The sequence below is a fragment of the Neltuma alba genome, unplaced genomic scaffold (assembly GCF_004799145.2).
Source record: "Neltuma alba isolate B1F8T4 unplaced genomic scaffold, ASM479914v2 tig00012452_pilon, whole genome shotgun sequence".
Lineage (NCBI taxonomy): Eukaryota > Viridiplantae > Streptophyta > Magnoliopsida > Fabales > Fabaceae > Neltuma > Neltuma alba.
Window position 1 is genome coordinate 173,400 of NW_021636931.1, and position 72,089 is coordinate 245,488.

General features: G+C 34.7%; 2 protein-coding genes and 4 pseudogenes across 2 annotated transcripts; 2 read left to right on the forward strand and 4 right to left on the reverse strand.

Moving 5' to 3' along the window:
• The first annotated feature begins 2,459 nt into the window (after positions 1-2,459).
• On the forward strand, positions 2,460-6,891 carry LOC114727172 (uncharacterized). The gene is made up of 4 exons (XM_028913888.1): positions 2,460-2,506; positions 2,839-2,888; positions 4,602-5,306; positions 6,073-6,891. Exons 1-4 carry the CDS (start codon positions 2,485-2,487, stop codon positions 6,889-6,891), a joined length of 1,596 nt encoding a protein of 531 aa, XP_028769721.1. The 5' UTR covers positions 2,460-2,484.
• Positions 6,892-9,274: 2,383 nt separating this feature from the next.
• LOC114727205 (uncharacterized) lies at positions 9,275-9,952 on the reverse strand (annotated as a pseudogene).
• A 550-nt stretch (positions 9,953-10,502) lies between these two features.
• LOC114727206 (SAP30-binding protein-like) lies at positions 10,503-12,145 on the reverse strand. Its single transcript, XM_028913912.1, has 2 exons — positions 11,821-12,145; positions 10,503-10,795 (listed from the first exon to the last, which is right to left on the reverse strand). Exons 1-2 carry the CDS (start codon positions 11,929-11,931, stop codon positions 10,586-10,588), a joined length of 321 nt encoding a protein of 106 aa, XP_028769745.1. The 5' UTR covers positions 11,932-12,145; the 3' UTR covers positions 10,503-10,585.
• A 9,459-nt stretch (positions 12,146-21,604) lies between these two features.
• LOC114727173 (calmodulin-binding receptor kinase CaMRLK-like) lies at positions 21,605-31,335 on the reverse strand (annotated as a pseudogene).
• An 11,382-nt stretch (positions 31,336-42,717) lies between these two features.
• LOC114727174 (CBL-interacting serine/threonine-protein kinase 12-like) lies at positions 42,718-44,170 on the forward strand (annotated as a pseudogene).
• An 11,976-nt stretch (positions 44,171-56,146) lies between these two features.
• LOC114727211 (CBL-interacting serine/threonine-protein kinase 20-like) lies at positions 56,147-57,461 on the reverse strand (annotated as a pseudogene).
• Between the last annotated feature and the right edge of the window lie 14,628 nt (positions 57,462-72,089).

Genomic DNA, 72,089 nt, shown 5'->3' on the forward strand with positions numbered 1-72,089 from the left:
TGTGTTAGAGTTTCCTAGGCTGACTTCCCTTGGGCTTTATTGGCTTCAAAATTTGAAAAGCTTCTATCCACAGAGACACACATTAGAATGGCCACAACTTCAACAGTTAGATGTTAGATATTGTGATGAATTAGAGATATTTGAAAAGGAAGTCTCAAGTTCACTGGAAATACATGAGGAACAGAGCACATTAGCCTCAAAATATCCTCTACTGTCCCATGACAAGGTACATTTCTAAATTGGTCATTAATGTGTTATTTATTTTGAAAATAAGCTAATAAAAGAGCAAAAAATAACTTTAAGCATTAAAATAAATAATGAAACATATTTTGCTTTACAACGTAAGAGCACACTTGAATTTGATATTTGTGAGTACTCAAATATGCAAATTGTTCCTGTTACTAAAACATTTATTAGAATATAACGTAGTTTAAAATGATAAAAAGGAGTAATTCATAATCATTATTTTAATTAATTAATAGATATTAGAATTAATTAAATATTTTTTCTTTTGAAAAAAAGTGGGACTCCAATCGTCAGGTTTCCATCTTCATCAGAAAGAGGTGTGTCATTTTTTTGGGTAATAAAAGGGGGGTGTCATCTAATCAAGGGAGGGGATTTTTTTTTTTTTTTGGTTTAACATTTTCAAGACATTATAAGCTTTAATTTGATTTTTTTATTTAAAACAAAAGAAGGGAGGAATAACGGTTGTGTGTGATAATCAAAGATTGAAATTCCAGGCTGGAAATTTATATTCATTTTAATGTATCATAATTATTATTTGTAGTTGCAAAATGCACACAGCTGGATTTTGACGCATTGATTAGTTGTTACATTTAGTTATGATTTATGTATTGTGCAGGTCACTCATAATTTGGAGGAGTTGACATTGTGGGGTACAGGAGCTGAGATGATAGGGAGTGGCCAGCTTTCAACGTACCGCTTCCCTAAAGTAAAACTGCTTTGTTTAGATACTGGTTATGATAAAGCAACGACTATTTCATACAAATTGTTGAAGAGCTTTCCAAATTTAGAGGAGCTGACACTGCAGGGTCACATTAAGGAGGCTTCTGGAGGGGATGATGTTCCTCTTCCAGTAAAATTGGCTCTCCAATTTAATCAAACTATCACAAGCTTGGCATCACTCTTAGTTTCTCCACCAAATCTCACACATCTCGAAGTGGCATATTGTCATGAGTTGACCACTCTGATGACGTCATCAGTTGCTCGAAGCTTGGTCCATCTCACAAGTCTCTCAATTAGAAGGTGCTCTAACATAAAGGAAATTATATGGAAGCGGGAAGGAGAGGATGATGACGATGAGGAAGTCGTTTTCAGCAAGTTGCAGCATTTGAAAGTTGAACAATTACCAAAATTGAAGAGATTTTGCCGCTACAATTACACTTTCAGATTTCCGTTATTGGATCAGCTAATCATAACAGAATGTCCAAGATTCAAAGTATTCTCTCCAGGACTCATTGATACACCATCTCTTAAAAGCGTTCAAGTGTCACATGAAACTTGGGACACCAATCTTAACAAATTCTACCTACAGGTACGTCTAGAATGCTCCATTCTTCCTATTTCCAGCTTTTACAAAAATATGAATCTATAAATGTTCCATTGTTATGATATTTAATATAAATATACCAGTACATGTTTCGGTTTTGAAGTTTCTACTAAAATTTTAGTTATCATATTTTAATTACACAACTTTAATTACAAAACATCCCAAACAATTACATCATAATTAATTAATTAATTAATGGGATACACAGTGAAATGTTTCAGTAAGAAATGGATTTTTCCCCCGGATATACCCTTATTTATGAGGGGAAAAGTAAGAGAGAGAAATAGAGTAATAATGAGAAAAAGTATGAAAGATAAGATAATATACCAAGTTCTCAACCTTTTAATTAATGCAATGTATAAAATTAATTAGAGACAAAAAGGATAAAAACACATTAAATGTTCAGACAAATCCAAGTTGGCTCTATAAAAAAAAAAACCAAGACAATTCAAATTTCAAATTTTTATAAAAAGAGCTGGAGGGAGTAGTTATCATTTTTTAATTACATAACTTTAATTATAAAATATCCCAAACAATTACGTCATAATTTAATAATTAATGCAATACACACCAAATGTGTCGGCATTATTGTTTTTTGTCGTGGCTGATATAATTATTTCTTTTCCAAGATTATTTATGAAAAATAAATGAAATCAAAATGTTTCGGACTTCTAGTGATCGCATTTGATCTTGGGACACAATAAAAAACAAAATAATATTTCTGATTCAATAAGAAGTTGTGACATAATTAATAAATTAATATTACCATGCTTCTGACTCAATATCTGTTTTACAGAGATTTGTGGCATCAAGAGGGATGGTGTTAGATGAGGATGATGTTAGCATGATAAGGAATGACCAATTTCCAGCGGATTGTTTTGCTCAAGTGGAAATTCTGTGCATAGAAGGATTTGATGATGAAGGGGCAACATTTCCGCATACATTGCTTGAAAGATTTCCGCGGCTGACTGAGCTTCGTGTGGAGGATAGTTCTTTCGAGGAGATATTCCCATCACCCGTTGTTCATCAAATTCAACAACTTCATAATTTGACAGTGCTGAACGTGTCCCAATGTCATCAGCTCATCTATTTAATGACAAATTCAGCCGCCAAAAGTTTGGTGAATCTTGAAACACTGGACATATTTGATTGCAAAAATATGGAGGAAATTATAAAGAATGAGAATAATGACGATGTGGAAGGTGGAATCACGTTCAGTGCGTTAAGAAGATTAAAACGCAGTAGTCTACCAAGATTGAAAGCGGAAGAGCATAAAACGGATTTCAACATTGAAGACCCAGCAACAAATAATCATAAGGTATGTTCAAATCAATTTACAGTAAAATATCCTAACTAGTCCTGTGTTTTACCTAAGTTATAGAAACCTTCTTTTTATTTTAAAAATATATATATAACTCCCTTAAAATTAAAATACATGTTGTACAAACCTCCCTTGTATATTTGACTTGAAGTTCCATTTCCATCTACCCAACCGTAAGGTTACAGTTAAGTTTGACCTTTAAACTTGTATTTTGACCAAAATACCTCTCCTTCATATAAAAGTTATTTAAACATTCATTTTTTAGCAAAAATAATTTTTAATACCACAAAAAATAATTTTAATACATGTATTTTCAGACTTTTTAAAATGTAATAAAATTTGTTAATTTTCATAAAAATTTTATAATTTTAATTGTTTGTCACGCATATTGAAATTAATTTTTTAGGTTTCTTTAAATGGCTAACAGATATGTTGAATACATATTCTTTTCGTAATATAATATAGATTATCTAAGTTTGATAGATTATAGAAATTATTTAAATTTATACTTTCAAATTTTTAAACAAATGAGAAATATCTATAACTTACTTAGTCAATTATATATTTATTTAAAGAATTAACCAAATTTCCACTCACTAAATTACTTATTTTCAATCCTAATATGATAAAAACGTTGAACAAATAACTAACTCCAAAAAGTGAAAAAAAATTAAGGAAAAGAAAACATTTTAAATTTTTTAGGCCAAAATTTAAAAATTCAGTATTATGAAGGGTAAATTAGTAAATCAAAAGTATTTTAATATAAATTTTAATTAGAAAAGTATCTTTTTAGAATATTCTCAACAGATTTAACTATTTGGACTTAAGTTTATGTTTTCAAAATAGAAGGAAAATTTGTAATTAGGACAAAATACAAGGAAGGGCAAAATATTTTACTCATCAATTTATTACTGTTTTTTCTGGACAAAAATTCATTTTTTTATCTAGTATATTCTTTCCTTTCCAGGATTTTCTTATTTTATTAACTTCTTAATTTCAAACTTACGCTGTGAAAATTCATTTCATTGGAATTATTCACTCTGTTCAGTAAAAATATGTCCTTATTTTTTCTTGTCTCAATATATGTGGAAAAAAAATTGTTTCACTTAAATTACTTACTTTGGTATTGGGCTAGCTATTGTAGCATTTTACAGTTCTCTCGTTTTTTAGTTAGTTATTTCTGTTTGGTGAACTTGAAATTTGGAGTACTATGGTAACTCTGTTTTTGTTTTTTGCCGAAGGATATTCGTCTAATTATATTTTCTTTCAACAGATGTCATTCCCAAAGTTAGAGATATTAGAATTATTCTTTTTCAACAGTTTGGTGCCATCAATATGGGATGACAAACTTACGCTGTGAAAATTAATTTCATTGGAATTATTCACTCTGTTCAGTAAAAATATGTTCTTATTTTTTCTTGTATAAATATATCTAAAAAAATTATTTCACTTAAATTACTTACTTTGCTCTTAGGCTAGATATTGTAGCATTTTATAGTTCTCTTGTTTTTCAGTTAGTTATTTCTGTTAGGTGAACCTGAAATTTGAAGTTGAACTGTTATCAATCTCTTGAAGAATATTGTGGTACACGAGAGCTATACTTGCACATTTAAACAATCTTTCATGAAAACTAAGCCTCACAAATAAACAGTAACTTCGTTTTCATTTTTTGCCAAAACATTTTCGTTTAATTATATTTTCTTTCAACAGGTGTCATTCCCAGAGTTAGAGACATTAGAATTATCCTATTTAAACAGTTTGATTCCACGGATATGGGATGACAAACTTCCACACCACTCATTGAGCAACTTGAAAACATTGACTGTGAGCTATTGTGGCTTTGTGAAATTGGTGCCACTTCATGTGCTGAAATCTTTAAACAACTTACAAGAACTGGAAGTCAGGTGCTGCAACATGTTAGAGACGGTGTTTGATTTTGAAGATTTAAATGATTATAAAGAGATGGTGTCATCATCAGTGATCGTGCCATTGAAAAAGTTAAGGCTACGGTATTTGCCAAAATTGAAGAATGTGTTGGGCAATAATGACCGCCAAGGAGAAATAAACTTAGTTTCTTCACTAGATGGTTCATGCCATCAAATAGAAGAACTTATGACGAAACAGAAAAAAGAGGACAATGAGGACAAGAAAATCATTTTCAGCAAACTGGAGTTTTTGGAGCTTGATGAATTACCAAGGTTGAAGAGATTTTGCAGCCAAAATTATACTTTCAAGTTTCCATTATTACAACATGCAATCGTATCAGAGTGCCCTCAACTCACAATATTCTGTTCTGGAGCCATTCATGCCCCGCTACTTCAAAAGGTTCGAGTGACGAGAACATGGGAATCTGACAGAAATATTTGGATGACTGATCTTAATGCCACCATCCAACATCGGTTTACTATTCAAGAGGTTAGTCCAACATACTGATATTCTTGTTTTTCACTTTTTAAATAATTCTTCATCATCTACAAAATTTAGGTTCAGATAAATATTTGACATAAATTTAAAGTTTGTACATTCCGTCATCTCCCAAAAATTGTAAACTGTTCATCAAATTACAAGACCCTGATTGCACGCGAAAGCCGACAAGCAAATGATAATTAACGAATGTGGCAGACTGCAAATAGTGTGATAATGTTTGTAGATCTCTGACTGGAAAGAAGTGGGCCTATAAAGTGATTCAAATAATTTTATTTCTGTTTAAAGTAATTTTGAGGGGGGGGGAATTAATGATGAAAATTATAAGTATTAGAAAAAGATGACAGGTCAATTAAGAAAGATTTTATCTACAATTATATAAGAAATTACTATTTTAAAAAATATTCTGACCTGATTTATTAAATTGCCTTCTTATAATAATAATTTTACCAATAATCGTTTTACAGGTTATTTTCATAGTCAAAAAAGCCTAGCCTTAAATGTGAATTCGAAGGGGATTATGGTTTTTTTTTTTAATTTGATTTAGAGAAAAGAAAGGGGGTTATGAAGTTAATTTAAAGGATTTTTTAAATTTTAATGTGTGGATCTTATTTCATGGTGAAATGATGAAAATTTAGATATTGGCAAAAGACGAGTGATCCATTTAAAAAGTTGATTCTTGAAAACAATATCTTGATGTAATCTACTAAATCGCCTACTCATTATGCTAATTGTTTTATTAATTATCATTTTATAGGTAATCTCCACAACCAAAAGCATGGCTTTAAATGCAGAGAATGTCACGATGATAAGGGATGTCTTTCCTAAAGTGGAAACTCTTTATGTAGAAAGCTTCAAGGATGAAGGGGTAACCTTTCCCTATAGTTCCCTTGAAAGATTTCCCATGTTGAAAAAGCTTTATGTGGAGAATAGTTCCTTTGAGGAGGTATTCCCCTCACAAGATGAGATTCTTGATTTTATGGGAAAAATCCCTTCGTTTGAGGAATTATACATTTCCGATTTGGATCAACTCAAGAGCATATGGAAGGATGACTCTCAGCTACCACCAATTCATCAATGCCTAATAAAATGCCTGGAAGTTATAAGTTGTCATAGCTTGGTCAAATTGGCACCATCCTCTGCTTCATTTCAAAGTTTGGGGAGGCTGTCTATATCTGGATGCCATCAACTCGTCTATTTGGTGACAAGTTCAACTGCCAAAAGCTTGGTGAGTCTTAAATGGTTGGGGATAAACAATTGTAAAAAGATGGAGGAAATTGTATTGAATGAGAACAATGAAGGTGTAGAAGGTGCAATCATTTTCAACCGATTAGAGCGGATTGAACTTACTAATATGCCAAGCTTGAAGATGTTCTCTTCACAAAGTCAAACATTTGAATTCCCTGAATTAGAAGTGATAGAAATAATTGGATGCCATGAAATGAAGATGTTTTGTCCAGGAGTGTTGGAAACACCAGAGTTGTCTAGAGTAAAGATAGAAGAGTATGAGATGAAATGGATGGATAAAGGGGACCTTAACAAAACAGTAGAAATGCTATGCTCAGCAAAGGTATGACATACCCACACTAACAAATATTTTTTCGGAAAATGTGTTGTTAATGACCAAGGAACAATCGTGCTCATGCCAACGAGTCTCTTTTCAAAATTGCCTTCTATTTTAGGTAGCTAATATTATGATTTGTTATTGCAGGATAGTGTTAATATATAGAAGGATAAGTCCATCATCCATGTTATCATTCTTTCCAGGTTCGTTGCTTTTATGATTTTTCTGCTTATCGGCTTTTTTTTTTTTCCTAGTGGTTATTATGATACCAATAAAAGCCTCATATATGAGGGGACAAGCTTGAAAATCAAAAATCTTGCATCTCTTTTTTTCTCCCTGTACGCCAATTTTTTTCTTTTTCTTAAATTATTTGTATCTTTTTGCTGCATTTGTCTGTGCTTTACTATCGCTAAAAGATATGAGTTGCCTGTTGAAGTTTATTTCAATTTCTTTTCCAATAGTAGTTGGTATAATATCAACAACTGCTACATATTAAAGGATGAAACAGGGGAGCCATCTTTTTGTGAGTGTGAGTGTGAGTGTGAGTGTGTGTGCGCGTGTTTTTTTTTTAAAAAACCTTTTTTATAAAATTTTTCTTTGTTTCTGTACATTCTCTCTGTATAGTATCGGTTGAGTTAGTGAATCACTTTTGCTTATTTTAAAAAGTCAACTGTGATTAGGAAGAAAAGAAACAGCTGCTGTATTTCAAAAAGGATGATTTTGATAATTTGTTTGCCCCAACTATTTAACACATGTTTTCAAATAAATGATATATATATTTACAAAATAGAATGACAAAAACAGAGGGGCTGTTTGTTTCTGTTTTTTTTATTTTTTTCCTCAAAATAGTTTTATAAAATGGTTTTTTAAAACAAGTTTTGAAAACAAAATAAAAATCTGTTTGGTTAATTGCTTCAAAAAACTGCATTTGAACATAAACATACTGAGACTGGAAAGTGAAGTTTTAATGAGAACTCAAGTTTTTAAATGAGAAAAAAGCCATCAAGCGGAGAAGAAAAAGTTTTTCCAATTTTTGCAAACAAAAAAATAGGAAATGTGAAAACAAAAACAAGAAAATAACTAAAAGTTGTTTTTGTTTTTGAGTTTTTAAAAATACTTCTGTTTTTTGGTTTTTAAAAACACTTAATTAACAACAAATTACAAAATAAGCCTTTTTATTTTTTTTTTTTTTAAAAACAAAAAACGGCTCTCAAAATAAGAAAACAAACAAGGCATTTTGACGCATTGACTATAAAATGAATTATATTTGATAACATGAATATATGTAGAATACACTCAATAGCCTTCGTTCCCTTGCTTGATTGATTAATGCAGGCGGCTAATCCGAACTGTGGACTACAAAATCATTGACTACAAGTTGATGAATGTGGACAGATTTGTGCGGTGATGCTTTTGTTGAATTCTCAATCTCAATTATTTGATAAATGAGACTGTTTTTATCATAAACAATGGGGTGATGCATGACAAAACTCTACCCAAAGCGTGGTTTGTTTATTAATGTATGAAATACTCAAATTGGTTTGTTGCGATTGTGAAGCTTTCATTCAACATCTGTGTGGTTTGCTTAATTGTGTTATAAAGATTATTAATTAGTTCAATGAGATTGGTCACAATTGACCATTGAGTTCTTGATCATTGTATGAAACAATATTTATTTTTATGATCTGTGAAGGCACAGAAAAACAATAAATGAAATTAGATATAAGGTTTATGTCCATCGATTACATTGTGTAATTGACTAGGACTTAACTACAAGCAAGCTAGACAAGAGATGAGTTAATTTTTTCACACCAATTTAAAGATTTAAATCATGCCAATCTATCTATTACGGTCCAAATTTCAAAGGATAATGGTAGGCAATAATGAAAATAACTCTATCAGGTCAAATATTAAACTGTTAGCTAGAATGAATGAAACATCTAGCATTTAAATTCACCATATTTTACTTTCTTGATATTAGTTAACAAAATTACTCCGTGATGCCCTTTATTTTATCTTTCACTTTACTTGCTTATGCCATTGGCGCCATTCACACTGACAACTAAAAACCCAAAACATCATTTTTAATGTAAAAAGGTCACTTATATACTCTCTCACATGTATTAAGAATTATCCAAAAAAATAAAAAATAAAAGCTTATACATAGACCACTAAAAAGCAAATCAGTGGTGCATTTTGTACTGTCGCAAGCAATTGGAATAACAATCCTACTCGAAATCCTGATTGAGCGTGCTCGTAAGAAAAGTTAAACAAAATAAAACCAACCATTTAGCTGACTGAAATCCTGCAGTGATAACCACAACACTATTCCTTTCCACCTTTCATGATATATAGAATGGTGACTTAGCAAAACTTACTGAATAGACAAACATTTTTGTCGACTTCAATCTAAAGGACTTCAAAATGGTTGGAGGTATTAGTTTGACAGACCAAAATGAGTGGAGCTCATGACCTTCTTTCCTTCCTTTCAGTTGACCTTCTCTCCTCCACCTCTCGTCATTTTTGCTGCCTGTCCAACATTACAACAATGGTCATAGTATCAAACACATCTCATTCTAGAATACATAAAGAAGCTCAAAGTTATTCATAATCTCACACAAAATGCATGTACCCATCACCAGCATTAGCAGCAAAATTGCAGCGTGAGTAGGCACAGAATCCTTCCCCATCCACCTAAACAGGATTATTATTCACTGAAATATTGTGTAAAAATTTGAAGCAAGTTGCACATGTTGGTGCATTTGTTTAAATGAATACCTCGTCCCATTTTGATTTTTTGTTCAGTCTACCATCACGATTGGTGGCCTCAGTAATAGGAGGCATCAAAGGCAAACCACCTGAAGAGAGAAGAGAGAAAATCAGCATAAAATAGAAAATCAGTAGTAAGAATGACCTTTGCCATACCATAGGTAAACTAGGTTGCTTTATAACCTGCAACGGGTACATTGATCCTTGGAACACCAGTTACAATTCCTGGTTGTGCTCACCTAGAGGCAAATTCAACTTTCTGGGCTTTCTTCTCTTGCTCTCTCTTGTCACTTCCACGTCTCATATCTGCCTATGTGACAGTTAGGGGTGGTAAAGCAACATCAGTATCAAGTACTTAAAAGAGAGCTTGACTACAAGACCAATCCGTCAAGTAGGGACGAAAGTCGACCTTAATGATCTGATGGTGCTGAGAAAAATATGAACAAATAACAAAATATGGCATGACAAATAAGTTGGTTAAATTCACAATGAAAACTTAAACTAGGCTAGTATTTAACTTCCAAAATCATGACCAACATATTCATAAAAAATATAGAAAGAACCCCAAAGCAGATATAACTAGCCATACACAGCCATGTATAGATGTTGGCTTCCATCTCAGCGTAAATAATATTATCAAAAGGACTTTTGAAGAGAAAAAACACAATCCAACGGCAAAACATAATTTCAACATCAGGTTAGAAGACAAACAAGTTCTTTAATACCAGATATCAAGTCCGTTGTTAGTATAACGAACAATAATAGCCTAAACAGCCCAAATACCAGCAAGCAGTATATCTAGAATATGACACATGAAATATTAATGTTTGCAAGAACACAAAAGAAGTATCATATAATTGACAAAATCAGGTAAAATATGAGCATAAAATAAACAAGTACAGGGAAGCACAAGAAAGTAGATGCAGAGAAGAAACAGTTAAGCACCTACTTGGTCGTAGTAGTCACTTGGGTCATATCTATGAGGGTCCAATTCATCCTTATCAAAGCAAGATCCTATTTGGTCAATATCTTGATACCTCCTAGCATGCAATAGGAAGTCAGGGTTCTGATAGTCCTTCCTATTGCGAACTGCTACATTAAAACTTTTTCCAGCCTTCTTATACTCAAGAAATTTATTTATCTTTCTCTGCAATAATAATAAAAAATCATAGCACATTGTCATGAAAGAACAACAAATATGCAAAAGCTAAAATAGTTTTATACAATTTTCTACTCTATCAAAAATTGAGGGAAATTATTTTTTAATGTAAACTATTACTTAAAACTACTAAACTGCTAGTGTACTAATTAAGGAGTAAAGTGATGATCATTCAACTTCCCATGTACAGAATGTCAAGAAGGGAGTAAGAAAATATAATAATATAAGGTGTATTCAATGAGATGTTTAGTGGTCAAAAAACCTGATACAGAGAAGTATTAGCAAATTACCACTTTTTTCATAATTCAAAGATTTAATCACAGAATTAGTAATATCTGAAATGATAAGTCTTGAATTCATATTAAAGGGAACATGTTAATGAATCAAACCATATATCACCACTTAGTAATTAAACAAGAGCAGCTGCTGAAATTCATCGAATAATACCCCCCAAGATGAGTGATTTCCACACTTTTACACCTTAAATTCATTTTGGATGGGTAGATTCTCACACTAAAACACTTAATCAAAAATTTCAACGCCAAAATTCTAAACATAGATCACTATATTCAAGTGCTTCTACAGGACCTTAGAATTATGTATGTACGTGTAGTTTACATTACATATATGCACAATCACTAAACAGGACTGGAAGTCGTAAGAGATTAGAGTGTAATATTGCATTACAACTCTTCCAAAGTATCGCCAAATTGGTTTAATCATATTCACTAACTAACATATGAAAATAATAAAATTAATGGATAAGAAGCTTAAGAATTTAAAGAGCCATAGCAAATTAAAAGCGAAGCTTTGGTGTGGCACAAAGCAGAAAGGGAAAAAGACATCAAACTACACAAGCACACAATAGTTGTTTTTCTTTTAGGGGGAGGGAGCAAAGCACACTAATTCAATTCAATAAATTAGCACATATCTAAAATCTATCGAGAATAATCTATTCATTATTGCAAAATTAATCTAAAGGAATTTATTTGTAGGCATTCAGAGCATTTAACTTTGGGTGGTGGTGGGAGAAATCTATCCAATGGATCTACAAACTTCTGCTCTTCCTGAGCTATTTCTTCATGTTCTGCACCATTTGATCCAGCCATAGCATCAACTTGCATGGTATGAGATGGCTCAGAAAACTAAGGAGTGTTAACTTGACTACTAGGTGTCAAAACCTGAACAGATCCTGATGATGCTCCATCTAGCAAATCACTTACAAAACCACATTCAAGGAAGTTCTTCAGAGGGGAAAAAATAGTGGACCAAGAGGCAAGATGATAAACAGAAAAACAAAATAAAACAATAGGATTGTTCCCATCTAATATACTTCAGGGAAAAGTGAACTAAAACCACCCCAATGTAATGTCCGAGCCTCTTTTTCAATAATCTTATTCTTAAATACCCAGCCAGAGTCCAAAAGATTGGCATATTCTCAAATTAATAGTCTCATACAAACTCTTATGCACTTCAATTATCCAGAACTAAACAGTTAAACAATCAAATATAGGCAAAAAAATTGCATATAAAAGGTCAGTTGAATAATTGTTCTTGATTAAATACATTTCATGTAGAAGTTAATTTTAACTGTTTTATATGTTTATTACCTTATCAATATGACAGATCAGATTCATTAGCTCATATTCATAATTATCTTACCAAAACTGTCTATACAAGTTCTAGAAAGAACAGACTTTTTGGCCAAATGAGAGAACAGATTACTGGTCAAAATTTTAAATTCTTCTGTTCTAAAAAGAAATCAATGACATTGATATATTCTTCTTTACGGCCAACAAATTAATCAAGTAATATTCATTCTCTGAGAATAACCTATAGTGGGATGAGGTGTCCAAAGAAAGGATAAAATAAATTTAGCACAACATACTTTAATCAAAAGGGGAAATACCATTTGTTGTTTGAAGGTTTTCCTCAAACATGAGTCGACCATTACCATCAAGCCCTCCATCCTGATATCAGAACCAAATATAAGTTATTAACTTATAACCTAAAATAAAGAAGGAGAAAATGATTTCCTAGTAGAAGGTAACCTGCCTGGAAAATATGGCAAGGCCAGGGTGCCTAAGGTAACATCAGGGTCTTAAAAATTTTGGCCAATTTTCAAGTTTAAGAGACATGACTCCATCAATGGAAGAAAATAATGATGAAGGAACGTATAGAAGACAAATATAGTATACCAAAATTGATGTGTCCTCAGTCCTACGGAAAAAAACAAGGGGTGGATTCAAGTAAGAGAGAGTAACTCTGGCTCAGGTGACATTGCTATTTCATCATGACCACGGTTTATAATGGTAATTGTACCTCTCCTACTCCTCCTAGATTCAACAGACACTACCTGTTGATCCTGCTGTGAAACCAACATATCAACCAAAGGCTGTGGTGGCATTGAGGTCCCAAATTTGCTCTTCTCTGGGGTCATCCCATCATTTTCAGCCGGTAGAGTAGCCTTATTAGCAGAATCAGTGATCCTCATCATCTCAGCATCACTCTCTAGATTTTCCTCTGCAATCCTCACATCCCCACCATCCTGTTCTTGTCGCTCTCCTCCCTCTATTCCTCCTTCAACATCCTCCATCTCGTCATCTTCCTCATCTTTGTACATGGATAGCAAAGCAATACCCTAGTATTGCTTCTTCTTGGATGCCATGATGCTAAGGGCTCCGGTGACTAATCCAAAAGGTTGATCAAATTCTAGTAGATAGAAGGAATCGAGTGCAAATTCTAGTAAAATACAAAGTGTTAATGCATTAAAGGTAGAAAAGAACAAAATCTTCAAATTTAAATTTTAGTAAAGACAGAATCATTGTCGCTTGGGTTCTCTCGTTGCCAGCCCTCCTATTTGCAGCGCACATTCAGCCTAAAATGACATCAACCATACAAAGAGAAGAATCTTGCCACCAGTCAGTGCAATAATGATTAATAAGCCACTCTAGAAAATTTGATTTCCTATATTGAAGAATTTGTTGAAGAAATCGGGTATTGTGCTGCAAAATAGAGAAGGGAATTAGTTTTAATTTGCAAGTAAATTGATAAAGGAAAAGAAAAGGTAGAAAGAATATTCAAACAAAAGTTGAACTTTCAAATGTGGGAATCTATACAACATGACTGGCAACCTTAACTTGGTAGGCTCAAGACAATATAGACTCTAAACCAGAACCAATTGATATTCAAACAACTTACCCAGCTCTTCGCTCAATTGCATTGATTTTAAAGGTAATATCACAAGCCTTGAGCCTTTAGATGTGTGGCCGCGACCATGTTTAAAACATGGACGAGAATTTCAGCTACTACTGGTCACGTTCCTTATTTAAGTTTGATAATATACATATGCTTAACTTTTATAGACTATAAGATCTCAACAAGCAAGAAAATCAACGTTCAAAGCGTTGCCAACACAATAACTTCCAAAAATACGGTTTAAAATTCAAATTCATCCTACAATTATTGTTCCAATAAATGCGAAGAGAAAAATAAAACAGGGAAATCACCCAAAAAAAATACTTAAGAAGGTTGAATGGTTATAGATCGTTTAAACTTTCGAATTCTCCAAGCTCAAGATGCTTCCAGGATTTTTACTTTTCGGACTACACCGACTTAAACTTTCAAATTCTCTAAGCTTAAGATGCTTCCAGGTTTTTTACTTTTCGAACTACATTGACTCACAGCACAACTTAAGCAAAACGATCTAAAACATCATATTGAAGAACAGCAACAAGAACGGAGAGGGAAAACCGGCGACAAGAACCTGCTGGTGAATCGGTTCGGATAAACCGTCGATGAGACATTTCTGGAGAGGGAGAAGAAAAGAAGCCGCCCTCGTCAAGACTCGCAAGAGCCATGACAGAAGAAACTGATAAAGTTGAATAGACGAACTCGATTTTTCCACTGCTTGAACGGCTACGATCTACCATAAATTAAACGACGTAGTTAGACTGATAAACTTTCTTAATTATGACTTTAATTTAATTTATAATTATAATAAGAAGGAAAAATTGCTGAAAAAGCATCAATTACAAAATTTATTGCCAGAAAACTGATTGAGGACTCGTGTCCTTGAGGGGTATTTAAAAAAAACGAAAGGTTATGTAAAGTTTTTTATATCTATTATGTCAAATTCTTCAATCATACGTGGTCATGTGTCTTTTTTTATTCATGTGGAGAACTTGATATAATCAATATAAGAAAATTAACATAAGTATTATCCTAAAAACTAACTTTCCCCATTTTTTATTTATAATATTTAATATTTAGTTAATGTATTGTTAATTTTAGTTTAAAAGCTATTTTCATCTCTGAAGTGTTTCAAATTTTTGCCCTAAAATATTTATAAAAGAGTATCTACAGCTATAAATTACAATAATATAAAGCAATTGGCATTTTTTATTTTTTTTTATTGAAATATAGTGCATCATGTTTAAGGTGTGCAGCATGCTTATATTTCAATAGAAAAATGTAACACCTTAATCATGCTTAAGTGTTACATAGCTATTAGTCTGTACTGATGACCATTAGCCAAAAAAAATCTATCAGATATGTACTACTATTATAGACCAATATTTGGTCCTAATTATAAGACCCAATCCATGTCTCTTATATTTACATTCCAAGATAATCCTTCTAATAATGATAGTTTTACCAATATACTTAATTAGTAAGGATATTTATGAATGACACACTTATTTATTATAATAACCAACTTAACTTACTTATTTCTTCAAATAAGTCAATTGTCTTATAATTAGGACCGGAGGAGTAATATTTAACCAATGGTAATGTAACATGTTTCCCCAATCTATTCTATCAGTATATTTAAATGTAAATATATTTGCTCTCCATAATTGTTTTAAAAATTAATATTCCAACCCATGAATTGTATGGGGAGAAATTTTTAAACATCCTGGCGAAGTTCATGAACTTTTGTTGAGAGAGATCAAGCTGGCAAGTGCCAATATTAAAACCCAAAAATCATTAAAAAATTACATTTATCTTAATTTGTACTCCTTATATCCTTAATGTAGAACCTAATTTGAAAGTTGATATTAGTTCTATATGCAAGACATATTTCATATGTTTCTCATTTTTTTTCAAATTAACCTTATTGATATTCTCTCAATAATAATTATATAGGAGTACTGGAAGGGAAAAAATTAAAGAAGATAATTAGGATGTTTTAGAAAAAAAAATATTATCTCCAATCCTAATTATAAGAGCTAGTTTCACTTTTAGTTTGGTCCTAAATAGAATACCCAAATTCGTTTTGTTTTCCATATTTATTTATTTTTTCCAAATTACCCTTACTTTATATTCCATTAACTATAATTAAATACTACCATAATAATTCAAATAAATACTATAACACATGAAGAAATTCTACTTCCTCTCTCCACTTCTCATTTCAACTATTGAATTAAAATTTGACTGGGTTATTTTCAATATTTTTATAAATATATTAATAAAATTTTAAAATAAATAAATAACTCAAATTGTTAGATTTTAACCATCATTGTTTAAATCGCAATGACAAATATTTAAAAGATTAATTTATATCTGGAAAACAAACTAAGAAAGAAAATAATAGAAAAATGAAATTTTAGTCATTAAAAAATTATTTTAAATTTATAAACTGGCGCCTTATGGCTGTAAAAAAAATCATTTTAAATCTATGAATAATTTATTCTTAAAAAAAATCTATAAACCACATAAAAAATTGTTAGATGAACTTTGTGAACTTGTAAATTCTCCAGAAACGATAACCATCAAATAATATAATATGGTAGATTTCATTAATTTGAAGGACTAAATAGTGCACAGTACACAATACTTCTTTTGCAATAGTTGGTAGATGAAGCCAAAGGCCAGTTTGCCATCAAATCATTCAATATTGCCACATCTATGAATTGTCCAACACACAAAATTTAAGCACCATGCATACATATCAACCAAAAGAACAAGACAAAAAAAAAAAACAGAAGAAATACTCAAAGAAAGAAAAATTACCTCAATTACTTCATTACTTCTTGTACTAACTTTGGATCACACTTATATTTGATTTGGTAGTGGACCTTCCTTTTCCATGACTTCTTTTCTTATATGTGGAATATCATATTTATTAGAACCTCTTTCCTTTATGATTTCTACCATGCAACTTTGTAGGCAGCTTAATTATTCTTACTGGCCAAGAACAAAAAGATGATGACACAGATAGATAGAAAGAGAAAGAGGATATTCCCTTTCATTACAAAGAATAAGCCAAACAAGCAGAACTCAGAGCAGAACACGACTTCTATTTATATAGATATGATTACCATAGAAGTCATAGTCTCAAAATTATAAATGAAGCAGATAAAATTAAAACTTAGTGATGGGGTAGCAGCATATATATATATATGCAAGTAATAATTGTACCATATATAACAAAAATACAGATAAAAATATTCCAAGTCATGCGAATGCAATGTCAATCTAAAGATATAATTGGGTACCATTAGTTTCGGGTGCATGAATGTGTTCCATTCGTTGTTCAGCATCATGTTCAAAGTTTGAAATTTCCACTGAATGAACTTCCAATCCACTTCCTGAAATTGACTAGGCAGTTTGTTTAGGTCCAGGAGAAACTTACCTGAAAGTTATCTCTCTCAAGGCCAACAAAATTAGTAACCAAATTAATGACATAAAAGCGAAGTGATTATAGAATTAGCAATCAAACTATTGACTTAATTATGCTCAAAAAGTTCTTAGTCTTTGATTAAGATAACAATAAGCTGTAAAGTCCTAAAATCATATTAATGCCATCACCTGTTTTGGATTCACCAATTCCTTCACTGTTCAAATCCAAGTTTGTGGGCATTGAGTGAGATTGATTCTCAGCAGCGACCATTTATAGCAAGCAAGTAGGATGCCACATGCACTTCTAGGGAGATAAGCTAGTAATCTTATCGGCGACACTAAAAGGACAATCAAGACAAAAATATGTGAATGAATCTTAAGTAAACACATTAAATCAATAAAAACACATCGAACGGTAGAAGTTCTTAGATCAATGAAAATCTGAAATCACAAACCAAAAATTGGAAATCAAAAGTCTAGAATAAGAGATCAGTCTGTGCTGTCAAGCGGAGGTTTGAAGCGGTTGGAAGAATGCAATGAATTTATAAAAACAAGAAAATCTAAAATCTCAGCTAAAAAAAATCTGAAATCACAAAGTAGAAATTAGAAATTGAAAATCCAAAGAGATCGATCAGTGCTGTCAAATTGAGATTTGGTAAGGGCGATTAGGTATTGTGCGGGGCTATTTTTTAAAAATTTTATAAGGGTATTTTTGGAAAATAGGTGATATTTTTTAACCAGTAACTAATTTAACTAAATTCCTTAATATCTCTAAATTAGTAAACTGAGTCTTATAATTAGGACCGGATGTAGTATCATATTAACTAATTTAAATAATATTCTTAATTGACTCAAATTAGTTTATTAGGTTTTACATTAAGAACTGAAGGAGTATAATTTTTTAACTTAAAATTGAATCTATTTTGGAGAAATTGCAAATCAAGTATTTTGTAAAAAAAAAATGCTGTCAATTGCAATCCAATTATTGTCAAAACGTGTGAAAGCGTTGTAACAAGCCTAATTTGTGATTTCGTAATTTCCACTGTTTACTTTTGTTTTTTTTTTGTTACGATTTTTCCATCTATCTTTCCTCAAGAATAAGACTCAATTATATAACTAATGTCCTAATCACAAAATTACTAGAAAAATCCACTCGTTCATAATTTTTTCAATCAAAAGATCAAGATTTAGAAATATAAATAATTGTATAAAAATATGCACGTGGAACAAATAGCAAAGACAAATTACACAATAAAAGGCCTAACAAACCCCGGGGGGGGAACCAAAGTACCAAAAAGCTCAACTAGAGAAGCCCCTCAATCCTAGCAACAACTCATTTCTGGGTGGTCTTAAGCCAACCACACTCAAAGCTCTAATCAAAAATGGAGCCATTAGACCTTTATATATATCGAGAGTCACTCGCAATTTCCATAGCGTTCACTTTCTACCACTTTGTCAATGAAATAAAAAATGGAGCCATTAGACCTTTATATGATCGAGAGTCGCTCGCAATTTCCATAGCGTTCACTCTCTACCACTTTGTCAATGAAATTATACTGACTTCTGTTTCCTTGGAAATCTTCCTCTTCCCATGCAATGCCCTGCCAAGGATTGTTATTCCTCAAAACCGTTCCAAATAAGAAAACTAATAAACTTTTTAAGTTTTATTTATATGTCAGCCTTCTATATTTACAAGTAACTAGAGTTATATGTAATTGATTTTATTTTAAAAACTTTGTGTAATTCTCCCTGGAATACACGTGTGCATATATAACTTTTGATATCAACTTACATTGCATAATTTGAAGGGGTTGATTAACCCTATATTGGCCAAGACAAACCTTTAAGCCAATGACCTAAATAATATTTGATCACTCCCACCTGTCACTAGGAATTGAAGAAATTTTTAAAGTACTCCTCCGGTCCTCAATATAAGACCCAATTATTAAGTTGATTTTGGTCTTAAATATAAAACCCATTTCTTATATTTATCAATTTTTTCTAAATTATTCTTATGAATACTCCCTCAACTATAAACAAGTAGAAGAGGGGGAGAGGATATTAGGGAAGATGATTATGGTATTTTAGAAAAAATATATCATATTTTTTATAATTAACTAACTTATCTAATTTTGTTAATCTAATCAAATTAGTTAAATAGATCTTATATTAAGGACCGGAGGAATATTTTGTATTCTAACTTCCTTAATCTAATCAATTGTGAGCATGAATTTTGTACACAATCACGCAATAATAATTTACTTAATTTCATTTCGCTCTAATCAATTTCTTTTCTTTGAATTTGTCGATCCCCTTTTGTTCAGATGAACAGTCGAAGATGTGGGGATAAGTTACTGAAAAGCGAGGAATCAAAGCAAATCTCATTCATGTGTTAGAAATTAACTTTAATCAAAAGCTTAAAGGCACTGGATCCCATCATGAAGCTAGAAATGGCCATTTTTTTAAAGTAAAAGAAAAGGTTACATAAAAAAAGAGGTTGGAATCTATGAGTCAGATCTTGATGTTATGCTGTGAAACATGAAATAAAGCAAAAGAAAAGCAGTATAAATCCAATACTAAAGCACTCCCGCATCAAGTGCCAGGGATCTTAGAATTGAATCTAGGTTTTTTTTTTTTTGCCAACTTAGTGTGAATATAATGTTGTGATAAACGTTAAAATAAAATATTTTTGTGCATGTTATAGTTATGATACTATACCATTGCAAAATATCCAAAAATCATTGCAACTGCTCAGTTCAAAATTCTTTTATTTTGATTTTAAGGAAAGATCATTTTCTGGATACTTATATTTTAACTCAATATTTAATTAGGTATATGTAATTTTTTCATTCTTTATTTTTTGATATACTTTTCACTTTTTATCCTTTAATTTTGTTCTATTAACACTATTAATAGGACTCAATGGTGTTAACAAAGTAACGCTAAAAGATTTAATCAAAAGAGAAAAATATAAAAATATCAAATTAAAAATTAAAAGAATGAATAAGTACATGCATGATTTAATAAGTACTCTTGAGCGGAATTAATTAATATACAATTAAAAAAGAATAGAGAAATAATTAAAGTCTTAAGAAAATGTGAGGGAATCTCAATAATTTCGAACCAATATATGATTCCGCATTTACACGCAGGGGCTTATTAGCATGCCTGGGCAAGCAGACCAACTAGGATAAAAGCTGAAGTGCAAAACTGCTGAAGTGCTAATACTACATCCACATCTAACTGCTCCCCAAGCCTGGGGAAAGGAATATTCTTTCCCAAGGAAGAATTAACTAATTTAAAAGAGAACAAAGGAAGGAGGGAAAAAGGCCGAAAAAAGGAGCAAAAGAAAAATAGAAAAATAAAAAGGAAAAAGCCAAAAAGGAGAGGCAAAAAGTGAATAATGTGAGTGGGATTATCTGCACTATGCCCACAAAAAAAGAATTAGGGAAATTTTGTTAAAATAGCCTGTTTAAAAATTTAATTAATTAAAAAGACTTAAATTAAACGAATATAATGGAGGAGTACTACATACAAACACGGCCTAGGGTTCTCCCCACTCATCAAGATGAATATTGTCCAGATTGTAAATATAAGAGGCAAATAATAATTTATTTTAGCTTTAAATATAAAATTTTAATTGATATTTTCTTTGAATTTATAATTATTTTTAAAAATATTTTTATACTAATATTAAGAAAGTTTTCGATTAAAAAAGATATTTTAAAAAATTAATATATTTATTACAAATAATTAATTTAACTAATTATTTTATTTTTGTCAATTAACTATTTAATTCTTATATTAAAAGTATAAGAATTAGTAATAAATTAGAGTAAGCATGTTGGATTAGAGATTTTGTATTTGTAAGAAATTTGATATGAGATGCATGTTACACTGTATTTTTTTTTTTAATACACAACGCGCTGTAAGGTCTTTTACTACTTCCATGTACAGAATAAATCTTAATCGTCACACGAATGCTCCTCTGGGAGCAAGAATTTCCTCCACGCCATATGATGCCTACAACAAATTTTACAAAATGAAAAATGTATACTTGAGGATTAAATTGTGTATTTTTTAAGGGGGGAAAAACAAAAGAAGCAGAAAAATATTACCAAAAAAAAAAGATGCAGAAAAAAAAATTATGGAGAACAAGTTGTTTAGAATTTAGACTAGAGATTGATGGAGTCCACCGCAAGGATGAATGTCTTTGAGCAACCCCAGGACCTGCCGCATCGTGGGCCTCTTCACCGGTGACGCTGTCGTACACAAGAACGCCACTCGAAGGCTCTCTGCCATCTCCCTCTCCGACTCGTCGCCCTCATCTCTCAGCCTCTCATCCAACACGCCCACCCCATTTCCTTCTTTCACCATCTTCCTCACCCACACGATTGTCTCCACCATGCCGGCCCTTCCCGTTAAGAGCTCCATCAGCACGACACCAAAGCAGTAAATGTCTGTTTTCGTTGTGCAATTCGACTTATCTTGCTGCCCAATTTTTCAGAACCCAAAATCCGCGATTCGGGGCTGGAAGTCGTCGGCTAGTAAGATATTAGAGGTGACTAGGTGGCCATGTACGATGGGCTTTGATCCAGCATGGTGGAGATATGCCAGGCCACGTGCTATCCCAACAGCAATATGATGTCTTGTTCGCCAACTCGTGGTTTCCAATGAGGACGCCTGTGATCTGACACTGTTTTGAATCTCCCAAGTGTCGCTACCCCAATCCTCCACGTTAGTAGTCCCCATTGGCAGCTCATGAAGCCACCTTCCTAAATTGTCGTTCGGCATGAACTCGTACAACACCAACTTCTCTTTTCCTGAAATTGCAATAAACATAATCAAATTTTAATTTTAATTAAATTCACCACATTTAATTATACTCATATTTAAGCAAATTTCTCAATTAGGCCAAACATGAATCAAGTTTCCCAACTTCCATAATTTTTTCCAAAAAAAAGATTAATATTAACAAAAAAGTTTTGTTAGGCTAAAACCATTTGAAATATTTTGCTTATTTCCAGAAATAGACATTTCAATTCCGAAACCAAAATGTACGACAGGACAGACACGAATTCCTATACGTAATCATTACAAGTGTAGATTTAGGGAAAATGGGTTCACAACAAGTTAGGGTATGTTTGGATTGGCGTTGGGCAAAACTGACTTCTAGCTCAACTGACTTTTGTAACTGAAGTTAGAGTAAAAGTCAGTTAGAGTATGTTTGGATAGGTGCTTTTGAAAAGTCAATTGAAAAAGCTGAAAGTTGTTTGGATGATGAATAAAAAAGTTAGTTTAGGTGTAAAATGACTAAAAAGGGCATGTACTTTATTGAATAGTAGTTTTTAAAATTTTATGTTTTTAATTTGATAATAGTTTAAAAAAAAGTATAAAATTATTATGATAAAACATAAATAGTTTATTTGTGAAATTATGAAATAAAAATATTTATTACGGAGAAAAAAATTAAAAACACATCATAGATAATTAATGAAATATACATAATGGACAAACATGAATATAAATTAAAATTCATTTGGTCTCTAATTAAAGTAAATGAAATCACATAACTAATTAGATAGTAAGCTTTGCACAATTTGGTCCCTAATTGAGTCACGAACACGATTCATTTGTGCGGCAGATGTTAAACTTGACGAGGATGCCTCACCAGCTGCATGATTATTGTCTTCATCTATTACACTTCCATGTTCAGCTTCTATAAAGTGATCATCAGTTGGAGAATTTTGCCTGATAAAATTATGGACAGCCATTGTTGCACAAACTATGCAGACCTGTGTTTGAAACTTGAATCTGGGCATATTTTTTAAGATTACAAAGCTTTTCTTCCACACTCCAAAAGTTCTTTCAATAGCGGATCTCAAACTTGAATGATAATAATTGAAGGCCTCATTCTGATTTGTAAATCCTGGGTGACGATTAAAGTCTGGGAGATGATAGCGTTCACGTCTGTACGGGCCAAGGTATCCCATTTGTGATGGATAACCAGCATCAACCAAATAATATTTTCCTAAAAAATCATGACTCAATTATGTTAAGGTGAAAATAATACAAGTGAAGCTGAATTTAAAAATAATTAATTTGGAAATTAAAGAAATATACCTTCAAGTGGATGAGGGAAATTCATGGATGGAGTTGAGATAGCAGAATGAAAGACACGAGCATCATGTGCACTACCTTCCCAGCCCGCCAACACGAATGTGAAGCACATATTCCAATCACATACGGCCATGACATTTTGACTAGGAAATCCCTTCCTATTGATATATTTGTCTTGCCTAGCTTGACTAACCGTACAATGTATGTGGGTACCATCAATTGCTCCGATTGCATCCCTAAAAAATGGAAAGTATCGTGGATCATTTGCTATTTTTGGGTGACAATAGGAAAATGTAGGATCAGTTGGCCTGATATTTTCTCGAGATAAATTGAGGCAAGCAGCCAACACTCTATGAAAATGCCGACTGACAGTTTCTCCTGAACGCTGAAACCTTTCCTGAATCATCCTATTACACTGACCATGCGCAATTGTATTCAAGAACATGGCAACAGATTCATGGACACCTATGTACTTAGTATTTTGTAACCCATGTTCAACCAATTTAGAACATAACTGATGAAATGTCTCTATGTCCATTCGAAACATATCCTTAGACCGTCCTTCATGCCCATCTAAAAGTTCTTGAACCCACAAATAACCAGTCTGTTCACTAGTTCTACATGGCTGTTTGCACAGAAAAGGTGTCATATACTGACCCATTAACACACTTAGCTCTGATAATTGTGTTGTCTGTTCATGTAAAGCGGGAACTAATTGAGACAATTCATCTCCCCAATCATCCTCCCAACCCTCGCCCCAACCCTCCGTTGAATCAGACATAATAAATGTGTGTTACCTGTGAATAGATAAATACTAAAGGTAAGTAAAAATTTTCACAAAAAAGAAAAGAAAAGAAAAGATAATACACAAATTATCATTAAACTTTAACATAATAATTAAACATAGTCATGAAACATACAATATTAAACTTAGTCATTAAACATAGTCACGAAACACACAACATTAAACCTAGTCATTAAATACATCGTCATAGCAAATAATACATAATACAACATTAAGGTAGAAAAACAGAAGTCATAACAAGTCCCCTGGCACAACTCAAGGATTCTTAGGTGCAGCATACGGCGGTGGATTTTCAGCATTGTGCTTCAACCAAGCCACTAATACCTTCCGATTTTCTCTCAGACCAGCATATATGTCCCTGAAAGTCTTGTTTGCCAGCAGATTACAACACATGACACAAAAATGAGTGTCATTGACAATTTCCTCCATACTCAACAAATCAGCAGTCAGCTCAGTAGTGTTATCACTATTGGAGATTTTGTTTATTGCCGCTGCTGTACTAATGGAAGCCTTCTCAATCGAGCTTACTGCATCTGCTATTCTTTTTGTCGCTGGCATTTTTTGCTTCTTGTATTTATCCAACCCTCCACCTCTCTTCCTCTTTCCTTGGCTCCCTGAACCACTAGGTATATTGGGTGTAGTGTTTGATGTGTTTGCAGTTAAATTGATACCGTCCAAATCATCCAAAACTCCTGCACGGCGTCCAGTGTCAACACCTATCAGCCCGTCTTCACTGTCCCCTGAACCTTCTTCCCAATCCATTGTGGGTCGGTAATCATTTGGCTGATCAGCCCTCTATGGCTCAGGCTGGGTCGAAGAAGGTGACCACATATCCTGTCCTGATGCCATAGTGCCCTTGAATATAGTTTCCAATTCAGTCCGGAACTTTAACCCATGCTGCCTAAACTTTTCGTATGCTGGATTTTCCTGCAAAGCCAAAAGTAAACAAAAGTTAAATTATTTTCAAAAGTCATTAACTGCTTAAAAATTAACAGAAGCTAGTTCATACCCGCTTCTTTCTCTCCCACCACTCATCAGATGCCACCACTGTGTTCCTTTCAGGGTCCCACCCTATACTGGTCTCCTTACCAATTAGCTGCTCAAATGCCTTCCACTCTTTTCTCAAGTTATCCAACCTATTTTTCAGCTGTCTTTTCTCATATCCTCTCCCTGTCTTTTCATTGAATGTTTTGTGAATGATGTCCCAGCCTTGCTTTGTAAACGAGGATCCTTGACGATGTTTGCTATGCATATTTTGAGAAAAACACCAGTAGTGCTTACATCCCAATGCGCTTTGCCTCTATCGTTACTCATTGTTCTTGATGAAATTAAAAATGTATCAAATCCACAATAAGTTTAGAATCAAGCAGTAACACACAGGAATAAACCCACAATTAACAGTGTCTGCCTAAACTTTCTGTTTAGAAGCAATCAATCAATACATTTTTAAAGTAATAATGTTTATATATCTTATCCACTTTATTCACCATAGGGCAACCTAACCACATCCCTCTTCACCAAGATCACAAAATTCTAAATGAAACCCCTAAATAATAAGTCTCACATATTCTTAAGAATGATATTTTGAAAATAACAGAATTTACAACATGCTAAAACAAATTAGAAAAAAAAACTATTTTATATTCTGAAAAAGGAAACCAAATTCGATGTTAAACCCCGGTCACAAATATGACATTCAAGATTGAATTATATTCCTACAATGGCTCCTAACAGCACAAACAACACAGGCAAACGTAGAGAAGCAGTAGCACCGAGTCATTGTACGTGAAGCAAATTCATCACAGATGGCAAATTCATCATGTCACGTTCACCGAAGTGGGTGGCAACAAAACGTACCTCAGACGCATGTTTTACGCACCGCATCACTACGGTAGCAACTCCCATCCGGTGGCAGGCCGGAGGAGCCATGTCAGGGTAAGAGCCAAGGCTTCGCCACCTCACTTCACCCAGTGAGAACCCCTGATCATGGTGTCGGAATTACGGCCATCTGACCTTAACAAGCTCTGATACCAAAAATGTAACACCTCACGTAATTATGTCAATATACGCAGTAAAATATTTAATTTTAAAATCCATACATATTTTTAATACTGCAATTCATTTAAAATTTCAAAACCTTTCAATATAAACTATTTGTCTTATAGTCATGGCAAATAAAAATATAACATATCATGTGCTTGAGGAGTACAAAAGCCTTCACGGCTCACTCCATTGGTGCCTTCCCTTGATTCCTACTAGATACTTCGCCTGAAAAATTGTTAATATAAGGGATGAGCACAAACGTCTCAGTAACTACTGAAATTCTAACCTATACAAGCAAACCATATATGATAAACCAAAAAATCCGTTTATATGTGTGTATATAGATATATCAAAAAAATCACGGATTCGAGACATTCAATTCAATTTCATTTCTTTCTCAATAATGTACCAGTATCATTTTTCCAATATATCCAAAAATAATGCAATATGCTGCCTCCCTTATATCACCGTCCACCCTTATACCGCGGACTGGAGCCATAGGCTAACACATAGTCCGATAGGAACTAATCCATTTTACTGAATTATTCCAAGCTCACCGATACAAGAGATATATCCGGCCAAAGATATAGAGCTCAAGTTCGGACTATGGCTCCCCTCCTTTGTGAATAGGGAGGTGTCCCATGTCCCACAGCTCCAATGAATTCCCGGCCAAAGGAAAACATGGAAGAAGGGGCCCTGACAAGTGCCATCCACTGTGCACCGAGTGATGGCATACCACGTGGTAATTTCATATCCATGCAATCTCCTTCTATCCTTAGCCCAACAATGCATGTCAGATGCCAATAATGTTACATCATAAATACTTCCTCAAATATATTAAAAATAAGATAGCAATAAAACTTATATACCATTTAATAGCAATTCATGATATTTTCATAGCTATTAATATATTTAAATATTGATCATAATTACTAGCAACAAATCTTAATAAAATCACATCATGTAACATACCAAAACATTTATTTTACAAAAATCATAATATTATATTTCAGGAATATAATAATTAGTAAATCCACAATATAATCATACACAATTCACGAGTACAAGAAAGAATTTTCAGAGTTACCTGGTACTCTTTAGCTTACAAATATTCACACAAAGATTACTCCAAAATTCTCAAGTCTACAAAAAGCACATAAATATTTATTAATATAAACTCAGAACTTCTCCAATGCTATTTTAAAGTTCTAAGACTACCCTCTAAACCAAAATTATATTAACTCTCCCAAATCTAGGCATTTATAATAGATATTATTTTGAAAATAATTTACATATAAGGCTATTTAAATTTAACAAAAGTATATATATATTTTTATTACTCAAAATCTAAATATTTTATATTAAAATTCTCAATTATTTATTATAATCTCATTTAAAATTTTTCCTCAAACCAAACAACTTCTTTTTAAATTATAAACAAACTGTAGCTTTATCTAATTTCACAAAACTCAATTTACAATTTTTCAAGCCTTCAAAAATTATTTTAAAAAATATACCTCTAACTTATTCAATATTTAAACCGATTAAAACCTCAATAATATATTAAATAACTCATATAAATTATTTAACTCAAATTTAATCGGTAAAAACATATTACAAGTCTAATTAACAAACTTTTCAACTAAAATCTTAGTTTAAAATTCTCAAAATAATCATTCAACAAAAATAAACCGATTAAAATTCCTTAATAATGTATCTTTAAATTTCTACGGTCATATATTGTCAAAACTCTGTATTTATTCTATACTCAAACGGTAAAATTTTCTTTAAACATGATAATGATACTAAAAATATAAAGCTATAAATATATAGGAAATATTCATTAAGAAAATTTGACAACAAGAAATAGTTTGGTGTACCTAAATGATCTCCAAAACCGTCAGGTACTCTGCAATTTAGCTTTCTCTCTTCTCCTCTCCGCTTCTCCCTCTCTTCTCTCTTCCTTCACTCTCTTCCTCCTCCGTCTCCTCTCCCCCTCTTTATCATATTCTCCCCCAACTACCCTATTCCATTACCACCATCCTTTCCCCCTCCTTTTTCTTTCTTTATTAATTACCCCCCCAAATTCCTCTTCTTTGTCTCCAACTTTCCACCGAAATCGGTGGAAAGTTGTCTCTTTTTTTTTTTAATAAAATAATATTATATATATAATTTATTTATTTATTTATTTATTTTTTTAATTTTTTTTTTTTTTAGAATGTTACACATCACATTCAAGGTTAATCAAAAATGGGCAAATTCATCAGATACTACAAGAGAATTAAAACCACAAACCAATGTCAGAGGAGCAGACAAGTTCGAAGCAGGGTGAAGCTAAACGGACAGAAGCAGTAGCAATCGAAAGGCACAAAACTTCCCTCTGCTTTCACAGTGTATCTAAACGAAAAGGAGAACAACAATCAGAACTCAAACATAATTGGAGCTGCGAATTGGAGCTAAATTGGAACAACAATCAGTCCAGCTCAAATATATATATGTATATATGCATCACACACGGTGACCTTACTTGCGAATCGGAGCTGCGAATTGGAGCTGCGAGTTGAAGACCTTCAACCAGCCCCAAGCAGAAGAGAGTGACGGAGGGAGAAGTGCCGACTTCAATGGACACGGTAAATCGAATGGAGCAGAACAGAGTTGAAGATTTGCGTCCAAGTTGAGGCAGCCACGGTAAATCGACTAGCAAAAATCAAATGGAGCAAAGATGGCTGGATCTACGGGAAGCACGGTAAAGCTCAACAGATCCGGTGAAACTAAAAAACTAAGGATGAAATGAAGATCTGGGAGAAGACCACACCAATCTGCAGCAAATCGACTCCAGCTGATCTCTGGCACATCCAACAGCAAACGAAATTGCGAGCTCGGTCGAACAACCGGAGGACCACCTGAAATGGAAGAAGAACACGGGAGAGCGTGAGAGAGAAGAGCAGGGGAGAACGCTCGGCCGTGTGGGAGAAAATGGAGAGACTGAAGGAGGGAGAATCACCGGTGACAGTCACGGACGGAGAAGCGCCGGCGAGAGGGACGGAGGGAGAGCAGCCGGTCACGATGAAGATGAAAGCCTGGGGGTGAGCTCTACGGACGGAGGGAGTGACCTGAAATGGAAATGAAGGTGGGTTCGGCCGTTCGGGGGAGGGGAAATGGAGTGAGCGTTAATACTGGTAGGTCATATTTTTCAGATGCAATTAATGCTCCATAACGGTATATCTCAGTTTCAAATGCTCCAAAAGTAGCTCTGAGCTGCGTTTCCAGCGTTTACCATTTGGTTCAGAAGCTGGTTGCGTTAATTGTCCCAGCCAAACAATCATTTTTCCATTTTTCAGATGCAAACCTTGGTTTCACAATTTCCTAGGGCCGTTTAGCGTTTGGGATGGTAATCCAAACGAAGCCTTAGTGAGTGTGACATCGTCAGATTAAAACCCGTGAAGGCAATTAATGGGAGCAGGTTCAATTCAATTTCAGAATGTACGCTGCTTCTACCAAAAAAACAGAATTGAAAAAAAAAACAAGTAAAATTTGGAAGAAAGCATTTGGATTTGGGAACAGATGCAACCCGGCGCAGTACCTGCAATGCAGTAACCAGAGAGTCGCAGTACGTTTGGATGCTTCAGCTTTGAGAGTTCAATGAACAATTCAACCGCGTCGTCATGTTTGACGTCTCTGGCGTTCTCCAGAACCTTGATTGCCACGTGGATGTCTCCGCCGGCGGGTAAGACGGCTCTGTAGGGGGGCCACACCTCCCTTCAGCAAGCAGCGAGTCCTTACCGAAGTGTGATGTGGCCGCGATCAGGTCCTTGAAGCTCAGGTTCATCAGTGGCTTCTCGAACATCACGACCGGTGCCGATGATGGCTCCTTCAGATTAGCCACCCACGACGTACCTGTTTCGGTCTCAAAAGCAAACAGTCCGGATTTGTCCTTGAAAGGCAATGGAGGGACTGGTTTCGAGATGGCCCATTTGTTTTTCTTAGCCAATCGTCTCTTCCTGTAGATGCATAATACTGAAATACACACTAGAACAATGATGACTCCTGAAGCAGAGCAAACTGAGAGAATCAGTGTTTTAGATTTTGATTTGGGTCGTTTCGCACTGATCGAGTCTCGTTGCGGAGGGTGATGAAACGTCGACGTTTTAGAAGCGTTGTAATTGAAGTTATCACCGGCGTGAAGGAAAGCTGATTTGCCGAATTTCTTCTTGTACCCATCGAAGCTAAGTATGGCTTTGAAATTGTTGTGAGAAATGTTCAAGAAATGAAGGGTATGAAGACGAGGGAAATCAGAAGGAAAAGTACCATTCAACTCGTTATTTGAGAGGTCCAAGTAATTCAGCGACTTCAAAACAAAGATAGGTTTGACATTTCCTTTGATTTTACAGTTGGACAGGTCAAGGTAGTTCAGGTTGGTGAGCTTCTGAAACCCAAAAGGGAGGTATTTCAGATTGTTGTGAGAAAGGTCAAGAACTTTCAGCTTTGAAAACCCAGAAAGCTGAACATGGTTTGTGAACCTATTGTGTGAGAGATCAAGCGTTTGAAGAGAAGAAGCGAAGGAGCCATGAATGCTACCTCCGAACCTCTTATTGGAAAGGTTGACCTCCAGTAACCTCGAGCTTGCCTAGAACTAGTCAGGCACTTGACCTTGAAGAGAATTCCCAGAGAGATCAAGAACCTGCAAGTTTGAAACGTTCCTCAGAAACTTCCACGAAATAGGGCCACGAAGATTCTTGGAAGGAAGCCTTATGGCCCTAAACTGATCGACGTCGGAGCAGTGAAATAACCAAGAAACGTTGAATCCGGAGACTGATTTGAAGGCCTTGGACACAAGGTCGCCTTCTTCTTGACTAAGTTTGCAAGAGGAGGAAGAAGGTACAACAAAAGTAAGCAGAGCCAGAAGAATGAAGAACCTGAAAAAGGTTCTCATTTTAGCAGGAGCAAGTGAGCAACTCGAATTATTTTTGTCATATATACCCTGTTTGTTTCAGTGAGAGGCTTTGAGGGGGAGGGGGATGGGGAGTTGGAATTGAAGTGGGGCAGTTCGCGCGAATATAACGAATCGACGACGTCATGGTTGACGGAGAACTTAACAGCTCGGGAGAATGGGAAGAGGGTGAGGTGTTGACTGTTGACCATTGCACTTAACAAATTATTATAGCTTCTTCTTCTTCTTTTTTTTTTTTTTTTTTGCTGCAAAGCACTATAGCTTCTAATTACACGCTTATTTGTAGTCATGTGAATCGGGAGATATAAATACGTTTGAAAAATAAATTTTTTTTTCATCAGTGCTTGAAAAATAAATTATACTACTAGTATATTACAAATAATATATTTGTATATATATATTTATTTATGATGTGTAGTAGTTGCTGAGTAGTTAATCCATTATTTGTCATTTAAAAGAATAATTAATTACTACAAGACATGATGTCATGCGAATAAAAATTGGTAAATGTATTCCGCAAAGTTATGGATTTAAATCATAATCCATTGCGATAACTTTTTTCAAGGGGTAATCTGTGACTATAATCATCTCTATAATAAGTATTATTTGAGCTGTAGGACACATCCTAACCCTACTTTTTTTTTTTTTGCCAAACATCCTAACCCTACTAAATTTGTAAGATTAAACTTATTTAAAAAAATTTATAATTTTTTTTTTAAAAAAAACGATGTTATATGTATAATTTTATAAAGGAATGGTGCTGTTTTCCCCCCTGCAAAATAAGACATATGGTAGCGTTGAATTTAATTAGCAGAACTAACGAAAAAATGGACAGAGAGTTACGTTGCAGGAAATTGAAGTCCGAACGAATGTAGTATTATGAAGGCGACTTCTCAAGTTTTCAAACTCAAGGGGTCCCACTTTTTATTTCTCATTCATTCGGAGAGTTACAAGCATTGTGTTCATGTAGTGTTGGCAGATGCAATCGTACGTGACCTTGTGATGGACGATAACTTTTTTCAAATAGTCAAAACATAAAAATATTTGTTATTGAGATTTTTTGGTGATGTATTCTTTTCTTCGAATCTTATAATGAATCCCCCGGAATACTAGCTTTATAATGCTAATTAAAAAGCTTTTATTCAATATAATGTTATATTTTATAAGAAATAATTAATTTTAATCAACTTTCTTACGCAAAGCAATTAATTGAATCTTATAAAAAAAAGGGGATAAAGTATTTTTTTTTCCACATAAATTTTTTCATCACACTACTCTTCATCTATAAATATATTTTATGCTATTTTTTGTCACCTTTTCTTGTGATGAGCAAGGCTGACGCTCTTTAATTTACATGTTGTATATTCATTGACATTGATATGATTATTGTTGTTAATAGCATTGATGATTGATAATGATGATGGTAGGGAGTCATTCTTTTAAGAGTAAATATTATCTATACTAAATTGATAAATTAAAATAATAAAAAGAATAAGAGAAAGACACCATTGCACAGAGATGATGAAAAGACCAACAGAGATGAGGAAAAAAGAATAGAAAGAAATAAAATATGTATATATGAATATGGCATTTTGGTCTCTAAGTAAAAAGCACATGAAAGACAATAACAGTTAATTATTGTATAATTTTTTTTGTTTTTGGCCAGAAGAAGTATTCATTCATTCAAACAACAAAGTTATTACAAACACCAAACTAAAAGTAGCTAGCCAAAGAAATACATCAAACTCAACTCTAAAAAACTACAAAGAGCCCCTAACACACCACGATACTGTGAAGTAAATTCACAAATCTCCCAAAAGATAAGACTGTAAAGTTGTGTCCTATGATCCTTGATAACGGCGAGAAAGAGTGGTTGTCGCATGACTTGCTCAAATATTGAGCACAACCCTTTATGTGCCAATGCTGCATTTATATCAGCAGCTTTAACAGCCCCTCTCATACCAAGAGGGAAAGAAGAACACTGAAAGTTATTGAGAACTTTCAGCTCAATAAGGACTTTACTAGGACTAAACCAACACAACCTTATCAATAGGGAGAGATTTATTCCAAAAACCAGAAGATAACTCTTGTTGACCTTCAACTTTAGCAAAAGCAACGAGACAACAGAACAATCCTCTACTCCTGGTGGAACCCATCTCAAAATCCTCTTTAATCCTCTGAACAGTCACTGCATAAGTTCCAAACAGTCTTCCATCCCATCCATAACAACAAAACATCAAACCAACAGCATTTTTAACATTGAGAAAATCACCATCAATACTAGAGTTACAACCCAAGCGATCCCCTGTTTCCTCACCATATTCATGAAATCCAAAGCCAGAGACTCTATTACGCCACATGTTATTAACCACTTCAAAGCAACAAACCCAGCATAGATGCTCATTCAACTTTGGGAAAATAATCTTCAAGAAATCATACCATGGTGATTCTAAGAACAGGTTAAACAGAGCATCGTTCCTCATCTGATAGCTCTGTTCCTCCACCAAAGTCCATTGTACTGCATAGTTGTCATTTGCATAGACAAATACACGAGCATTGAAGATGAAAACAATCATTCTTAGAACTAGCAATGATGATTGATTAATCAGAGATCTAGAAGTGCCGCTGGAATAATAGAAACAAATCATCAAAAAAACATTGGTAATTGGCCACAATGGTATTCCTGAATTCCAATTATACTTGTTGTCCTTTGAGCTCTTCATCGCAATCATCAAACTATGCATCCTCAAAATTTTTGCGATTTGTCCTGCGGTTTCCGCAAGAGAGCGATCTTTACCTACCTGAATGCTACCATGGTTGTCCACATCGTGCTCCGAATTTGTCGACTCACAACAAATATGCTCATCACCGATCCCCGATGTATTCACTATCACCTTAGTACACTCTGTTTTCCTTCCTTTCTTCAACATCTCCAGAGCCTTCTCATCTGCAAATAGATCTGGCGGATATGAAGAGAGACGAAGCATAACAGCACTCACACACAACCCTAACCTACACACACAGCCGAACATCCTTCCCAAGCGGTGGCCGGAGAAAGCACCGGAAACTAAACTCCCACAGAGGAGAGAAACAAACTCTCACAAGGAAACCCTAGGAGTGAACCGAAGCCCCCAGAAGAGTACATCACTGTTAATTATTGTATAACAACAACAACGAAATAAAACACATCTCATTTTATGTGCATTTGGAAGGCAAGTTTTCCCTTTATCATTGTTAGTTTTAAATTTTAAGACCTTCCAATGTATGGACATATTCGCTCTAAATTAAATACTACCTCCGGTCCTAATTATAAGACCCAGTTGACTTATTTGAGGAGATTAAGGAAGTAAGTTAAGTTAGTTATTTGTAATAAATAAGTGTTGTCATTCCTAAAATATCCTTGCTAATTAAGTGTATTGGCTAAAACTATCATTATTAGAAAGATTATCTTGGAAAAAATATATAAATATAAGAAACAAAATGGATTGGGGTCTTATAATTAGGACAAAATAAAAAGTCAAACGGGATCTTATAATAAGGACCGGAGGTAGTACTTAACAAACAAATTCTTTTTTGGTTGACTTTTGAAGAGCTCTGAGAAGTCATGAATCATGATGCCTTCACTTTAACTCCATCCCTTGGGTAAACTAATCTCTTCATATGTTCAATTTGGTATTTAATTAGAATGATGAATCATATCTGAAACTGAAAGTAGCAAAAATAAATGATTACAAGTACTTTGTTGAACTTCTAGTAGTAGTTGACGTGAGTAGAGACTATACGCCCACACATTTCGAGCTCCCTTAATGATAATAAATAATACTTTAATAAAATATTTAAAAAAAACTATGCATTCCATGTAATATAGGTCAAATGTAATTAATTAATGCTTCTTAAGAAATACTTGGTCATTTATTTTTTTTTGTATTATAAAAAAAATCATTCATTTTTTATTTTTTCATTTAATGCAATAAATTACCAGCATTCATTACAAAAAAAAATTAACTTTCAGCGGCGACAAAAAGTTGCAGCTAAAAGTATAAAATTTGTCGTTGAAAACTTTTAGCGGCAACACAAAAAAGTTCCCATTAAAAGAGACTTTTAGCGGCGACTTTTAGAAGTTTCAACGGCGACATTTGTCTCCACTGAAAGTCAATTTCAGTGGTGACTTTTTTGTCACTACGGAAAAAACTTTTAGCGACGATAGTTTGTCGCCGCCAAAAGTGACTTTCAGCGGCGACTTTTTTATCGCCGCAAAAAGTGATGCCTAGGTTTTACTGAAGCCACATCATCGCTGTCAGTCACCACGTCATCATTGACCAAACACCACATCATCACTAGCCACCTCCACGTCATTGTCACATCACCACTCTCATGTCACGTCGCCCTCTCGCCGCCACGTTACCATCCAAATAAAAGTTCAAACTCATGACGATCTCCTTGCGTGTCCAATCTTCTTGCCATTGAGTTGAATTGAATTTGTTTTATTATTATTGTCAAATAAAATATGTATTATTAGATTATACTTTCAACGGTGACATAAGAAAGTTGCTGCTAAAAGTCAGACCTTTGGCGGCAACATACAGACCTTCGATAGCTGTAATCACATGCAATCGCCATAGAAAAGTCCTATATTCGGCAGCAACTTTGATGTTGCCACTAAAAAGTCTCACTTTCGACGGTGACAATAAAAATTACCGCTGAAAGTCATACTTTTAGTGGCAACTTTTTTTGTCACCACCGAAAGTCATCATTGGAAGTGATTTTTTTGTAGTGATTAAGTGGGCAACTAAAAACAAACAATAATACAATAAAACAAAAATTCTCAATTCAAACTAGTAATAATTGGATAAGGGTATTGAAAAAAAATATAAATACTTCACCATACTTTTTAGTGTGTGTGTGTATAAAGGAAAATTTCATCTAAGTTTCGCACATGAAATTTAATTTTCAATAAGTTCCAAAAAATTATGACCTTTCAATTTAGTAGTAAATGATAAAAATAAAATCTTTTTTTTGTTAATCACCAAGACATCAAACTCATTTGGTTATATTGTGCAAAAATCTATATAATACACTAATTTTCCTAATTTACATCCTAATTCTCTTATGCATTGTTGTTAATTTCCTTATCTATACTTGTTAATTTGCTAATTGTAGTTATTTCAGATTTCCAAAATTTCATAAGAACAATTGCAATTAGCAAATTAAAACGTACATTTAGAGGAATCAACAATAACCAACAATTCCTATTTTCCATATTCTCAAAATTTCACAAGTTAATCGTTTTACACAAAACAATAATTTTATTTTTATCCCTTAATACCTACTAAAAATTAAGCGGCATTTGTAGGACTCAGATGAAAATTTTCATTTAAAAGGAGTATATTTCATGTCACAAAGTAACAATTTACATGCCAATGATCCATCGATTAATCAAATCAAAATAAAGCAAAAAAGCAGTGATATAAACAAAATGAGGTCAAAGTGACTAAAGACTACACATAGTGACAGTAGATACCCAGTGGCGTCACACCTGCTCTGCACGTGATCTTGGCTTCTACCATTTGCTCTTATTATCATGTTCATATAATTTTACTATATTTGATATAATTTTGTTGAGATTTAGTGGGGTAAGTTAAGTGGGTGGCATCACCTCATCCACAAGCATACAAACCAAAGCTCCAAGAGAATGACATGTCAGCTTTAGTCTAGCAATAATATTCAAATTACAAAAAGACTGAGTTTCTGATATAAAATTATAGCAAGATCCCACCAACTCTCACTTGTGGGCATTATGAAATTGAAAGCTACTCTGCTTAATATACATATGAGAAAATGTCAGAGGTAGTTATTTGTTCCATTTAAATGGAGAGGCTCCAATAAATAATACCTGTACTATGGAACTTAGCTCCCCCTTTGTTTAATTGTTTTATGATCCCTCTATTCTGACTGAGAAGAAAGAAAGAAACTAAGCAAGCCCCCACAAGGATGGAAATACCAGCAACTATTGGACCAAGTAGAAGGAACTTGGGTACCTTAAACATCATGTCCTGGGTTTGATCCTTGGAACCATATGTATGAAAAAAAAACACTATTAGGAGGGGTCTCTTCTACGTCGCCTGACAGTATTCCAAGAGATTAGGCTCTTATCGTTTGGGTGGGAGGATACTTTGAGCAACTAAAATAAAAACAAGGATGGAAATATGAGAAATTTTCTTAGCGGGCCAGCCCGTTAATCTGGTTTTGCCTAAAGTTCTATGACTATACGTGTTATTTTTAATTCAAACCAGAGTCAGTCCAACATTAAAATTGCAACTAGAAAGGTTAAATTCAAAGATATACCTAGTTACCTCTTGCATTCGATCATTTTCCAGCAACTCCCTCCATAAAACTGATGTTTTATTAATTTTCTATTTCACAAAATCTATTACACCAACTTCACCTATATTATAACTTATTCATATTATATAATTAATCTTTTTTATCAAAAAATTAGAGTCGGAAAAAAAAAACAAAAAATATTCAAGCCAAACGGATCAGCAAGTCGCGGTCCATCCCAATTTTTCTTATCAATACCTTTTAAGAATCTTATACGAATTTTTCAACATTTAAATTCAGGTATCCGTTTATTTAATAAATAATAATACTCAATATATCAGTCTATCTTCTCTGATAATTCTTGTATTTGTAATTTTAAGTTTTTAACAGTTTACAACTGTGTTTTTTTTGGGGGAGAATTACAATGAGCAAGTAAGGAAAACAATTGAAAAATAAGTCCTAAAGATTGTCATTCTCACTATAAGATTTGTCATTATAAGCTATTGAGATTGTTATTAGGACTTTTTGATAATTATTTCTTTTCTGTAGGATTTAATTATAATTTCTTTTTTCTTTTTGGGGCCAAGAAGCGTTTACAACTTAACACAGTGTGCTATGTGGTGACGGTATTAAGTCAAATCACACCCTTGAAGGAAAACTTATATTAAAGACTTCAAATGGGCTGAATAATTTCTGATCTGGATTGGATTGTCCTCTCCTAGTTTGGGCCTAACATGTATCCAGAGTAAATGCCCATTTGCCAAAAAACTGTTCGGAGGCTCAAAGTCATGATTTTGAACCAACAAGAGTTGAATAAAAAAAAAAAATTTATTATAACATGATGAACTAATGTTCGAATTCTCATTATAAAAGGTACTCATATTTAGTATCAAATAATGTTTCAAACAGAATTACTTCCGAAAAAAGAATATTTGTGGTTAGAAAAAAAAATCATGGAATTTGAAGCCTAATCCATGTTTGTTGAGAGTGGCTACCAAGTAACACAATTTTCAAATTCGTAGTTTTGAATTTTAAAACCAAATACTACCATTTTTTTTTCAAACCACGTTTAAGCCCAAAATCTTATTTAGGAATAGAAGCAAATTGTACCTACTTTTGGGTAACTTCAGTTTTGGCTAAACTCAATTTTGGCCAATTTTGATTTTGCTTAAAGCCAAGTTTGCAAAGTTAATTAATTCTACCAATAAACACTAAACTAAACAAGCTTTAAATACATAAATAACTAAAGCCACGTGACATTTATCAACATTCTGCTAATTTATTTTATTTATTTATTTTTTTGCCAATTACATCGAGAAAGAAATCACCTCTCTCCTGCATTCAAGGGGCGTTAAAAAATAATTAAAAAAGTAAAGGACTTATTACCAAATATTTTCAGATCTGCGTTTACCACTATAGAAGATCATCCCCCGCCCAAAAAAAAAAAAACAAAAAGCCGATATTTTTGGAGCTTCGTTTATTTATCTTTTGTTTGATCGGCCTTGTTTACTTATTTATATTTTTTTAAAAGCAGTTTCGTTTTATGTTCTTGCGTGTCATTAAGGCATCATCATCATAAAGCACGAACCTGACATAAGTTTCAATATTATATTAACCCTTTACGTACAATGCTTAGGTCAACTTATTTGCTTTTTCAATAATAATATAACTGTTTTATAATTAATCTTATCACAGTCAACAAATGTATAGTGGTTATGTCACATGATGCATAGATTCACATTTACAAAATGTGAAAGTCACTTCTTCACCATGTTAGAGATATAGGTTTTATATCTGACTTTAGAGAGTATCATGGTCTTTTCAGTAATGTGCTGGTCATTATCTCAATAAAATAGTTGTTGATTTTAAGTATTCCTCCGGTCCTTAATATAAAACCTAATTAACTAATTTGAAAAGATTAAGAATGTTAGTTAAATTAGTTAATATGATTTTTTTCCAAAACACCCTAAGCGTCTTCTTTAATTCTCTCCTTCCTTCTCTTATTTGATTATTATTGGGAGAATACCAATAGGGTTAATTTGGAAAAAAATTGATAAATATGTGAAATAGATCTTATATATAGAATCGATATTAACTCCTTAATTGACTTCTAGATTAAGGACCGGAAGAGTAATTATTACAAATATGGGTTTGATTTATTTATTTATTTATTCTTTTACATTCATCATCTTATGTTTTTTTTTAATCTTTATTTGGTATTATAAATAGATGGGAGGACAAAACTAAAACTAAGTCCTTAAGATTATTTGGGGGCAAAAATCTTAAGAAAATCTTAACTGGCTAAGTACATGTTGGGTTATGGTATAAAGCTTCTCAAACTTGGCCTCCATCTTAGGAAACTCAAGTTGGAAGAGGAAATTGAAATAAAATCTAGAAGCCCTAATGACAAGAGAGCACTTTGTAATGGCAAATTTTAAGATTACTTCTTCCTTGTTATTGGGACTTTTTAGTAATTATTTTTTTTATTTGAGATCTCATAGTAATTCTCCATGTTGGAATATTGCTTTCATTATGAAAGTTTGCTCAGGCTTCATCGCTAAACCGAACAAGTCAAGGTTTTAAGGGATAAGTACAAATGCAACAAACCTACCATTCCCTCGTTAAACCTCGCCCATCTGAATTTTTACTTGGACTAGAATCTTCTTGGGACAAACTCATATGGGAAATGTAGGATTAGGGATTGGGAAAAGGAATCAAGTTTCTTTATGGTTTGATAGATGGTCATCACTTTTTCCTCAACCTCTTGTTTGATATGGTTCTAATGCGGATGCAATATTCTTAATGCCAGAGTCACTAATTTTAAAACTTTAGTAAGGGGTTGGGACTTAAAACAAGATTATCCGTTATCCTTCTGTGAATGTCATCAACCAAATCTTTCTTGTTCAACAGCCGCCTGATTCGAATGAGGATGGATGATGATGATGCTCTTTGTTGGAGACCTTTCGTTGATGGCAACTTCTTAATCAAATTTCTGCCTATAAAGCCACTGAAAATTAAAATTACAAAAAAAAAATCGCTTCCAACCCCCACATTTGGACAAAAATGTGGAAATAGCTCACCTATAATGAGATAATCAAAACCTTCCTTTGGAAAGTTAGATAATTGCAGCTGAACTATTGGAAAATGAAAACCTTCTTCTATCTGGAATGAAAAGCTTCTACGAGAGTCAGTGTTTCCTACAATTCCTTGGAAGCTATCATCATCATTCATATAGAACAAGCACTTTCGAAGTTATCCCTTCCCCCCCCCCATTTTTTTGGATATGATTATGCATGAATCTTCTCATGCGAGATTGGATTGTCTCTTTCGATCACCCCTTTGGACAAGATAATACCTACTAACTAACTCATAAAGCAGACCATTATAGCTTAAATGTTACGATTTTAAATAACCATATCCCTTGAGATATAGGGATTTATTAATCTCTGATTTGACTTAATTATGCGCACCGTCCTAACTGTGGCTTCAATTGTTATTCAAAAAGAAAAATTGTCAAACTAGAGCGTGGCTTCCCTTGAATAAAGTATGGGGTAAGCTATACTTTTTGAATATAATATACAGGTAAATACATATACATACATCCCCAACTCTTCAATAGCTCTTCGGAAAAATTGTAGTCTCTACGTGTAAAGGAATATAAAATGGATTTTGGTGGCCCCAAGCAAACATGGGGTGAGAGAAGGGAACATGTGCCAACTGATTAAACAAAATCATGAATATCCCCTCTGGGCTCGAAGATTTGAAAACATAATGCCTGCAAAAGCACTCCTGGGAGACCTTCGGCCTTCAACACATTAATCTAACCGAACTGGATCAGTTGGTTATTCGAACATCTGGTAATAGGATTCAGAAAAGGTACTGATTATCGGTCACCAAGTTTTTTTTTTTTTTTTTTTAAAAACCTTGATGTATGTTTTAAAAAAAAAAGTTAAGTGGGCCCTTTCTGTCCAACGATGCTATTTGTGTAGAGAAGAGAAAGTCAAGGAAGGAGTTGACTATTAGGTCGTAGATGGGAGTGCTTCCTGCTGGGGCGACGACCGTACGGTAGCCGCGATCAATAGTTCCCTTATAATATTCCACTTCCAGTTACGTGCCAACCCTATAAACGTGGAGCTAGTTAAGTTGTTACTCAAACTAACTATGCTCTTAATATTCTATTTTATACCTCCCCATCCTTGGATCTCAAATCTTTAATTTGACCTTTCTTTTTCTCCTCTCTTTTCTTTTTGGCACATACTCTATTCAATCTTCATTTCAATTTAGTAATTTACCGGTAAGTTACTCTGAGATTGGCATGTGAGAAGTAAAATAATTGATTCTCTGAATGCATCAATAGAATAGTAAAGGAACTTGGTTTTGATTCAAGCTAACCTCATCGGCTGATAATATCATCATTAATCATAATATATATATATATATCATTCCCGTTTAAAGAAAATTAAATTGCATTCGTAGGTTATAATTTTCAAAAAATTCAGTTTAATTCATGAGAGGTATGTTAAAAGCTTCAAATTCAACGGCACGTTTGATATATTTTGCTTTCAGTATTGAATTAAGAGATTTATGTCAATGCAAATAAACAAAAGCAATCTGCAGGATTGGATTTGATTGACTAAACATATATTGCTTATTTGTTCTGATTCAACATTGTTTGAAAAATTATTTAAATATTTTTAACATCAAAATAAGATTAATTATTTTTAAAAAAATGAAAAACTACAGTAAAATTAGAGTTAAATAAGTTAAAAAATAAAATTAAAATTAAAATAAAATTATCACATTGAAATTAAATCAAAATAAAATTTTAAAATTATTACACACAAAAATTTATTTAGCCTAACCAACCCCGCAGACACACACACACACAGAAACAAACCTCAACAAATCAAAACCACATCTTCGCCTCCAAACAACTCACATCATCACCACCTTCAATGGCGGAGAAGCACGTCGACGCCTAAACCTAAACCAGAAAAACAGAACAACAATTTTGCAGCTTCTACATTCTTCACCACCGCATCCATGGAGGACGTCAACGTTTCCAACAACGGTCTCAATCGGACGAAGAAGAAGAAAAACGCCAATCTTTTACTCGGCCGCTATGAAATAGGAAAACTCCTCGGCCATGGCACCTTCGCGAAGGTTTACTACGCTCGAAACATCAAAACCAACGAAGACGTCGCAATTAAGATCATCGACAAAGAGAAGATCCTCAAGGGCGGCTTAGTCGCTCACATCAAGCGCGAGATCTCAATCCTCCGCCCCGTCCGCCAGCCCAACATCGTCCAGCTCTTCGAAGTCATGGCCACAAAGACGAAGATCTACTTCGTCATGGAATACGTCGGCGGCGAGTTATTCAATAAAGTCGCAAAAGGCCGATTGAAGGAAGTAGTCGCCAGAAAGTACTTCTAGCAATTGATCTCCGCCGTAGAATTCTGCCACGCCAGAGGCGTGTACCACCGCGATCTCAAGCCGAAAAACTTGTTACTCGACGAAAACGGCGATCTCAAGGTTTCCGATTGCGGCCTCAACACTGTCTCCGATCAAATCAGACAAGACGGATTGTTTCATACTTCTTGTGGAACGCCCACCTATGTTGCTCCTGATGTTCTGGCAAGAAAAGGATACGACGGAGCCAAAGTTGATCTCTGGTCTTGTGGCGTTATTCTCTTCGTTTTAATGGCAGGTTATTTACCATTCCATGATCATAACGTTATGGCTATGTACAAGAAGATTTATAGAGGCGTTTTCCGGTGTCCCAAGTGGTTCTCGCCGGAGCTAAGCTTATTATGCACACGTCTTCTCGATACAAACCCAGAAACCAGAATCTCAATTCCAGAAATCATGGAAAACAAGTGGTTCAAGAAAGGGTTCAAACAAATCAAGTTTTATTTTGACGACGATAAGCTCTGTACCAGCGTTGATGATATTGACAAACTGGATTTAAACAAGGATGACATAGAATCATTCTCAGACTATTCAGTATCGGAATCCGATTCAGAGCTAGAGGTTAAAAGAAGAAGCAACGCTTCATTGCCAAGGCCAGCAAGCCTGAATGCATTTGATATATATCGTTCTTTGCAGGCTTCGATCTTTTCGGTTTGTTCGAGGAGAAAGGGGACGAGGCGAGGTTCGTGTCCGGCGCGCCGGTGTCGGAGATCATATCAAAGTTGGAGGAAATTGCGCAGTTGGTGAGCTTTACAGTGAGGAAGAAGGATTGCAGGGTGAGCTTGGAGGGATCCAGGGAAGGTGTGAAGGGGCCATTGACGATTGCGGCGGCGATATTCGAGCGCTTACTCCGTCGTTGGTGGTGGTGGAAGTGAACAAGAAAGCAGGGGATAAAACCGAGTTTGAACAATTTTGTAACTCTGAATTGAAACCTGGCTTATGGAAGTTAATGATGGAGTATGAATCAGCAACTTCTTCCAAGAGAAATTCTTCTGATGAGACTCCTCAATCCGATTCTGATTCTTAGAATTTTCCAGACTAGTTAACTCTTGGATATTGATTCATCATTTTTTTTTGGTTTTAAATATAAGATGTATTTTTTATATTTATCAATTTTTTTTAAATTACTTCTATAAATACTCCTGCAACCATAATCAAATACGTGGAGGGAGGATATTAAGAAAAATAATTATAGTGCTTTAGAAAAAACATATTATTTTTTTATAATTAACTAACTTATCTAACTTTCTCAATCTAATCAAATTAATTAAATAGGTCATATATTAAGGATCGGAAGAGTATATAGGAGTATATATCTCTGCCGGACTTGTATAACTTCATATTTACTTCTCTTATTGGTTTGAAGTATAAGAAAATCTAAATGTGGTTCCTTGCAAGGACTGTAATGGGGTTTGGTTGGACTACTCCATTGATCTTAATTCTTTACATTACAAGTCTATATTCGTAAGATATATGGTTCATTAAGTATATATCTTGCCATATATCTCAACCTTCACTATAAAAACATAAGACTTCCTGTTCGAACCAAAGATATATTCATATTCTTTTTTTTTTTTTTTAAAAATAACTCACATAACTATCATATCTTTTGTTAAGGATTCAGACTCAACTTTATGCAAGAAAAACTTTAAGAAAAAGATCAACAAGAATTGGGTCTAGTGAAAAGGGTTAGTTCCCCACAACGTGACAAATCAAGATTTAAATCCTCATTAGAAGAGATGTCCATATTTAATACTCATATCTCGAATAGGATTGTCACCAATAAGAAGATACACTACAGCAAAATGTGTCATTTACCTCCCTCATTTATGTCTGTTTTCAAAAACAGAAGAGACTTCATGTCTGTTTTAAACAAAATAGACGTGAACTAACGTCTGTTTACAAAAACCAGACGTGAATTCACGTCTGTTTGTGTGAACAGACGTGAATTAATGTCCGTTTACTCAAAACCAACGTGAATTCACGTCTGTTTCTCCATAACAGACGTTACTTCACGTCTGGTATTTGTAAACAAACGTTAGTTCACATCTGTTTTACAATAAACAGACGTGAAGGGGCTCCGTTTTTAAAAAAAATTTAGCCGGCCGCGTCCTATGCTCGCATCAGCACTATCAGATCTGCATGTACCGAGCGCGAAGAACCTCCAGCTCGCAGCTTTCTCGCGCCCAAGTTTCATTTTCGGTCTCTCCCTCTCATTTTCCTCTTGTCCATGAAGTAGTCGTGAGCTACTCAATATTTCGGTCTCTCCTCTTCAGCTCTTCAAGGCCGTAGCCCTCCGTCCATTGCATCGCACGCCGTGTTGCAGCAGCTCGCCGTTGAAGCCGTGAAGATCTGCGTGTACCGCGAAGAACCTCCAGCTTGCAGTTATCTCGCTGTTGAAGCCGTGAAGCTGACACGCACTGTAGTCCGTTGATTCGAAGGCACGCCCGAACAGTGAAGGTAAGTTTATTCAACCGTTGCATTGTGGGTTTAGTGTGTTGTGCGTGGGTTTGAGTAGCTTGAGGAGTTTTGAATTGGTTTCTGAGGTTGCTGTTTAAATTTTTACTGAAGAATTGTGTTTAGATAGTTTTAAATTTGTATATATTGATTTGGGTAGAAATTTTAAAGATTTCAAACCTTGTTAATCTTGTTAGAAAAATAATGCATACAAGGTGTTTGTCAAAATGCCTAAGAGGGATTGCATTAGATAGTTTGCTATATGTATTGAATTTAGATTAAGGATTGGGTATACATTAAATGATTAATGAAAAAATTGCATTTAGATAAGTTAAAATTTGTTTATATTGATTGGGTAATAGATTTGAAGTTCGAAATCATTTGCTTGGAATTGGCATGATTTATGTTGTAATTGGAATGAATCGGATTCAATTGATATAATTAGTTTTGAATTTGGTTAATGTTTATTGGGACTGTGCTGAATGGAATTAAATTGTTTATAATTCCTTAGGTAGTAACGGAATGGATCATAGTTGGATGAATGCTTTGAGAACAAGTGATGAATATGAGAACGGAGTAGAACGATTTATTGAATTTGCTAAACAGAATGCTCCTAGCAATAACGGAATGTATTTTTGTCCCTGTGTCAAGTGTTTAAATGAGAGGCGACTAAGTGTTAATGATATTAGAGATCACCTGCTTTGTGATGGTATAAATCTTCGATATACAAGATGGATATGGCATGGTGAAGTAGGAACAAGTTCAATACTCGAAGAAGAGGAAGTTATGGATGATGTAAATGATAGAATGAGCGATATGATTCGTGATGTAGGGGTAGAGTTCTTTGTGCGATCACATGCAAATGATAACTTGAAGAGTGATGCAGAGATGCCTTTGTACCCTGGGTGTTCTAAGTATACACGATTGACAGCTGTATTGAAATTGTTCAGTTTAAAAGCAAATAATGGGTGGACTGACAAAAGTTTCACAGAGTTGCTTCAATTGATTAGTGATATGCTTCCAATTGATAACGTTCTTCCAAATCGTGTGTATGAGGCAAAGAAAATCTTGTCTCGGATGGGTATGGGCTATGAAAAGATACACGCTTGTCCTAATGACTGTGTATTATACAGAAAAGAGTATGCTGGTCTACGTGAGTGCCCAAAATGTAAAACTTCACGATACAAGGTGAAAAAGAACATGGACTGTGCTGGTAACTATGATGGTGATGAGACAAGTAAAGGGCAACCTTTGAAGGTGTTATGGTATCTTCCGATAATACCACGATTTAAGCGCTTATTTGCTAATGCAACAGAAGCGAAGAAGTTAAGATGGCATTTTGATGAGAGAATATCAGATGGAAGATATCTTCGGCACCCTGCTGATTCTCCTCAATGGCAGAAAATAGATGAAATGTTTCCGGAATTTGGTCTTGAACCAAGAAATCTTCGCCTTGGGCTTTGTACAGATGGAATCAACCCTTACGGTACTCTTAATAGCACACATAGTGCATGGCCAGTACTGTTGGTGATTTACAACCTACCTCCCTGGTTATGTATGAAGCGCAAGTACATGATGCTTTCTATGATGATTTCAGGACCGAAACAACCAGGAAACAATATCGATATCTACTTGGCACCTTTAATTGAAGATTTGAAGATGTTGTGGGAAGAAGGCGTGGATGTGTTTGATGCATACAAGCAGGAGTCCTTTAAGTTGCGTGCCATGATCTTTACAACGATAAATGACTTTCCTGCATATGGAAATCTATCAGGATACAGTGTGAAGGGGCATAAAGCATGTCCTATATGTGAAGCAGACACATACTTCCACCAACTTAAGCACGGAAGGAAGACAGTTTACCTCGGTCACAGGAGGTTTCTTGATCGGTTCCACCCATACCGGAGATTGAAAAAGGTTTTTAATGGCTCACCAGAGCATGGCATGGCTCCGAAGGCATTAACTGGAGAGGAAGTTTACCAGCGAGTTGAAAGAATCAATGTCATTTTCGGTAAGACTCAAAAAGCTGCAAGTGAGAAAAACATATGGAAGAAGAGGTCTATTTTCTTTGATCTTCCATATTGGCGCAGTCTTGATGTAAGACACAGTATCGATGTGATGCATGTGGAAAAAAATGTGTGTGATAGTCTTATCGGTACTCTTTGCACATACCTGGAAAAACTAAAGACGGAATTAATGCAAGACTTGATCTGGCTGAAATGGGCATTCGAGAGCGCTTACATCCACAATTGAGAGAGGGTGGTAAGCGGGCTTATATGGAACCTGCGGCCCACACATTGTCTAAAATCGAAAAAACAAGCTTGTGTCGGTGTTTGCATGACATCAAGGTGCCCCAGGGGTATTCTTCTAATGTGAAAAGGCTTGTCTCAATGCACGATTTGAAGTTAGTGGGAATGAAGTCTCATGATTATCATGTACTGATGCAACAACTATTACCCGTAGCTATTCGAGGCACAATGAGAGATGATGTGAGGAGCACTATAACTAGATTATGTATCTTCTTCAATGCTATTTGTAGCAAAGTCATTGACATAGAGAAATTGGACGAATTGGAAAATGAGGGTTATGTTATCTTGTCTCAACTAGAAATGCACTTTCCCCCAGCATTTTTTGATATCATGGTGCATTTGATCATTCATTTAGTGAGGGAGATAAGGCTTTGCGGTCCTATTTTTCTAAGATGGATGTATCCATTTGAGAGGTACATGAAAGTCTTAAAGGATTATTCTAAAAATCCTTATCGACCTGAAGCATCAATTGTTGAAAGGTATGTAGCGGAAGAGGCTATGGAATTTTGCAAAACATATCTATCTATAGCTAAGACACCATCTCGGCATGAAAACGGTACAAGTAAAGGAATCAGGGGGCTGAAGGTAAAGAGTATGGGTCGTGAAGAAGTGTTACAAGCGCACTTATACATATTGAATAATATGGAAGAAGTGCAGTCGTATTTAGATGATCACAAAAAAAGTTTAAAAGAAAAGTATCCAAAGAAAAGTGATATGCAGATAGCTAATGAGCATAACAAAACATTTATAACATGGTTCAGTGAAAAAGTTTTGAGAGAGGCCAATGTATCTGATACAATAAAATGGTTAGCTTGGGGTCCTTGTTTTGAAGTTATCACTTGGAGTGGATACGACATAAATGGATATTCCTTCTACACAAAAGCTCAAGATGACAAAAGTACTGTGCAGAATAGTGGGGTAATGGTGGTTGCTGAAGCGATGCATTTTTCGAGTTCGAAAGATAAAAACCCCAAATTGGCATCTATGGCTTATTATGGAGTTATTGAAGAGATATGGGAGGTAAACTACACCAATTTCAAGATTCCTGTCTTCAAATGTAAATGGGTCAACAACAATAGTATTGAAATAGATCAACAATTTGGATTTACATTAGTTGATCTTGGCAGGGTTGGTTATGCAGATGAGCCCTTCATTTTAGCAAGCCAGGCAAAACAAGTATTTTATGTTACTGATCCAGCAAATAAAAAATTGTCTATTGTCCTTCAAAGTAAAAAGCAGAAGGACAGTGATCCTACCATGAATCTTGATGAGACACCACCTTTTGCTTCAAATCCGCCTAGACCAAGTGAAGTAGAATTGGTAGATAATGATGAATATGCTGCAAGAGATGATCATTGTGAAGGGATATGGGACAATGCATAAAGTCAGATTAAGTAATGTAATTTTGCAACGTACCTTGTGTTATTTTCTTTCATTTATTTCATTGCAATGTACTTGATATTATTTATATATTAATACATTTCACTATAATTTACTTATTTATCTAATTTTGGTTTTTCAACAGGCACATGGAGGAGGATTTTGATGCCAATATGGAGGAGGGTTGTGAGAGAGATATGGAGGAGGATTATGACATCGATGATGTCAATCAGCAGGAAGGAAGGAAGGTTAGAGGTAGTACAAGGCTACCAAAGTTAGCAGTACGTCATGGTCGTATTCAGAAGAGGCATGTGGATTTTGATGCCAATATGAATCCAATTGGTGAAGAGAAGGACAGATTCATTAGCTATATAGGCTCCGTTGCCCGAAGCAAAGTTAATATTCTATGGCCTAATTGGAAGTCAATTTCTAAGGAGACGAAGGATAGGATTTGGGAATATATTCTGGTATGTCACTTTCTAATTTTATTTCATTTGTTTTATTGTAAATATAGTTATAACTAAGATCTTTAACTCAAACATATATATTTTTCTTTGCAGCAAACGTATGACATCCCTCGTACTGAGCAAATGAAAAAGCATTTGTTGCAGCAAGTTCGTCAGCGCTGGAAAGATTTTAAGCACACACTCACGAGCCAGTATGTGCGAGGGCCTAAGAAAGATGATGATCCGTGCGAAAAATACTCCTTCCTTGATCCAGATGATTGGAGGAGGTTTGTGGCATCACGGCATGATCCTAAATTTCAGGTACATTGCCTTATAAAACATTTAATTTTGATTTAATTTACTTCACTTACTCAATTTACTTTGTTTTCTTTTCCACAGGAATTAAGTGTGATGAATAAAGAAAGGCAAGCTAAAAATTTATATCCGCACTATTTATCCCGTGGAGGTTACAAGATGCTTGAGGAGAGGATCATGCAGAATGACTTTAAGGCGATGCAGGAAGCTGCAAAATCTGATCCTAGTATCGTTGTTCAGACCCCACCTCCTCCTCCACGTCATAGAAAATGGAAGGAAGCAAGGATGAAGAAGGGTCAATATGTTAATCCAGCAGTTGCTGAGATTGCTAAAAAAATTGTAAGTTGTATAATTCAAATAACTTTAACTTATGGTAATATTCCTTATATTTTATCATTAATTTTCATTTATACTGTCATTAATTTTTTATCATACTTAAAATGTTATAGGAGGTACTTGAAGAGCAAAGCAGTGAAGGTTCATTTAGTCCGAGTGGAAGGATGGACATTTTAGCGACAGCGATTGGGAAGCCTGATCACCCCGGACGCGTTAGAGGAGAAGGGAGGACAGTTGGTCTTACCCAATATTTTGGACAAACTTCACGAGCTTCTCTACGAAGTCAGCCCACTGATGAGATGATAGCTAAACTTCGAGACCAAGTTCGTGATGAGCTCCAATCTGAGCTAGAGGTCAAGATTGAGGCCCAGTTACGCCAGTCACTTCGAAAAGAGCTTATGGCTGAGCTTCGTGATGAGATGAAATCTATGGTCTCTAGCATGCAAATTGGGACAGTTCAACAACAATGCACACCCCAGGTTTGTAATCAATTTCACTTAAATTGATGTTGAGTTTTACCAACGTTTTTTATTTAATTTAATACTGCATTTCTCTCATTTAGGATTCCCCCGTCTTTCCTAGCACTAAAGACAGTTGTAATCCACCGGGGGCATTGGGAGAGCATGATCCTAGTAGTCCCACGCCGGACTTTGGACAACCTTGTTGTCTTCGTTTAGAGGTCCCAAGGATGCGTGTTGTTGCTGACGCTCTCCTCTACAATCAAGGGAGCACTATCCATCACCAACATATTCAAGAGGACCAAGCGAGGGTTACAGTTACCACTGTTCGAGAGGGAGAGACAGGTGCGGATGTGCCATTCCCGACTGCTGAAGTTGTGAAGTTAGGTCAGGCAATTGGAACTTTCATTCTTTGGCCTAGACACCTTGTTGATGAGGAGATAATACCTGTGATGGTAAGAAAATGTTATTCTATATTGTGTGCATTTTTTAACATAATACTTCTAATACTTATTATGTTTATTTGATATTTCATTAGGACCAGGAAGATGTTAATAGATATCCCTGCTTGGCACAATTATATGAGGAATATAAAACAATTAACAAGGTCGACATAAAGATGCCTGTAGGGATTGTGGGTGAAGAAAAATCATATTTCTTTGGACTTGACAACAAAGACATCAGGGATTTCTTATCCTTGAAGGAGTTGGACATAGCATGGGTTCAATTAGCAATCATGTAAGTTTACTTGTTCATTTCTAACTTAAATTTCTCATTTCTTACTTTCACATACTAATAATTATCTTATTTCAATTCAATGATAGCTTCTTCCATAACAAATGCATGTCATCAATGGAGAAGAGAAATTTGTATGGATATTTATGCCCTGCAAGTGTCCAGAAGAAGTACAACCCACTAGATAAGAGAATCAGATATGTGGGCAATACGATTGGAGACACTAAATTACCTTGTTATTTGGCACCAATTATTGAAGGGCAAGTAGCTTAATTATATTTATTTATACATACTTAATTTGTTAAGAATTATTGTGATATCCAGTAATGTATAAGTCTTACTCTATGATGCAGTTGTCATTGGAGTTTGTGTGTTTCTTGTCCCATTGACAATGTCATCTACTGGTTTGATCCCTTGGGTCGTCGTCCAAGCAGTGAGATGAGGGGCGTTTTCAACACGTAAGTACCTTAATGTAGATCAATAATTTTGTTTTCAATATAAATTATTTAACTTGTGCTTTCATTTGCTTATAGGGCTTTAAAGACTTATTATATAACCGGTGGGAAGCGTTCCGGCAAAAATGGCTCAACAACTTGGGTATATCCTAGTGTGAGTACTTTAAATTGAAGTTCTTTCATTGATGACAGTTATTTTATATATGAATTTGGATTATCATTTCCTTGTGATTTGCAGTGTGCTAAGCAACAAGGGCCAACAGAGTGCGGATACTACATTATCCGTTATATGTTTGAGATTATTGAGAGTGGATGTATCACAAAATTTGATGAGGTAAGTAAATATAATTTTAGTTTTGTAATAGTTGAATTTTTAAATTGAATTGTTACTTATTTTATTTTCTTCCTATGTTTAAATTTGTTCATTTGTCAATTTACAGATTTTTGATAATGATTGTTCATATACTATTGATGACATTAACTTCATCCGAGACCTTTTGGCACAGCAACTGCTTCAAGAATTGTGGTCCAGGGATTGATCAAGTTTATGTTTAGAGACAATAGGATCAATATTGACTTTTGTAATTTGTTCTTCTTCTTTGACTAGTTAGTTAATTAATGTGTCTATATAGATGAAGTTATGATGTTGATATATCTTGGCTGAAAATATTGACTGGTTCATATATACTATTTCAACTTGCTGGAAAGTGGCTATTATGGCTATTGTGTGGCTGTAGGGTTGTAGTATGTACGAATTGAATCTTTTTTTTAAAAAAAACAGAGGACATTCATGTCTGTTCAGTGAAACAGAAGTAAAAAATCGATTTTTTACTTCTGTTTGAAAAAACAGACGTGAATTCATGTCTGTTTCTCAAAAAACAGACGTTAATTGACGTCTGTTTATTGATATAACAGACGTGAATTCATGTCTGTTTCAATAGACATGAATTCACGTCTGGTCATAACAGAAGTAAAAAGGGGGTACTTTTTATGTCCCTTCTTTTCATGTCCCCTGCAAAATAGACGTAAAAAGTCATGCAAAACAGAAGTAAAAAGTCTTCATTGTAGTAGTGATACCTATATTTTAACCCAAAAAAAAAAAAACTCTAAGAAAGATGCTTGGTGATAATTGAGTTATAAGGGCCAAGCTCCACATATCCATATCCAATCCAATTGTCAAAAGAATGTTTTGTACTTTAATTTCTACCGATATTATTATTTAATTAGGTAAAGTCTTTCTTCAAGACAGTTATTGAAATTACATAATTTTTATTTATTTGTCAAATTGAGAAGAAACTAGACCTCAGTGTTGAGTCTTGTGTGCAGAGCCTAAGGCTAGAAACCTCGTGACCTTTATTCTGCCGCTCTCTTTCAATACGAGAGAGTTTCGGAAAACCTCATTTTGGTCTAAATGATAAGACAGAAAGAGCTCAAACCTGTAGCATCAATTTATATTATTGTGTGTATATATATATACACGTATATGTAAAATTGAATTATTATTTATCATTATAGAACTAGGTCCATGCTAGCCTTAGGCGTGATTTGGCATGTAAAATAAAAGCAAAAAAGGACAAAAATTTAAGGACTAATTTGTCTGCTAAAGAAAGAAAGCTACCTCTATTATTGCAACCTTAAAAGGGGAAAAAAAAAAGAATGAGAAAAGAAAACGGATATAGAAAAGAAAAGTGTGTAGAAAATATTTTCACTCCTTATATTAAGATGAACAGAAAAAAAAATCAAAGGAAAAAAAAACTAATTTGTGATTATTTTTATTGTAATTATTTAAATTGAATTGAAAATTTAATTATAAATACACTATCAACATAGAGCAATGTCATTTGAGCCAAGGCTCATTTGCATTCGAATTGAAAACTCAATTATAAGTACATTGTATAACCATAACTAGGATACTACTTTCGGTCCTAAATATAAAAGCTAATTGACTAATTTAAGTATAACAAGAAAATAAATTAAGTTAGTTATTTGTAATAAATATATATTTATCTTTCTAAAATATCTTTACTAATCAAATTTATTTGCTAGGACTATCATTGTTAGAAAGATTATTTTGAAAATAAATAAATAAATATGAGAGATAAAGTAAAGAAAAATTGGTAAAAAATCCTTGTTTGAAAGTTTAATTAGCCAGAATGACCTGAATTGTGCAAGTACAAGTATGATCTGTAGGTGCAACATATCATCCATTGTGTACAATTTGCTAGAGTAACTCTCATAATATGTGCAACAGGGATTTTTTACTAATTTTTCTTAAAGTAAATTGAGATTTTATATTCAGGACTAAAATAAAAATCAAATAAGATATTATATTAAGAATCCGAAATGGTACTTTCTAGAAACAATACCCCCACCTCCTCAATAAGGGGGTAGAGCAATGTCATTAAAGTCAAGGTTGATTTGTATTGAAAATGACTCTCTCGTAAATAACTCCCATAATATATGTAATTAATAAAAAAAATTAAAGAAGTATAAATTTAGAAGACGAATTAAATTGAAATATTATATTTAAGACTAAAACAAATATTTTTATTATATCTTATATTAAGGATAAAAGAAATAATATACAGTACATGATAACAACTTCATAACTGGGTAATGAGGATTGAGCTGAAAAAAGGTTAAATTAAAATTCCCAAAGAAATCGAATTTCAACATTATAAGATGTAGAGACATATTCGGGAGAATTATAATAAGATCCTAAGTAAAAAAAATATTTATCAAAAAGTCTCAATAACATGTTAGAAGTTTTCATTTCCTACGCTATAACTTATCATCATATGCTGCTGAGTTGTCATTAGGACTTTTTAATTATTATGTTTCTTCTTTGAGACTTTGTTGCAATTCTCCTTGTTGAAATATGTGATTTTAAAAGTGACTGATGAAATCTCCATGTTGCCAGCAACAATCACTATCCAGATCCACGGCCAAATGTCCAAAAATTAATGAGAAATAAACCAACAAGGACAGGATAGGCGATATATGTGATTATGCCATTCTTTTGCCCTGGGAGAGACAATTTTATTTTAATTAAATGACCTATTTATATGGCCTTATTGATATTTTCAGTTCCTTTTGACCTTATTTCAATTTTGAAATCTAAAATTTAAAATCAATAGTTTTATTCCTTGAAATTTGATTTTTTTTTTTTTCGGGTCTCCCAAACAAGTATGATCCTATATGTACATAACTCACTACTTGTAACTAATTGATCAAGGGTAATTATTATTTCACCCTCATATTTTCGCATATATCTGGTTGATTAGCTCTATTGCTTCTTTTGGAGGAGTGCATGTAAATAATTAGCATTATGATGTACTTAATATGGGAAGTTCTCACACGTGGTTTAACATAACTGACGAGCATTATTTGTGGTGACATAATTTTTTGCACGTACAAAGTTCGATTCTTAACCTCAAATAAGATTCCAATTATTTTCACTCAACTCTACTAATGCTGGTAAATTACTATTCTAAGTATCAACCAAAAAAATGAGGACCATAATGATGATGACCATAATAATAATAAAATTATTATTTGTACTTCTTAATATGATATCTACTTAATTAATTAATTTGGGTAGATAACAGAAAACTAGTTCAATTAATTACTTGTCAAAAATATATTTTGGTTTATCCAAAATATCATATTAAATCATTTGTATTGAAACCTTTCTTGATGCAAACTCCCTGAAGACATGCAATTAGTAAAAACAGTTTGGAGAAAATAATAAATATGAGAAATAAAATGAAATAAGATCTTATATTTAAGATCAAACTTAACCCCTAACTAGTTCTTATATTAGAACTAGGAGCTAGTGGTAGCAAAAGCACTGTCTTTAGAGGCATAAAATTTGAACTCTACAGTTACAGTTCTGTACAATATTACTATACACAACCTGGGCGCAAGAAAAGAAGAACAAGGTATATTAGAGACAACCTTCACAACTTTGCAGCAAGTGATTCTGCAAAGTGGAAGACCATGCATCTGAACAAAACAAAAACAGAAACAGAACGTTTCAAATTACCTATTCCGCAAGCAAATTAAAAACATAAACCATATCTTCTAGTATATATGGGTGCCAAATATTGCTGCTACTGTTCACCTCCTTGCCAAGCCCACACTCTATCCTTCAAGGAGGGCTTCAAATTCTGATCCCGAAATTGGATATACTCAAACGTATCGCCTGCAGTTTTCTTCACCTCCACAACATGAAACGTTGATGTCACCTCAAAAATCTCTGCATCAACACCAAGTTGTCCCTTCCGACCACTCTTGCTTCCCCCAAATCTCACTAACCCATCTTTCTTCACAACATTGAATTTTCTCTCTGCTTGTGCTATTTCTTCCAGTTTTGAAACAATTGTCGACGCGGGCTTCGTGGTGGTGAATCTAGCATGTCGTGTCCGACATGTATCTTCCTCAAAAAGACCAGAGAGATCAAATCCTGAAGATAGGGATATTGAATCAAACACATTTGAAGGCAGATGGTTTCACTTTCATTGGGGTTTCTTTGGTTTTTTCCTCTGAACTTGATGATGAAGAAGAATCAAAAAGAGCCTGAACATCACTCGTAGGATTGGACATTGGTGATTTGGGTGGTTCAATCTGCTGGTACCAATTTTAAACCAGCCATTTTCTATAATCTCAGCAATACTTACTCTTGTTCTTGGATTTGGATCGAGAATTCTGGTGATAAGTCTTCTGGTTTGAGGTGAGAACCATTTAGGACACTTGAATTATGCAGTACAAATTTTCCTATACATTTCAATCAGATTCTTATCCTGAAATGGAAGAAAGCCTGCAAGAAGAACAAACAGAATAACCCCACAAGACCATATATCAGCTTTGGCTCCATCATAGCCTGTCTTGTTGAGCACTTCAGGGGCCACATAAGCAGGTGTTCCACAAGTTATATAGAGAAGACCATCGTTCTTTCTTGGTTCATACAAAACACTCAACCCAAAATCCGAAATCTTCAGATCCCCGTTTTTTGTCCAGAAGCAGATTCTCCGGTTTCAGATCTCGGTGACAAACCCCTCGGCTATGGCAGAAATCGACGGCACCGATTAGCTGCTGGAAATACTTTCGAGCCAAATCCTCCTTCAATTTCCCTTTCACGACTTTGGCGAAGAGCTGGCCGCCTTTCAAGTACTCCATCGCGAAGTAAATCTTGTTTTTGCTCGCCATTACTTTGCAGAGCTGAACAACGTTAGGGTGCCTTACCAGGTGCATCCCGGAGATCTGGCGCTTGATTTGGTCGATCAAGCCGATGCGAAGAATTTTCTGCTTGTTGATGACTTTAATGGCGACGCTGTGGTTGGTTTTAATGTTTCTGGCGTGGTAGACTTTGGCGAATGTGCCTTGGCCGAGCAAACGGCCCAGCTCGTATTTCTCCATAGAATTGTGCCTTTCTTCTCCGTTTGCTCTGAATCCATTGGCTTTGCAAAGGAAGGAACTGTGGGTTTCAAGGTTGAGATTTGAGAATGAAGAGGAGGGAGGATGACGACGAGGAAGAAGAAGAAGAATTGAGTCAGGCGGAAGCCAACAGATTCACAGAATAATTATGCCGAAGTCCGTTATTTTGCTCTGTTTGTAGAAAATCAGTATATAGATATTACTATTCAGTTTGTAGAAAATTGAGAATGCTGTCCGTATTCAGATGTCATTGGCTCATCCCTTTAGTGACAAGTTCAACTGCTAAAAGTTTGGTGAGTATTGTGTTTTTGAAGATAAATGATTGCAAAAAGATGATAGAAATTGTAATGAATAAGATTAGTGAAGATGTAGAAGGTGGAATCACATTCAACCATGGAGAATTGGACTTACTGATATGTCAAACTTGAAGATGTTTTCTTCACGAAGTCGCGTCTTCGAATTCCCAGAATTAAAAGTGATACAAATAACTAGATATACTAAAATGAAAAAGTTTTGTCCAGGGGTGTTGGAAACACCAAAGTTGTCTAAAGTGAAAATAGAAGAGCATGAGATGGAATGGAAGGAATAAAAGAGGCCTTAACAAAACGGTAGAACTGCTATCCTCAACAAATGCATGATATATCCACGCTAACAAATATTGTTTCAAAAAACGTATATTTAATTATAAGGAAATAGAGAATTGATTATATTGTGCTTATGCCAATGTCGTCTTTCTTCAAATTAAAATTACATATTTTCAGGCTAACCAATACTATGATTTGGTATTGCAGGATAGTGTTAGCTGTTAATATATAGTAGGATGAGTCCATCATCCATGTTATCATTTTCAGGTTGGTCAGTTTTATGATATTTTTCTGCTTATTGTCTATGTTTTTCTCTAGTAGTTATTATGAAATCAACAATAGCCCCATATATGAAGGGAGGAAGCATTAAAAAGACGTGCATCTTTTTTTTTAAAAAAAATTATTCGTATCTTTTTGCTATATTTGTCCGTGCTTTCCTACTGCTGAAATAGTAGTTACTATAATATTAACAAATGCTAGATATATTAAGGGATGAAACAGATAACTCTTTTATATATTTCAATTTTTCTTTGTTTTTTTTTTGGCTGACACATTAATTGGCTACAATATGATTATGCTACTGTATATGATAACATGAAACAAACAAACAAACAACAAGCCTTATCCCACTAGGTGGGGTCGGCTACATGAATCACACGACGCCATCGTGCTCTGTCAACAACCCAATCCTTAGATATGTTGTTGATTAGGAGGTCTCGTTCAATGACCTCATTCAGCGTTCTTCTCGGTCTTCCCCTGCCTCTTTTTATGGGACTCCATCTTGTTTGATCCACCCTCCTCACCGGGGCCTCCAAAGGCCTTCTCTGCACATGTCCAAACCATCTTAAGCGATTTTCAACCATTTTCTCTTGGATAGGTGCCACACCGACTCTTGTCCTGATCTTTTCATTTCGAATCCTATCTTTTCTTGTATGACCACACATCCATCTCAACATCCTCATTTCTGCTACTCCGACTTTGTGCTCTTGTTTTCCCTTTATTGCCCAACATTCACTACCATACATCATAGCTGGTCTTATAGCAGTCCGATAAAATTTTCCTTTAAGTTTCTCAGGTACCTTCTTATCGCAAATAACTCCGGTAGCTTTCCTCCACTTTAACCAGCCAGCTTGTATTCTATGAGAAATGTCTCCATCAATTTCCCCATCCTCCTGTATAATGGATCCTAGGTATTTAAACTTTGATACTTGAGGAATAATTTGCTCTCCCATCCTCACCTCCAAATCCCTATTACCTTGCCTCCCTCCAAAATCACAATGCATATATTCTGTTTTGTTCCTGCTCAAACGGAAACCTTTCGACTCCAAAGTCCTTCTCCATAACTCCAAACTAGTGTTAATCTCTTCTTTTGATTCCGCCATAAGAACTATATCATCCGCGAAGAGCATGGACTTAGGGATTCTTTCTTGAACAGGTTTAGTTAGAACATCCAGAACAATGTTGAACAAGTACGGACTCAGAGAGGATCCCTGATGTAGGCCAATCTTAATAGGGAAGTCCTTTGTCTCCCCCCCAGGCGTCCTTACACTGGTAGTTACCGCCTCATACATATCTTGTATGACTTTGATATACGCAACCCGTACACCTTTCTTTTCCAAAGCCTTCCACAATACTTCTCTTGGCACACGATCATAAGCCTTTTCCAGGTCAATAAAAACCATATGTAAATCTCTTCTTTTACTTCTATATCTCTCCATTAACCCCTTAGTAAATAGATTGCTTCCGATGTGGATCTCCCTGGCATAAATCCAAATTGGTTTTCCGAAATAGAAGTCTCCAACCTCAATCTATATTCCATCACTTTTTCCCACAACTTCATTGTATGACTCATAAGTTTTATCCCCCTGTAGCTTGCACAGTTTTGAATGTCTCCTTTATTCTTGTAAATAGGAACTAAAATGCTTTTCCTCCACTCATCCGGCATATTTTTAGAGCGTAGAATTTCATTAAAAAGCTTGGTTAGCCACACCTCCCCCTCATCGCCCAAACATTTCCAAACTTCAATAGGGATACCATCAGGCCCAACGGCTTTTCCATTGTCCATTTTCTTGAGAGCCGTCTTAACCTCTCCGATACGTATCCTGCGGTAGAAAGCCAAATTCCGATCATCTTCGTTAATTAGCAAGTCCTGCAAGTCCTGAGTCGCATAATTGCTTCCCTCATTAAACAACTTGTAAAAGTAAGCCTCCCATCTGTCCTTAATATCACCATCAGTAACTAACACTTTACCATCTTCATCCTTTATACACTTTACTTGGTCCAGATCTCTCTTTTTCCTCTCCCTTTGCTTCGCGATCTTGTAAATATTTCTTTCTCCCGTCTTTGTTCCTAACTCCTGATAAAACCCTTCATAAGCTTTAGTACGTGCTTCGCTCACTGCTCTCTTTGTCTCTTTTTTAGCCAACTGATACTTTTCCTGGTTCTCTACACTATTGCACAAGTGTATGGCCTTAAAACAATCTTTTTTCTGTTTGACTTTCTCTTGCACACTCTTATTCCACCACCAAGTCTCCTTATCTCTTTGACCAGGACCTTTGGATTCTCCCAAAATTGCTTTAGCTACCAAACGAACCCTTGTAGCTATCTCTTCCCACATCATGTTTGCATTTCCCTGCAACTCCCAATTCCCTTCCTTCAAAAGAGTCCTTTTGAATAACTCCCGCTTCTCTCCTTTTAACTGCCACCACTTAATCCTGGGTTTTGCCACTTGATGGTACTTTTGCCTGGTACTCTTAAAACATACATCAAGGATAAGTACTCTATGTTGGGCACTCACCCCGTCTCCTGGAATCACTTTGCAATTAGTACACAATCTTCTGTCCGGATTCTTAACCAAAAAGAAATCAATCTGTGATTTTGAGACACCACTTTTGTACGTGATTAAATGCTCCTCTCGCTTCTTAAAACAAGTGTTGACAATCTTAAGATCGTATGCAAGAGAAAAATCGAGAATAGATTGTCCTCCACTATTAAGCTCCCCAAAACCAAAACCACCATGGGCCCCGCTGAATTGTCCTGCTTCTTTACCAACATGTCCATTAAGGTCCCCACCGATAAAATTTTTTCTTCGAGTGGTATGCTTTGAACCAAGCCCTCCATATCTTCCCAAAACTTATCTTTAAGGTGTGTCTCTGCCCCAACCTGAGGTGCATAGGCACTAATGATATTGATAGTATCCTTTCCAACAATTACTCTTAACGATATTATTCTGTCCTCAAACCTTTTAACCTCTACCACTTTTTTTTCCATGTCCCATCAGCGATGATACCAACCCCATTCCTTGTGCTCACCTTTCCTGTGTACCAAAGTTTATACTCTCCAAGTTCCTTGGCAGCTTCTCCAGTCCATTTGGTTTCTTGGAGGCATAAGATATTAATCCTTCTGTCCCTCATAACTCCTGCTACTTCCATAGATTTCTCATTTAACGTCCCAATATTCCAAGTGCCAAATCTAATCTCAGTCTCATGAACTAACTTCTTTAGCCGCCTCCGTCCAAGAGAGTGCGGTAGCCCTTGCTCATTTAACACTACATCCGGGCGACGATGCAGCGGCTCTAGCTCATTTCTCACTGTACTCGAGCCATACAGCGCGTCACATCTGGGCAACGACCTAGCATTAGCATAATTACTTCGTTGATCCATGTTCATGAGATTCGACGGGTTTTTACGTTGGCTGTCGAGGGCCTAACACAACCCTCCTCCTTTATCCGGGCTTGGGACCGGCTATACAACATAGGCGGAGTTGTATATGATAACATGGATACACTCAAAATATAAACATGCCTTTTTACTTTCCTTGCTTGATCAATGCAGGTATACGTTGTTGGCGATGGTGTTGACACTTGCTTGATGAAGGATGTGGACAGACGTTTGTGCAATGATGCTTTTGTTGAATTCTCAAATGATATGTTTTAGTAGTTATATATGTTCCATTATATTTGATAATAAATGAGACTCCGTTTTTATCATAAAGAATATTCCCAGTTTCCTACCAATAAATTGGCTGATCAATGGCTTGGTCATGGTCGAAACTCTATCCTTAAAGCGTGGCTTGCTTTATTATGTACTATGACTCCAATGTATTAAAGACTCAGAAAATTGGTGTGTTGTGATTGTAAAGTTTTTATTCAACAACTGTGTGGTTTCTATTAAATAATTGTCTAAGGTGCGTCCAGTATACTTGTGTTGTAATTATTTCGAGTTTATATTAAATTTCCTACTTGACAAAATTAAGTTGTTAGTCATAGATGAAGTATTGATGCCGCTACATGTTTAAGGTTGACATGTTTTGCTGACTATCCGTACAGAGAAAATTATATTCAAGGACCAAATTAACAAAATTTTTATCCCTTAATAAGGGTCTCGAACATGTAAAATCATTATGAAGGTACATGACCTTGTTTGTAAAATTATGTATGAAGACCAAATCCTTGTGTTAAAAAATGGAAGTGGTAGATATACATGTAAAAATTCTTGACGAAGTACGAGTGTTAAATAATTCTTGACGAATTATAATTTTGTTGTTGTTAGTGTTGAATAGTAAATAGAATTGGTATACTTGCCAATTTTCCTCAAAGTTATTTCTACAGTAGCGTTAGAATCTGGTGAAGAGTGAAGCATGACCGGTTGCACTCTCCTCCGATCACTTCCTGTGAATGCTTTAAGAGCAAGGAAAAACACACACACACATATACATATGTATATATGACAACTTTTCACTTTCATAGGAGCAAGATTCACACGATGAATTGTTAGTAGTCAAAATGCTCCGTTTTCGAATGAAAAAATGGGTGATTACAGAGTAATGATGAGGTATTTCTGAATTTAGTCTTTCTGAAAATTGCCTTATTTCGTTACTTCACAAATAAGACAATTCTCAATTTTGTGAATGACAACATGGTCTTCTTAATTAGGTTTTTAAGATATAGACATTTCTCAATCAAGTCCCTCCCAAATATAAATATAATTAGTGGTCCATCACATAATGTGTCCATCTGAATTTGATAGAAAAACAGATATTCGATGATAGATTTAATTAAAGAAACCAAATTGAGATATTATCAGAATCGAGAAGCACTTTAGGCATAAGGCGAGGACTGAATTGAAGAACAAACAGGGAGATGGATCTAACATAGTGAAAATATAATAGCAGTAATCCTGTACCATTGCCCAATAAATTGCTTCTGGGTTGCTTCATTTATCATAGGAACTGGCAGAGACATGAACTCGCAGAAGCATTTTGGTTTCTGGAAATCCAACATTCAAGTGAACCCAACCAGGAATTATAGGAAGCAGGTACAGAGCCGACCTTAGCAACTATGGCTAGTGAGACGATCACCACTTTCACCAACACAGGTGTTGATCATGAGGGCGAGTTTATGGAGTTTGATTTCCCTCATTGGGTTCGAACACTTCTTTTCCGAAGCCCACATGGACATTCATAAAGATAAACAAATTCACAAATCACAGGATTTACAGGAGAAGTGTACCATCACGACGATGCAGAGGAAAGAACAGATGAGAGGAGGGAAGGTTGAAACTTGAAAGCGATACGACGGAGTGCCACCGAACGGAGAGGCTGATATATAGATAGACGCATGCGTGCATGTATCCATGGTTGCGGCTTGGGCTTCGGCAAGAGCCATGAATCTAACGAAAAGACTATAATGCTCCCGCTTGAAGTTGGTAGCTGCTGAAACACAAAACACAAAAAATCTTTCCGTTGCCGGGAATCCAACCCGGGTCTCTCGTGTAAGAGCCGAGTATCCTAAGTCCTAACCGACAAGACTACAACAGATAACCTCTATAGTTTTAAGATTTAATAATAACTAGGTCTGATATGTAGTACTAACGAAGCATATAATTACATGCCAAGTAGCTGACCCACGCAATGTGAGTCCAAGTTGTGTAACAAGAAGTCTTCTCTCAGTCTTCTCCTAAACTTAATACCTAACGTTTGGCAGCCCACACGCTACTTTTGTCACTTCCAGAATCCATACTCCACACGCCATTTTATACCATCTTCATGAATACTTTCAGGATAAAAATATGTTTAGTCTTGGAATCTTTATTATTTCAGAATTATAAAGAAAATAATCGTACAAGAAAATTATTAATCCCTCCATTCCTTTTTATAAGATGCAATTGTTGGGTATACTTTGTTTCATTTTATGAGAGACTCTTAGAGGTTATTTCAAAATTAATTTGTAAACTTTAAATTTTACCCTCATTTAATTACACATTTTCTTTTTTCTAAGATAACTTTCTCTTTCTCTGTTATACATTCTCTCTCCACTACATATTATCTCTTCCACATGAATGAGGGCATTTTTAAAAAATAAAATTTATTTTTTACATATTGATTGTACTCAACCAATTTTAACTAACTTTTAAAACAATGGGATTTGGTTAATTATATCTTATAAAAAGGAGTGGAGGGAGTAGTATGCAAAAGTGTGGTATTTTAACTTTAAAAAATATACTTTAGTTTGCTTAATCCTAATATCATTAACATAAAATGATAACAATTGAAATAATCTTAAATATTCAAAAAACATTCTCTAATACTAACATATTAAGTTTAATTTTCAAAACAAATATGATTGTTACAAAAACTCATCATTTTAAGCCTAACAATGTTAAGATTAGAAGAATAAATGTATTCTTTTTTGTATATATTACCGTAAACTTGCGTTAGTAAATGTTAATATTATTAATTAGAGTTGGTGTTAGTCTCAATAAATAAAAATCTACAAATTACAATGGATAAGATTATCTCTAGAAAAAAAAACAAAAAAAAAAAGAGATAAGATTATCATATGGTGGGTACGTGGCTCCAAATTAATTCATATAATTACTCGAATATGGGATGACAGTGAATACAAGGGTTGTTATCATCCTGTTCCCTTTTTCATTCAGTATTGTTTTTCTTTTCGCCCACTTCAATAATTCTCTTCGGCGAAAATTCAAAGTTGCCCCGCGCAGTTAATTGGACCAATAAGAAACCACACAACAAAGTAGTGCCCCAGGCTCATCAGTTTTCCCTTTTTTTCCCCTTTTAACTGATTTTCTAAGTTTTACAAGTTTTTTTTATTTTTTACCATTAAATTATGTTTCTATGCATTATTTTTCCTTGATAAATACATAAAGAGGTCATCACGTAGAATGACAATTAAGTACTTCATAAAAAGCTAATGTTAACATTAAAAAAAAAAACTAAATATGAGGAATCCGAACACGAGGAATTTGAAATTTTGAGTAGTGATATTAATTAACTTGTATAAGGTCATAAATTGTCATGCATTATCCCAATAATATAAACCCCACAGCATTGATCAAATTGTGTTGACTTGAATCCTTATCTAAACCAGAGAATTTGCAGCCACTCCTCCCAAATAAAGCTTCAAATCTTCTTTTTCTTCTTCGTTTTCTTTTCCGTAGTTTCACAAATCTACTTTCTCCCTTCCCTGCTTTCTATTTCTTCTTCGTTTTCTTTTCCATAGTTTCACAAATCTACTTTCTTCCTTCTCTGCTTTCTATTGCTTTCTGGGCTTCTTCTTTTACTTCATCATCTCTGCAATTCCCTTTTTCTTATATATTTCCACTTTCTGATTTCCTTTTTGCTTTTCTCTTTTCTCGACTTAAAAAAAAGGAAAAAAAATTCTTGAATTTACTGCTTTCTGAATTTTTTGGCTAGTACTTCTCTGTTGTTGCGATCATTTTCAATTTTATTTTGCTAGTTGTGATATTTCTTCAAGAAGGAAAAAAAACCCAAAAATAATATTAAAAAAAACCTCCTATTTCAATTTGTGATGCTTAGATCTCAAAAAGACAAAAAAAGGCTAGTTATTCTAGTGATAGCCCTTATATTTTTCATTTGGCACTACTCCTCCCCTCCTAACCTAATTATTGTGTTAATTTTGATCTTAAATGTAAGACTTATTTCTCATATTTATGAGTTTTTTTAAAATTATACTTATTGATACTTTCTCAACCATAATCAAGTAGAAGATGGAGAGAGAATATTAAGAAAAATAATTATGGTGTTCTAGGAAAAATTATCAAGCTAATGTTAAAATTATACCCATGCTCATCTTCCATACTCCTCCATATAGAGGTGATTTATATATCGAAGTATAAATCTTAAACCTAAGTAAACTTTAATCTAAACATACACAGATATATACATGTATATGGAGTCTGGAGTAACTGAAATTAATATTTAAAATAATAATAGGTTAAATATTTTCTCTTTCTCTTTCAGGAATTTGCTCCTACTGTTAATACATGGGAGAAGAGGGTGATTAATGGCCTGGGCCTACAAGGTGATGATGCTTTTGTTGAATTCTCAAATTATGCTTTGGTAGTTACATATGCTCTATTATTTGATAAGCGAGACTCTATTCTTATCATAAACCATATTCCTACAAGTAAATTGGGTGATGAATGGCTTGGCCCTCCTCAAAACTCGAGCCTTAGGCGTCGTTTGTTGAGTACTATGAGTCTATGACTCTAATGTATGAAAGACTCAGAAATTGGTGTGTTGTGATTGTGAAGTTTTCGTTTAGCGACTGTGTGGTTTTCTTGATTATGTTACATTAAGATTATTTAGTTCATTGAGACTGTTCACCATTGAAAAGGTTTCCGAGTCTAGATTTGTGGGGTGGCTCTTTTTGGTCGAGAGATTTTGTCAAGTAAGGAGCCATATGGAAGCCATAATTATAAGACCCTTTCCTTCACTCAATATATTCTGTCCAGGACAATGACAGATACTTTGGTTCAGGTTGGCAGAGAATGAAAGGTTTTGGAACATCAGTCTTAACAGACACAATCCAGCAATTGTCTAAGGGGCGTCCCAAATATTTCTGTTCTTATTATCATGGGATTTCTCTAATTAAATTATCCATCTGCCAAAATTAAATTTTTTGTCACTGATATGAGGTATCGATGCTCCTATATGTTAAGGGTTGAAATGTTTTTGTGACCCATTGATTACAGAGAAAATTATGCTCAAGAACCAAATTAACAAAATTGTTATTCCTTAAGGATCTCGAATGTCTAAAATTATTGTGAAGGCACATGACCTTGTTTGTAAAAATTAAGTAATACATGAAGATCAAACTGTCCTTATGTTAAAAAGAAAAAAAAAAGGGAAATGGTAGATATAAATTCTTGGCCGAAGCTGGAATTATAAATTTGTGGTAACAGCTTTAGAATCTGCATGATTTAGACCCCCAACTGACAAATTCAGGGTAGCTATGAAATTAAATACTTTATGAAACAGAGCGGGGAGAAAAACACGCACACACACAAACTGCTTTTCACTTGCTTAGGAGGAACATTCACAAAATGAATTCTCAGTAATCAAAATGCTCTGTTTCTGAATGAAAAAATGAGTGGCTACGGAGCAAATGAGGTATTTCTCAATTGAGTCTTTTTCAAAACTGCCTTCGAAATTGTACTTGGTACTTCACAAATAAGGAAATTGTCAATTTTGTCACTTACAGCATTGTCTTCTGAATTATATTTTCAAGATATGGATATTTTCAATCAAGTCCACCCCAAGTAAAACTATCACAAGTAATGGTCCCTCACATATGAGTACGTCTGAATTTGATAGAAAAAAGGGATGTTCAATAATAAATAGGTTTGTGTAAAGAACCAATTGAGAAATGATCATAACTGAGAAACAATTTATGCACGAGGTGAGGGTGCTGAATTGAAAATAAACAAGGAGATGGATTTGACACAGTGATTATATAACAGTATTAATCTTGCACCACTGTACAATAACTTCCTTCGGGGTTGCTTCATTTAAAACAGGATGTAATGCTTTCAATAAAACAGAGATGTTTAGTGGTCAAAAAACTTGACACAAAGAAGTTTTTTTTTTGGGGCCAAAACAGGAGTCCATTTTATTAAAACACAAAACAAACAGATACACATACTAATAGCCACTTAAGGCCCGAAAAGAGAAAACACTCAAAAATCCTAGAAGTACAACCTAACACACAACTAAACCAAAAAAACAAACAAGGATAAAGCAAGACAACCAGCAACTGAAAAGAAACACCGAATACAAGCAGAAACGAAAAAATAAAGGAACACAAGACATGAACAAATCAACCAATGCCACATTTGTCAAAGCTGTCACGCATTACTAAAGCAGCACTTCTGGTATTCAGGCTTCTGCTAGAGGCGACCTCATTAACCTTGAACAACTCCCACCTTTCCAGATCCACGGCCAAAGCCTTCTCCAGAAGGGGTGTTGGTTTATCAACCCACCCATAAGGGCACACCCCTTTTCTACAACTAACAGCAAGACAATCTGCTACTTCATTACTCTTTCTAGGAACAAGAGTAATTTCCACACCATCCAAATCGTTCAAGGCTTCAATTACCTCCTGCATTTCCCACCTACCAATCCAACCAGCACATTCTACCGATTTATTCTTCCAGCACCAAAAGACCTCCGAGCAATCAACCTCAATCATAACATGGGATAGATTTAACTCTTTGATGATAAACACAGCTTTTCTAACAGCAAGGACCTCTGATAGAAAGGCTGAATCTGCCTTAATTCCTTCACCAAATCCCCATTAGAATAAGCCATTTTCATCTCTGCAAACTAAACCAATAGTAGCCATAACTGAAGAAAAGGATCCATCACAATTAATTTTAATCATGCCCGCAGCTGGAGGCCGCCATCCTGACCAACCATTTCCCTTCTTCATCTCCTCATCTCCATCTATTTGTCACCCATTTGCTCTCCAAAACTCTCTTACTGCTTTATCTGCAGTAAAAACAACCTTAATGGGGTCAGGTTCTTTAAATTCAAACACTACACAATTTCTTTCCTTCCATATCAACCAGATAATCCACATTACATAAGCAAGTTGAAAGTCATTCAGCAACACATCATCAACTAAAATCTTTTTAATCCAGAGACCAAAACTCCGAAATCTACTGCTATCCACCTTCCAGGTTAATGTAGAAGCAAACCATACACACTTGACCCATGGACATAGGAAAAGTGTGTGTTCAATCGTCTCTATCTCCAGATTACGAATCGAGCAAATTTCAGATGTTCTACATCTTCTTTTCACCAAAGCTTCCTTCATTGGTACTGCACCTACTAAGCATCTCCACGTGAAGTGTTTAATTTTAGGCAGCACCCTTAGTTTCCACACTTTACCCCATATTTCATATGGTAATGAGAAAGAACTTCCTGCTCTACCATCAATCACACATCTCCTTGACCTTGCCTCCATATAACCTTTCTTCACAGCATATAGACCATTCCTTGCTTTATCCCAAATAGGCTCATCTTTTCTTTGGAAGTAACCAGAACCAATACTGCAAATTTTTTGTAAGATTTCAGCTGAAACCAGAGGCTGTAGTTTATTCATATTCCATCTGCCATCAATTATCAATTCAGAGACAGTCCACTCTTTTGCTTCCTCTGAGACATTTATTATATCAGATAAACTTCTGTTCATTTCGGGTATCCATCTATCAAACCACACATTTACTCTTCTCCCATCACCAACTTTCCAGAAGATATTTTCCTTCAGCAGACTTCTACCAACAAGAATACTGGACCATAGCCAAGATGCTTTATAGCCTTTTTTGGCATTCATAAATGGCGTGTCAGGAAAATAAATTCCCTTCAGTACCTTTACCCACATTTCATCCTCATTGTTCATCAGTCTCCAGGCTGTTTTGGCCAATAAGGCATCATTCATTGCCTCAATATCCCATTCCCCCATCTTTCTTAGATCTGGTCATAGAACTCCATGCCTTCCAATGGATCTTCCTTCCCTCCTTCCCCTCATTCCACCAAAAATTTGCTATCATTCTGTCCAGATCTCTGCAAGTCTGTTTAGGAAATTTGAAGCAATACATTGGATACATAGGCACAGCATTTATTACAGATTTAATAAGCACTTCTCTTCCAGCCTGACTCAACAATTTACTACTCTACCCTTTGATTTTCCTACCAACTCTATCCTTGATATACGCAAGAGCCTGATTCTTAGGTTTTCCCCATACATTAGGAATTCCTAAATACTTGCCTGGCTCTTCTACATCCTCAATTTTCAGAATATTGCAAACTCTTCTTCTCACCTCTCCAGAAGAGTTTTTTGAGAAAACCAATCCAGATTTGGCAAAATTAGCTTTCTGACCAGACGCAGAGCAATAGTCTTCCAGGATCTGAGCTAACTTCTTACAATAGCATTCCTTAGCATCCATGAAGAAAAGTACATCATCAACAAAGAAACTATGAGTCAGCATAGGACAAGAATTAGACAGTTTGATACCCCTTAATAGACCCATCTCCACATTTTTCCTGATCATACTCGACAAAACATCTACAACCAGAATAAAAATATACGGAGAAAGAGGATCTCCCTGCCTTAAACCTCTTCCAGGACTGATCTCTGCCACTTTCCTACCAGAAAGCCACAAGTTGAGCTTTACTGAAGAGATGCATTTCATAACTAGATTAATCCAATCTTTGCAAAAACCGAATTTGAGAAGGGCAGCTTCCACAAAATCCCATTCCACCCTATCATAGGCCTTACTCATGTCCATTTTTAAAGCAAAATCACTCCTTACACCAGTTCTCCTTCTCCTCAAAAAGTGAAACACCTCATGAGCAATAACTATATTATCATGGATTAATCTGCCTGGGACAAAAGCCCCCTGATTTTTTGAAATGCAATTGGTTAGAAGAGGCTTAAGCCTATTAGCTAGAACCTTAGAGATTACCTTGTAGACAAAATTACAGAGACCAATAGGTCTAAACTGATTCACATCCTCAGGTTTGTCTACTTTTGGAATCAATGTCACATTGGTCTCATTAATAACAGCAATATCACCTTTCCCTTCAAAAAAATCCCTGACCAATAACCAGATTTCTTCCTTCACTGTCTCCCAAGAACTCTGATAAAACCTCCCGCTAAATCCATCAGGTCCAGGAGCTTTGTTCCCCCCTAATTGAAAAACTGCCTCAAAAACTTCCCTTCTAGTCACTGCTGCCATTAAACTTTTATTCTCCTCCTCATTAACACAATTATCAACATACTGTAAGACTTTATCAAAGTCTCTAGGTCCAGAGGCCTTGAAGAGATTCTTGTAAAAATTTGTGAAGCACTCTGCAATTTCTGCTTCGTCCTCCAACCAAACCCCATTTAAGTTCTTTATTTTTAACACTGCATTTCTTTGTCTACGTTGGATAGTAGACAAATGAAAGAACTTGGAATTTGAATCTCCAGCTTGCAACCAAGAAATCCTTGATCTCTGCCACCAGTATATTTCCTCTTTCTTCTAGATCTTCTCTAGATTGTCTTCAATTTCTTCCACCTTTCTTCTTACTTCTTCAGTGAAATTCCCCACATGGCACTCAGAAAGCTTTCCCAGCAAGATGTCAACAAGCTTTCTATTATTTGGAAAGGCAACTTTACTCCAAGCAATTAATTCTCTCCTACACTTCCTCAATCTTCTAACCATCTCATTAACACTATCTTCCAATCTGACCCAATTACTCGTCCATCACCTACTTACCACTTCATTATAATCTAGATGGGACAGCCACATCTGTTGAAACTTGAAAGACCAAGGAGTTTTCACAGTCTCAAAATAGAGATCTATTAGCAAAGGGCAATGGTCAGATCCCACCGGTTCCAGATGAAACACTTGGGACCGAGGAAAAACTTCCCTGAATTCAATGTTACACAAGGCCCTATCTATTCTTTCCTTAATATGATTCTTCTCCATTCTCTTATTACTCCAGGTAAATTGCTGTCCTTTAAATCCAAGATCCATGAGCTGACAATCAGCAACATTTCTCTGGAAATTAAGGATTTTCCTCATTGCCTTTGGTCTTCCCCCATTCTTCTCTGCCAGCGACATAACATCATTAAAGTCACCAGTGCAAAGCTAGGAACCATCAATCTCTTCAGCAAATTCCTTAATTTTATTCCAGATTAATCTCCTACCACTTTCCTTCGTAG

Excerpts from the sequence above, each read along its gene's own strand:
- LOC114727206 (XM_028913912.1), bottom strand. The coding sequence starts at position 11,931 with ATGCAAGTTGATGCTATGGCTGGATCAAATGGTGCAGAACATGAAGAA. Across the intron at positions 10,796-11,820 it reads TTCTCCCACCACCACCCAAA|AGAAAGATAAATAAATTTCT; the intron begins GTTAAATGCTCT and ends TTATTATTGCAG.
- LOC114727172 (XM_028913888.1), top strand. The coding sequence starts at position 2,485 with ATGATGAAGGGGCAACATTTCC. Across the intron at positions 2,889-4,601 it reads CAGCAACAAATAATCATAAG|GTGTCATTCCCAGAGTTAGA; the intron begins GTATGTTCAAAT and ends TTCTTTCAACAG. Across the intron at positions 5,307-6,072 it reads ATCGGTTTACTATTCAAGAG|GTAATCTCCACAACCAAAAG; the intron begins GTTAGTCCAACA and ends ATCATTTTATAG.